The sequence below is a fragment of the Magnolia sinica genome, chromosome 13 (assembly GCF_029962835.1).
Source record: "Magnolia sinica isolate HGM2019 chromosome 13, MsV1, whole genome shotgun sequence".
Taxonomy (NCBI): Eukaryota; Viridiplantae; Streptophyta; class Magnoliopsida; order Magnoliales; family Magnoliaceae; genus Magnolia; species Magnolia sinica.
This window is the reverse complement of record NC_080585.1, coordinates 33,866,286-33,938,374: the sequence shown is the minus strand read 5'-3', so window position 1 is coordinate 33,938,374 and position 72,089 is coordinate 33,866,286. Positions and strand designations below refer to the sequence as shown.

The 72,089-nt window shown below is 42.8% G+C and overlaps 2 protein-coding genes across 2 annotated transcripts; both read left to right on the top strand.

Annotated features, from left to right (window-relative positions):
• The first annotated feature begins 36,341 nt into the window (after positions 1 to 36,341).
• Positions 36,342 to 58,954, top strand: LOC131223528 (uncharacterized). The gene is made up of 6 exons (XM_058218966.1): positions 36,342 to 37,100; positions 37,202 to 37,321; positions 37,423 to 37,485; positions 57,854 to 57,922; positions 58,019 to 58,118; positions 58,692 to 58,954. The coding sequence occupies exons 1-5, from the start codon at positions 36,891 to 36,893 to the stop codon at positions 58,061 to 58,063; spliced, it is 507 nt and encodes a 168-aa protein (XP_058074949.1). The 5' UTR covers positions 36,342 to 36,890; the 3' UTR covers positions 58,064 to 58,118; positions 58,692 to 58,954.
• Positions 58,955 to 68,949: 9,995 nt separating this feature from the next.
• Positions 68,950 to 71,180, top strand: LOC131224087 (uncharacterized). The gene has a single exon (XM_058219652.1). It carries the CDS (start codon positions 69,095 to 69,097, stop codon positions 70,862 to 70,864), a length of 1,770 nt encoding a protein of 589 aa, XP_058075635.1. The 5' UTR covers positions 68,950 to 69,094; the 3' UTR covers positions 70,865 to 71,180.
• Positions 71,181 to 72,089: the final 909 nt, after the last annotated feature.

Genomic DNA, 72,089 nt, shown 5'->3' with positions numbered 1-72,089 from the left:
CAGTACATACTCCATGTTAGCCACCTCCACATGGATCAATACCAAGACCCCCAGTGTTGAAACGAGGCATCTTTCACTCAGTCTACTACCTGAGCTGTGGAGCTGGGTGCGTCCAGCGTTGAAACGATGTATCTTTCACCCAGTCCACCACGTGAACTATGGAGCTGGCCCACGTCAGATCACACTTCAATGGCAACCACACCCATGGTTAGCCATATCAAGGTGGGCTCCCTATGGACGGTTGGGATGACCTATAAACATCATGGTGTGTCCCACATGGGTGGGGTCCACCGGTAGGTGACTTGGATGCCAACATCATAGTGGTCCACACACCTCATCATCATCATTACCATACAAAAGGAAAAGGGAGAGAAGAAAAGAAAGAACAAAAGATCGGATGGCGGTGGAGGGGCCCCGCCACTATGGGCCCTCCATGATCACAATACATACAAAAAAAGGGAGGTTCCCATCACAAGTGGGCCTTGTAATAATAAATCAACGGTGGATCACCCACCTTAGATCTTTTCTTCTTGGCTCCAATGGCTTCTTTGCTCCTTAGCTTCGATTCCAACGGAGGATGATGGAGTTTTGATGGTTGAGATGGGAGATGAAAGGGTAGAAAAGGTGGGCCACACAAAATCTTCTCATGGAGGTTGAAAAATGCTTGGACGTGAGGCTCTTGGTTGCTTGGAATGACTTTGAGAAATGAGAGAGAGTTGTAAGTAAAGAGAGGGATGGGTGATGGATGTGGTGGTGATGGATGTGCAAGAGACTTTTTGACTTTTGTGGTAAATGGTGTAAGAGAAGTATGGGTGTGTAAGAACCTTTTTGACTTTGGGGGATGCTTGGGGAAGGGTGAGAGGTGATGTGTACTTGACATGTACTTGACATGATGGGATTGATTGATTGATTGATTGAGGTGACATTTCGTAGAGATTCTCTTGGGATTCGCACGCGCGGCGTTTCTTCGCACTGAGCGCGGACCCACATCTCTTGGCCAGAGTATCGGATTGGCATGTGAGATGCGGCATTGGAACCGCGGCGACGGTGCGGTCGCAAGGGTACAAGTGTCTGTTTGAGTCAATTCAGGTTGACGACGTGTGATGCAGGGTTGCGTGCAAATACCAGTTAAGGGTCAAAGGTTGCCGGTATTCGACTGGGAAGACTGCGGAAGTCTACGGAACAGTACGGTATAGGATATGAGGCTTACAGAACTGGTTGATAGTGGGATTTAAGAGGTTTATGTGAGTGGCAAGTGGTTGTGCGCTGTGAAAGGATTGCAGTGCCCCTACTTGGAAGAATGTTAACGAGCCATCAGATTCTCTATCATGTTCATGCTAGAAGTTAGACTAGCTATTCCTGGATCTAGTAGAGGTTGGAAGGTTTGTTGTACAGGTGAATCAGAACTAGGATTTGACAAATCTCCTTGAACTGACATGTTGGCCTGTGCGCAAGTTTGGATGATATTGTGGTAGGTTAGCTTTGTAGGGAGACGGACCCCTAGTTATTTTCTGGGCTTAATGATTGCAAGGTGCTCTAGTTCTTTTCAGATGGATAGGTTGAGGTTGTTTCTATTGTTTTCTCTCCCATTTTCTTTGACAAATGAGATCAAATTCAAAATAGAGTTAGGGATCACATTTGGATTGTAATAGTTATACAAAAGAAAAGAAAAGGAAAGCTTACAGGATTCTACAAAACTTCTGATTACAGACGATTAGGTCAGGTTAGATGCTTCTGCCTTTACTTCTGGATCTCCCTTCTTATCCTTTTCTATTTCTTTGCCCTCAACCCTCTCTTATTCTGTTGTCTTTCTCTCTTTTAATTATTTTAAACAGCGGCATGAAAACATAGGAATATAAAGTTAAGAATGCAAAAGAGGACCAATATGAGATTGCTGAATGATTGCTAAAAGTAAAATGCTGAAAGTGTCAGATTTTCTATTATTGTATTTCTTTTTTCTTTTTCTTTTTTATAGAGATATTGTACAAATATATAGGGAGATTAGCAACCTTATTCTTGGCTATACATAGATATTGTACAATCACAAATATAATCTTTCTAATTTTCTCTTAATTGACAACTCATTGATTGATTTGACAACTCACACCAACACCCCCCCTCAAGTTGAAGCATCCAAATCTTTAATGTATAACTTGTTTAGTGAGTTGTAGAAATCCTTGCTTGATACGGCCTTTGTAAGAATATCTGTTAGTTGGTCTTCGGACTTCACGAATGGAAACCAAATTATTTTATCTTTGAGATTTTCTTTGATAAAGTGTCTGTCAACCTCCACGTGTTTGGTACGATCATGTTGGATTGAATTGTGAGTAATTGCGATATCTGTCTTGTTATCACAAAAGAGGTCCATCTCGGATGTAGGAGCAAACCCAATTTCAGTTAGAAGTCTTTGAGCCACATGAGTTCACAAAGTCCTCTAGCCATTCCACAGAACTCTGCTTCAACACTTAATAATGCCACCACTTTTTCCTTCTTACTTCTCCATGTAACAAGATTCCCTCCAACAAACATGAAGTATCCTAAGGTGGATCTTCTGTTTGTGGTATTCCTCGCCCAATCTGCGTTTGTATAGCCATTAACTCTGAGATGGTTATTTTTTGAAAACATAAACCCTTTTCCCGGAGAGGATTTTAAGTATCATAAAATCTGGATCATCACCTCCATATGATCCTTACTACGTTGATGCATGAATTGACTTACTACACTCACTGCGTAGGCAATATCTGGACGGGTATGGGAGAGGTAAATAAGTTTACCAACTAATCTCTGGTACTTTCCTTTGTCTATTGGCATTTGGTTTGGATATTCTCCGAGTTTGTGGTTCTGAATGATTGGAATGTCTGCTGGCTTACAATCCAACATTCCAACCTCACATAGTAATTCTAATATATATTTTCACTGAGAAAGAAATATACCTCGCCTTGATCTAGCAACCTCTACTCTCAGGAAATATTTGAGTCCTCCTAGATTTTTCATCTTGAACTTGGTCACTAATTGTTTCTGAAGCGTAGCGATTTCCTCCTTATCATCCCATGTGATGATCATATCATCGACATATACAATTAAAGCTGTTACTTAGCTCCGTTGGTGCTTCAGAAATAATGTATGATCTAAATTACTTTGGTGGAATCCATACTTCTTCATTGCCAGATTGAACCTCACAAACCATGCTTGAGGTGATTGTTTTAATCCATACAGTGCTCACTGCAATTTATATACAACTTCATCTTTTGAAGAAGCTATGTAGCCTAGAGGAGTATCCATGTAGACTTCCTCTTCAAGGTCACTATGGAGAAATGCGTTCTTTACATCAAACTGGTGCAATGGCCAGTCCAAGTTGGATGTGAGAGATAACAGGACCCTGACTGTATTTAACTTGGCTACCGGCGAAAAAAGTTTCTTGATAATCTACGTCATATGTTTAAGTCTATCCCTTTGCAACTAGCCTTGTCTTGTATTGTTCTATAGATCCATCTACCTTGTGTTTAACAGAGAAGACCCATTTGCACCCGATTGTTTTTTTTTTCCTTTGGGCAAGTACTGCTCCCATTTCTTCCTCAATTACCTACGTCCACTTGGGATAAGCTAAAGCTTCCTGAATTGTAGTGGGAATATGACATGCGGAAAACTCGTGTGAGAATGTCTTGAGAAGTTCAAGTAGCTTTTCGGTGGAAACATAGTTGGCAATTGGATACCTCGATTTTCTTTCCTTAATGTCTGGAGAGTATTTGTTTGATGGCTTGCCACGGTTATGCCTGAAAGTTAAGGCATACTCAGTAGACATATCTATGTTATTCATAAATGAGGGTGTAGTGAAATTGCTTACCTCAGGAATATTCTCAGGAGATGGGTCTGCAGGTACTGAGAGATGGGGGGATTCGGGTTCTTCTCCTGATGATGTGAGCTCAGTTGCCGAAGGCCCTCTAGATTCAGAGGATATGTCAAGCCCTGAATATGTATTTGTTGATTTCAAGCCAATTATTGGTATATCATTCTGATATTCAAACCAGTCAAAGCTCAACCAATTCAACTCTTCATCTAGTGTCTCCCCTTGAAGAGAAGAAGTGGATGCTGAAAAATGATAGAACGGTTCAGATTCTAGAAAGGTGACATCCATAATCACATAGGTACACTTGGTAGCAGGATCATACCAGCGGTAGCCTTTTTGATGCGTAGCATAGCCCAAGAAGAGGCACCGAATGGCACATGGGTCAAGTTTGGTACGCTGGTTCTTAGGGAGGTGCACATATGCCACACACCTAAATATGCGAAGAGGGAGCATTAGGGCTATAAGTAGAGAGACCGAGGCTGACAGAGACTATAATGAGGTCTTAAAATTTAATATTTTGGAAGAAAGGCGGTTGATTAAATGTACGGTAGTGGTAATAGCATTGGGCCAATATCATGTGGGGACATGAGCGCTTAGAAGGAGAGCTCAGGCAGTCTCAAGAATATGCCGATTCTTTTGTTCAGTGACTTCATTTTACTGAGGGGTTTATGGACATGAGGACTCGTGAATAAGACCATGTTGTTGAAAATAGGAATGAAAGTGGTGCTTAACATATTCACCACCATTGTCAGAGCGAAAATTCTGAACCTGAGCGGAAAACTAGGTCTGAACCATAACATGAAATGGCTGAAAGATACTAAACACTTCATCCTCATGTTTCATCAAATATAATTAGGTCATTCGGGTGCAATCATCAACAAATATTACAAACCACCGTACACCAGATATAGTAGATAAAGGAGAGGGTCCCCATACATAAGAATGAATTAAAGCAAAAGGTGTATCACTTTTATTCACACTTAATGGATAAATAACATGATGACTTTTAGCTAAAATACAAATATCATATTGAAATTAAGAAGTCTCCACATTAGAGAATAAAAAAGGAAATAAATGCCGTAAGTACCTAAATGACGGATGTCCTAAACGACAATGCCACAGTCAAATTTGTCGAGCCTTGGAACCAAGTGTAGAAGACACGTGATGTGCACGACCCAAACTGAAAGCTTCCATGTAGTATAATCCCCCCTCTTAGTACCACGCCCAATTATCTCCTTGGTGAGAATATCCTGAATAAGACAAAAATCAGAAAACATCATTACCACACAATTTAAATCTGTAGTAACTTGGCTAATAGATAATAGTTTGTGAAATAAAGAGGGAACAAGCAGAGTGTTGGGTAAATGAAGAGAGAGTGATAGGGTTACAGATCCGACCCTTGTGACAGGTGAGGTCATTCCATTAGCATTCGCAATGCTGGCACGCCTTAGAGGTGAGTGATGGGAGAAATTCGTGGGATCAAACGTCATATGATCCGTGGCCCTAGAGTCGAGGAGCCAATCACTACTGTCCACATTGTAGCGACGACTAAGCAAGGCATGACAGAGGTTACGTGGATCCCCAGGAGAGAAATCTGATTTAGGTAAGGCAGTGGGCAGGACGAGAGAGAGATGAGGTTCGATTGTTGCAACAGCAGCCTTTCTCGCGCTTTCAGCCGTACCGTTTCATTTTTTTTATCTTGAAGCTTGTGCCACCAATCGGGGTACCCATGCAACTGGAAGCAGTTTTCACATATATGCTTCGTATTGCTATAATGAGAGCATTTTTGAGACCATTGGATGAAGTACGGGCTTTAAAGGAAGGTTTCCTGATATGCTAAGAAGTCGATCCAGACAGGCTAAGCTTTAGGCCTTTCGAAGAAAGCACCGCCCCTGGAGGTGGTTCGTGGTCGCTGGCATCCATCACCACCTGGCAAAGAGCCTCCTTGGGGACATGGGCATATGCTTGCTCCACGGTGGGAAACGGGTGCATCTGCAACACGTCGCTGCGAATATTGTCCAATTTATCATCAAGACTATCTAAGAATACATAGACTCAATCTTCTTGGAGAAGATTATTATAACGTTCAATATTTGTAAGACACTCCATTGAATTGGGACTTCGAAAATGCGGTGTAGTATTTTTCCAGGGAGCCACTCACTTGGCGGAGATGTGAAACGCGGTGCCGGATATCATAAACTTGAGAGGTATCGCCACCATCAAAATATGTAGTAGCAACTGAATCCCAAACCATTTTGGCCATGAGAAATCAAATGAAATTGCCGATTAACACCAGATCCATAGAGTTAATTAGCCATCCTTTGACAATGACATTGTCAGTACGCCATTTGCAGAAGGACAGATCGGTCGAAGATGGTGGAGGTAACTCGCTATTGATGTAGCCCAACTTGTCTTTGCCGGAGATGTACATCTCGACAACTTAGGACCATAAAGTATAGTTGGAACCATCCAACTTGATGCCGATCGGGACAGCCTTAGGTTTAAAAAGCACGGTTAGGGCCGGATCCATGGAGTTAATCAGCCATCCTTTGATAATGGTATTGTCAGTACACCATTTGTGGAAGGACAGATTGATTGGAGATGACGGAGGTAACTCACCATTGATGTAGCCCAACTTGTCTTTGCCGGAGATGTACATCTCGACAACTTGGGACCATAAAGCATAGTTGGTGTCACGCCCTAAACCCGAAAATCAGACTCACAAGAATCTCGATCATCAAATCCGGTGCCGACAGCCTCTGTAGTACCCTATTCTCGGCTCCTAGCGTCCTTACACCAGATTCCGATCCTGGGATTCTATAAGGAGGATTTTTTTTATGTACATTTAACTCATAATAAGCATAACCACAAGATTACCCAATTCACACAGGTAATATCATCATCACATATCCACTAATATTATCATTTGAGTACAATGCTGAAAGGAAAATACATAAATAAAAAAATCAAGCTCTTGAAGACCGCTGCACGCTCCAAGGAAAGAATTTCAACTGTTGAGATTGGTTTCGGAGGGTGGAGATGAGAGATAGAAAGGTGGGTCACACTAGCTCCTCTCATAGAGCCATGGATGTTGGGTGCTCTCATGGGGTGTTGTTTAAAAAAAATAGAGAGAGAGAATGAGAGGGAGAGGGGGGTGATGGGAGAGGAGTGATGGTAGAGAGGGATGGATGGGTGTATTTGAGTAAGGGATAAAGTTGACTTTTAAGATTGCTTTTGTACTTGGGGATGAGATAGATTAATGGGTGTACTTTGACAAGTGAAGTGATTGATGTGATGAATTTTCTCGGGATTTACAACGCATGGTGTTTTCCTTGAACTGAACGCGGGCCCACATCTCCTAGCCAGAGTACCGCATCGGCGTGTAAGGCGGGACATTGGAACCGCGACGACGACGCGGTCGCATTGGGACAAGTCTCAGGTCGAGCCGACTCAGATATATGGGACACGTCTCAGGGTTACATGCAAATGCTGACAACCGATCGCGGGTCGTCGAAATTCGACTAGAATGACCGTGGAAGCCTACAGAACAGTATGGGCTAGGATACCGGTCTTATAGTTAGAACCATCCAACTTGATGCCGATTGGGACAACCGCAGGTTCAGAAAGCATGGTCAAGGCCTGAGCTTTGGACAGAGCTTCAGCCATTTTTGTAATGAATATTTCAGAGAGGAGCATATTATGGTCGATGGAAGCGTCACCGGACTTCGTCGGGGTTTCGGTGTCTCCCATATGTTAAGGTGGCGGCGGAAGGAGGCTATGAACTAAGGTTAGACGTGAACCAAGAGCCAGAAATCGACTAGCTTTGATACCATGTCAGATTTTCTATTATTGTATTTCTTTTTTCTTCTTTTTTTACAGAGATATTGTACAAATATATATGGAGATTAGCAACCCTATTCTTGGCTATACATAGATATTTTACAATCACGAATATAATCTTTCTGATTTTCTCTTAATTGACAACTCATTGATTGATTTGAATTTAAACATGACCAATATATATGAGATTGGAATGGTGAATGATTGCTGGAAAGTAAACTGAACTTAGTAAAATTATACTTTAAAAGAAATATACTGGAAGTTTAAACAAATCTCCTTAAAGTGTACAACTGGATGTTTCAAGTAGGGCCTTGGCTAATGGTGAGCTCCCCAGTGGAGTCGTCATTCTGTGGGCTCTCAATGATAGGTTTCCCTTCCCTCTGGGATGTCCACGAGGCATCCAAATGTTTAAGAGAATCTGATGGCTACGTCGAGTTAGGTGAATGGATATTTATGCATAAAGTTATAGATATAGGATTGAAATTACTCAAATTTCTGAAATGACAAGATTTGGAGTTTTAACAAGTCATAAAGCATATGTCATTCGCAAATCTAGAATGCATATGCATGTGTATTAAGCTTCCACGAACCATTGGCTAATTTAGGCCCAAATATGAAAAATCCATATTTGTTCAAGCCCAGAGCTAAGGCCTTCATGAGAAAAAGCTTTGTGGAAGGGTTGAGAAGAGAAGGTAACGATGTATCCTCGTATCGCCTGTAGCACCCCTTACAACTTACATCCTTAGACGTTGAGCCCCAGAGGAGGGTGTGATTGATATGATCAGCTTGATTTGGTTTCCTTGGTTGTGTAATAACTTTTACAAGGTTTTATAGAATAGCTTGCTGGAGCACTTAATGGATTTGTCACTAGCCAAATAAAAAAGAACTCCAGAACTGATGGTTGGCTAGAACCCATGGAATCACCTAGAGACTAGAAAAATCAAAGAATTATTGACTTGAGTGACTCCTAGTTTAATCAGCGGCATTGATTTTAGATAAGGGCCTCGGCTACGAAAAATAAAAATGTTAAGCACCCATTTACCGCTCGGGTGATACACGGTCTCTACTTTGCTGGGCTATATGCTTTCAAAAGGGGATTCAAGAAAACTTCCAGTAAAATGCTAAATTTACACATCTAAAATATATATTCTACCAACTCTTCAAGAAACAGAAATCGAAATGGAAATGAAATAAATAGAAATGACAAAAGGTAAGTCTTTCAGTGACAATATTAAAAGAAAAGAACACTATACTTTCGGTTACTCCTTTAAGTTTCGTTTTCTGATGCAAAAGATCATCAAGAGAGGCAACTATATAGCATACTTTACACAATGTCAGAGTAGAGCCTACTAGTAAAGTATTTAAAACAGTGAAGAAATAATAAAAAGAAAAGGGAAAGGTTTTATTAAAGATGTTCAGACTAGACAAGGAGATATGCTGGCTATATAGCTTGAGCTCAGAAGGGGAAAAGAAGATATCAATAGAGGAAATGGAGAAGGGAAGCAAATCTTCCTTCTGTTTCTTATTCCCAAGGGCATCAGAGGACTTCTCTCTGCCTATGTATTTCTTTCTTTCAGTCTCTTTCTCCAGGCTCTTTTTTATTTTATAAATTAGGTCCCTTTAAATAGGCATTTGGAGAGGAACATGTAAGGCTGAATATATAAAATTTGATAGGATCGATTCTCCTGAGCCTAAGCTTTAGAGGGACACGAAATGTTTAACTTGCTCCTTTGCATTAAGCTAGGCTCAGGCAAACCAAAGTGTTGAGGGTCAAATATTGCATATCAGACCCAGTTGCCGCATAGATTTACAAGCATGATATCGCTTAATGGCCTGATTTAATCATGTTTGTGATGCAGGGCGTATTCACGAGCTTGGACTGGAAAAGGGTACTAAAGGCATGGATTTAACAGTCTGAAGTCACCAAGGCGAGCGACGGATCATATGAGACCAAGATCGACAGATTTGCACGCTAGGGACCCAAGGAAATCGAGGAATTGAAGCTCAAGTGGCATGAAAAGTGTCCAGAATGCAAGATCATAGGGTTCCCACCATCTGATTAGTTCGAAACTCCATACGTGGCCTGAGGACCATAAATGAACCGTACACGTAAAATTTCATCCATTGGATCGCTATGGAATTGGCCCAACGGACATATCAGCCCATAAAACCATTGATTTTGGGCCCACCTGCTATCTAGATGAGCTTGAAAATTGGTCTCAACGCGTTAAATGAGCTGACAATACGGATGGACGGAGCGGATTTCTCACGAACATCTCCGTAAGACCGCATGTGCATCATGTGTACACGGTACCTAAGTGCACCCGCTGTGTACTGGACCGGGGTCTCCCAGTCAGCGAGGGAGACCCGTCTCCCTCTCCTTCTCGATCACGCACGAACAGCGGACGGACAGCGTCCGTCCATTTTTCAACAGTGGGCCCCACTCGCTCTCCAGATGGAAAATCTGGACCATTCATCATATTCCCAGGGTCCATGTTACCATGGCCTAGGTGGAGAAAATTTGAGATACATCGGAAATCAGTTTTCGAGCGTTAAAACGGATGACGGACGGTGGAAGAGAAACATCGGTGGACCGCATCAACGGACGGCAGAAACCATCCTTTCCCGACCGGAATTTCGGGAGAAAACCAATGGACGGCGTGGATTTCTCCATCGCTGTCAGTATTGAGCCCCACCAAGTCACAGCGAAAGCCTTTCGCAGGCCCTGTTTTAGCACCGGACACTGGCCGATTTTTGCGGGCTATGGTGTGTGTTCGGCGATGATCATGTGGCTAATCTGAACCGTCCATCATGAAAATGGTTTGCCGAAGATTAAAACCATGAAAGTATCACAGGTTGGGGTGCACGTACGAACTCACAGTTCTCAGCCAAAGGAGAGCCCCTGCGTTACGAGATTAAAGGACAACATCGGCTTAGAGGGGTTGTGGGCCACCATGAGTGGATGTCCAGACAATCCACAACATCCATCTGTTAGGTCATTCAGAACCGTCCGTAGGGACGTTCCCCTTTTTTTGGAAATACACCGTTGTGCACAAACCAAGCCAACGGGATTCCAGCCGTTCCGGTTACGCAAGATAGCTAGCTGCGTAATCTTGGCAGCTGCGAAATCTCTGCAGGTGCGTAAACAAGCTTCCCAACCTATTCCTTTTGGGACTCAAGACTGCCAGAGGGGTTTTCTATAAAGGAGAAGAAAAAAAAGCTGGGAAGGGATGGAAATTTCAAAGAGGAGACAGGGAGCTCGGTTTTGATTTGTGCTCGGTGGGAGGATTGGAAGCAGCGGTGGTTTTTTTTCTGCTGGACGTGTGCTCGGTTTTGTTTGACTGTGAAGCTGGGACGTGGGAGAAAGAGAGAGGAGCCTGGTTTTTCTCTTCTTTTCCTTTATATTTCCTTTATTTTTTTAATGTTCAGCTCATCCATGTGTGGCTAATCCTCTTAGCTAGGGCTAAGAGGTGAAGCCTGTAGCGAGATGGGAGACACTATCTCATGCGTTTAATTTGAATTTCTGAACTGAACTTGGTTTTAAGTTGATTATTAAAAGAATATTTTCTCAGTCTTTAATGGTCTGTTGTGACTGAAATTACAATGGGTTTGCAATGGCTTTGAATATCTCTTTTCTCTTTTGATGTTTATGACGTCAGGAGGCCCTGTTGTTCGTCATTGTTCCATGGGCATGGTAGGATGATAGTACCCTTCCTGATCTTCATACATTGTTGGTTGGTTGGTAATTAGTTTAATTCTGTCGTTTACTTTGTCTCCTAGGCATGGTTTGGTGATGGAATCCATTCTAATTCATATACCTTTCATCTCTTAAAAACCAGACCAAGAAAGTTCAGTTTGAATCCCATAATCCTTGATGCAGGCATAAGATCTCCCTGATCTCTACAAGTGGATCCTCTGAAACCCTAGTTTCCTTCCTCTGAATTCCTAGTTTCCTTCATCTAAATTACTTAAGTTTTAGATAATTATTCCACAAATTATTCCCTAAAATCTATTTGATTTAGATCGTATCTTAGACTAGTTCTATTTCTACCTAGTTTCAGAAAACGTACAAGTTTCAGTCCCTGTGGATTCGACCTCGGTCTTACCGAGTTTATTACTACATCACAACCCTATACTTGGGGAGTGAACACAAAGCAGAAATGAAAATCACTGTAAATCAAGGGTTAGTCCGGCATATAAGCCTGCATCCGGCTGAGGGTCCACCGGCTTTGCACGGAGCCGGTTGAAGCACAACCGGCTTTGTGCAGAACCAGCTGAAGCAGTCTTCTTTGTGCAAAACCGACTCTAGCACCGCCACCTTTGTGCAAGGTGGCAGCCAATAAGCTCGCCTAGCTGCTGGTTTGCTGTGTTGGACTATTCCTGTCTTAATCTGACCCATTCATTATCTATCTGGCATGGTTTTGACCGTGTACCCACTTTGATCGGGGGCTACCAAAGTTACAAAATCAAGTGGTTATGTTCTGATTGTGGGGTGCCTACGGTTATTTCATCATCTAATTATAATAAAATTGGTGGACATTTATTAGATGACGAAGAATGAAAAATATTAATTAGTGGTCCTATTTAAAAAAACAAGTGTTCAAAACAATGGTTAGACAAGGGTATTGGCTCATATGATATTAAATTGATTTCTTGTGGGGAAGGGCCATGCTTATAGAGTATTATACAATGGTAAAAACAAGTATCGATCAAGTCAAATAAGTTGGCCTATGAGGCATGATTCGGCCAAAATTTCCACACCATATATAATAATTTTTCGTTATTGATAAATTGCAAAATACAAGTATGGCCCCATTCGGTGGGTGAATATATTTGAGTTTTGTCAAAAGTGATCTTCATAATCGATAAATGGCCCACTCAATGGGTGGATATATTTGAGTTTTTAAAAAAAAAATAAAAAAAATCTCATGATAGGGCTAATCTACTGGATGAATTGGGTGTTTCACACTGAGACGCACCACTTTCAGTGATTAAGATTGAGAGAGAGAGAGAGAGAGAGAGGGGCACTTGCAGCACTTGGATTGGGTAGCGAGAGAGACGCACTTGCAGCGACTAAGATTGGTTAGTGACCCTCCGCTACCCAAGTTAGTGGTGGAAGATTGAACTCCGTGGGCTCTGCCATGATGTACATGTTTTATGCATGCCATCCACAGCTACTACTACTACCACACTGCAAACTGTTCATCCTACCATCATTTTATATGAATGAAGAAGCTCTTGGCTAGACATAGTTTATTCTATACCACAAGATCTAAGTTTTTAGGGTTTTATATAGCACATGATGGAGATCAAGCATAAATTCTTAATTCATTTATGAGAGTGAACGATCTAGGGTTAATATAAGTTATTCTCACATTTTCATGTATGTGGCCACCTTTTTAAAAAAAGTAATAGATAAGTAGAAGTAAGGACCCATTTAAAAGGTCACATCCTACAAAAATGACAATCATGCAATAATTGCTAATACAAGAACATGGAATACCTGCTACAAAAGGTTGATATCCAAATTTTGACCCAGCAAGGAAGACATCATGCATGATTTGACTTTTTTCCTTATATTTGAAGTATCCATTGAATGAGATTACAGGGTCCTGGTGTGTCAGGACGTGAGTGGTATCCTGATGAACCAGACACCAGTATGTGCTAGTGGGGTCCATGGTTCTTGGATCTGAACCGTTGATCTGCTTCATCCAATTGTGGATAAGGAATGCTGAAATTTCCCATGTTGAAAACCCTTCAGCCAGTGACTTACAGACGGGAAAAAAAAAACTTGTGCAGATAAAGGCCAGAGGTTGGATGTATAGGTTTCGCATGGAAGATTCTGGAGCAGCTCCCGGATCCTCGGAAGTGGATAGCGTACTGAGTAAAGTCTGTGGACCATACTGTGATCTATGTAATTTATCCATTTCGTCCATTCATTTTATCAGATAATTTTAGTACTTGAGCCCAAAAGTAAAGTAAGTCCAGATCTCAAATGGACCACACCATAGGAAACCGTGTTAATTGAACATATACCGTTGAAAATTTCTCAAGACCACGGAAGTTTTGGATCAAGCTGATATTTGTGTTTTCCTTTCATCCATGTTTGTTTGATCCTATGAACAGGTTGGATGACAAATAAACATCACTGTGGGCCCTAGGAAGGTTTCAATGGTGGAAATCAATATTCCCGCTGTTTCCTGTAGTGTGGTCTACTTAAGATTTGAATATACTTCAATTTTGGCCTCAACCCATAATATGAGCTGGAAAAACGGATGTACAGCATGGATAAATCACATACGTTTATGGTGGGCCCAACCGAGTTTACTCAGTATGATAAAAGCCTTTAATCAGTACGCATTCCAATTTATCGGTGGGTACATCAAATTATTGTTCTAGATGAAAGAACGTTGTACAGAAAGATACTAGTCACATGGTGGCGCACCAGGACCTTATAATTCTTCCCATTGACTTGATCTGAAGTAGTCATCATCTCTTCCAGGCTGTAGGCATGAACTTTCTGTGAAATGTGCATGCACGCCATCTTTGCGCCATCCATTCATTTTGCCAGCTTATTTCATGGCACGGGCCCAAAAATAAAGCAGATCCAAAGATCAACTGGACCACACCATAGGAGGATTGAACACTTACAATTGAAAAATTCTTGGGTGGCACAAAAGTTTAATCTCAAGTTGATATTTGAGTTTTCCCTTCGTCCGAATTTACATAGCTTTATGAAAAGGTCGGATATCAAATAAATATCGCCAGGCTCAAGAAGTTTTAACCAGTGAGCTTTCAATCCCTATTATTTCTTGTGGTGTGGTCTACTTGAGCTTTGAATTTGCCTCATTTTTTGAGCTTATGCCTTGAAATCATGACCTGACAAAATGGATGGTTGGTGTTGATAAAACACATACATCATGATGAAGCAAGGTAAGGAGAGAGAGGGAGGGCACTTGCAGCGACTTAGGTAGAGAGAGAGAGAGAGAGAGAGAGAGAGAGAGAGAGAGAGAGAGAGAGAGAGAGAGAGAGAGAGAGAGAGAGAGAGAGAGCTGCACTTGCAGTTACTTTGATTGGGGAGTGATCCGTCTGCTACCTAAGTCAGTGGTAGAAGAGCTTTGTGGGCCTAACCATAATGTATATGTTTCATTCACGCCGTCCATCCATTTGCCAGCTCATTTTTGGACATGTAAGCACTAGAATGCAGATGACCCAAAGCTCATGTGGACTAGACCATAGGAAATAATAAATAATGAGGACTGGATGCATAATGTTTAAAACTTCGTGGAGGCCACTAATGTTTATTTTCCATCCACTTGTACAGAAAGTCACACAAACCTGGATAAAGGGAAAACCCAAATATTAGCTTGATCCAAAACCTTTGTGGCACCCAAGAAAATTTCAACTGTAGATGTTCATTCTCTGCAGCTTCCTACGCTGTGGTTCATTCGAGTCTTGTATCTACCTCATTTTTTGGCTCATGCCTTAAAATGATCTAGCAAATATCAGATGGTTGGCGTGGATAGAACACATCACTATAAGAAATAGGATTTTTACTAACGAAACTTTTACCGAGGTAAAAAGGACTGTAAAAGTCCTTTTTACCGATGAAAATTTTCATCGGCAATGGCTGTTTTTAATTTTTGAAAAAAAAATTGAAAATTTTACTTTTACCAACGAAATTTAATTTTTGTTAGTATTTTTTCCGACGGACATAAACCGTCGGAAATAATCTGGTATTGTAGGCACCAGTTCGATGGTGAAAGTGTTTTTTCCGACGGACATAAACCGTCGGCATAAATCCCATACAATTTTAATACCGACGAAAGCTACTTTTGTTGGTAAAAGTGTCTTTCCCGATGGACATGTAGCGTCGGCACAAATCCGGTACAACGTTAATACCGACGAAATATATTTTCGTTGGTATGTGTTTTTCCCGACGGACATCAACCGTCGGAAACAATCCGATACAATGTTATTACCGACGAAATATATTTTCATCGGTGAAGGTTTTTCCCAACTGATGTCAACCATTGGAAAAAATCTAGCACAATGTTATTACCGATGAACAACGTGTTTGTGGGTAAAAGTGTTTTTCCCGACGGACTTGAAGGGTTGGCAAAAATCTGGTACGATGTTATTACCGACGAAAACTAGCTTCCTTGGCAAGTGCTTCTGTAATATTACTTTTTACCGATAAACTAAAACTGTTAGGAGAAGGTTTCTGCCTAGGATCAAGAGTTCCCACCACAATCGAAAGCATGACAGTTTTGCCGACGAACTAAAATCGTAGGAAAAAGGTTCCCGCCACGACCGAAAACACACATTTACTGGCGAAACGTTGTCCATTGGGAGCAATGTTGTTACTGACTATTAGGTTCGTTGCTAAAAATAAATATGAAAAATTTTCCCAATGGCTGATAACCGTTGCTAATGGTTTTTACCGACGAATAAAAGCTATCGGTAATAATCCTCTATTTTTCTGTATATATATATATATATAGTTTTTATATCATATGAGTGGAATTTTTTTTTTAAAAGTAATATTTAAATGATTTGTAATATCACATGAAAAAGAATTTTGAGAAGTTTAAAAATTTTAATAATGTTTGAGAAATTTTTTGAAAATTTGAAAATAAAAATTCAAAATTTGTATTAAAATTTTTTTTTAAGAAATAATTTATAATAAAAATCTTATTTTGTTAAAATGTTTTCAAAAATATACATTTTGAAAAAGAATGTTATTTTTAAATGGAAATTGAAATTTATGTTTGAAAAAAAATTACTAAATTATTAGGCACATCCACAAATTGTACCTTTAACCATTTTTGGATAATCTAATCAGTCCAGATTGAAGAGCAAATAACTTCAGATGTTTAAATTAAATTTCACTAAAATTGTTGATCAATCTTGTATGCCCAATATCTTTTTCATATGTAACTTGATATGGACGAGTAACTAGTGAAATTGAGTATTGATCAGAAAAATAGAGTGAATGGACCAGACATGTAAAATGAGGCAAATATTTTAGTCAAAATTGTGACCCAACTTTATTGACCTCGTGAGATCCTAAGTGTTGATGTTAGTAAGTTTTGTGGGCCCCATCATAATGTGTGTTGAACATTAACACCATGAATTTAATGTATCCCCTTCAGGTTATGAGATATGTAAAAAATCATCCGTATATGAAACTCAGGTGGGCCATGCCATCTAAAACCATGTGATGACATCCTAAAAAATATAAAAGAACTTGGTGGGGCCCACGTGAGTTTTGGATGTGGCCGAAACTTGGTCTAACCCCTCATCTAAGTGGGACACACATAATGAGTGGGTTGGATATCTGAATCACATTTAGGCAGGCCCAATACATGATTATGAATGTTTTAAAAAACCTCTCTCCACTACATTTAGGGCTTGTTTGATTTTCTAATTCAGAGGTAAATGCAGTGTAACTGCATAATGATCATTTCCTTGTGTATTTACAGTACTCTTCCCATAATTTGATTTGACTGCATACTTTTTATACACAAAAATCGAAAAGGCTGCAAAATGGTTGTGGGCCCCACCGTGATGCATGTCGCTTATCCACACTGTTCATCCATTATGCCAGATGAATTTATGGCATGAGCGAAAAAATGAGGCATATCCAAAGCTCTAGTGGACCACACTACAGAAAAAAACTGAATCAAATACTTATCGTTAAAAACTTCTTAGGGCCATTGTTTCTTTTGGTGTGGGCTACTTGAGTGTTGGATCTACATAATTTTTCAGTTCATGTCTCAAAATGTTGTGGTAAAATGGATGGACGGAACAGATATGTCATATATGTCATAGTGAGGTCCAAAAATTTCAACTAGCACTTTTGAACGGTTTCCGGGCCGACAACAAGCATTTTCCTTTCCCTTTTCCTTTTTATTTTGTTTTAGATTTGATGTTTTTCCTAGTGTAACGTTTCGGAAAAATCCGTACAAAGACCCGAGTACCACCTCAGGCAGAAATCCTTAATGGCCGAATCCTTTAGAAATTAGATAAAAATTAGTTAAGGACTAAGCTAAATAAATCGGTGAATTACCTTGAACCACTTTCTATACGAACTACAAGACCCAAAACTAATAGAATCGCTAACCCAACCTTACCTAGAAACTTAGGATCACTCTCAAAACCCAGTTGCTCTCGGGAGAACATTGAAACTCCGTATTGGACCTGGATCGCGCGTCAAAAGTCCGATGACCTCGAAAATATAAGGTCATGACCACCTTACTGGGCTTGACAAGCATCGCCGGAATCGAGCCCGAATAGTATCCAGAAATGTACAACTTGAGCCTGGAGCGAAGTGTGTGAGAAACACAAATATCTTTAGAAAATGAACTTAAACTTTAGTGAAATGGGCTGTTCGCTTGCAGGCCAAATTTAAGGTTTCACACTGTCGAATTCTGACCCAACTATACCCTTGGATCAGGAAAATTTCTCTGCATCCATTGGTATCCTCGTGGCCTTGATCAAGTGACGATGACCGTTGAACTGAAACGTGTCTTCCATGATCGATCCACTAATCTGATCGGACCGAAACCTTAACCTAATATAGATCCATTGTCAGGAAACTTTCTTCAGACCGTACGTGAGCAATGGACCTCCAGATGACCTCCGTTGGCCCGAAACAGACGCCTTTTGGCTATAACTAAGTATACCATGGCCCTGGGGCCATTGACATCAGTTCTGGGCCTATATAAGGACCTTAACTCGCCACTCTCTTATTCCATACGAATTTTCCTAAGCCTAGGAGAGAGAAGAGAGAAAAGAGGAGAAGAGTGAGGGGGAGAGGGAGTTCAGGAGATCGTTACTGGGATTCATTCCCACTGCTCCTCGTGTTAAATCACCACCCCACCATCGCCATGCCGTCGATTCTAGCTTTGATTTGGGTAAGGAATCCTAACCCTAATCTCGTTTTAGGAATTTAAATAGAGAAAATGACGAAATAGCTAACCTATTTCGTGATTTAGGTAGCCATAGTGCTGTAGACGGAAGCGTAGTGTATGAACCGAGTTTGTAATGAGCTCACCGATGAAAGGTACGGACTATAAACATTTAGGTTATGGTTTTCAAGGCTTTTAATGTCAACAATGATTTATATCTGACTTCATTGCTGCCATATAATCTTAGTTACGATGTTTTCGATATATCATGTATGTGTAAACTAGGTTGTACACTTAAATGCGTTCCATGTGTTTGTTGAAATGTTTGAATGAATAGGAAATTATGATGTATGCTTCCCATGACTATTAACCTAGAATGCATGTTTGTTGTACGCATGACAACTCCTTTGTGAAAGGATTTGCCATAATATATGTTATAACTAATTTGGTACATGTATGTTGAGATGTGTAGTCTAAGTGTTTGATAAAATGTCTGAATGAGAAATTACTTGTTAAAATGTATTTAATGAGGGTGTTGAGATAAGATTCTCAATTTCCTTATTTATAGTTACAGTTTCCTTCATATAACCTATCTTGCTACTACTTGATTTATGGATAAAATGTCTATGTATGATAACATGTGCAATATGTTGTTAAAATGCCAGAATGAGATTTGTATTTGAATTGGTTGTTAAATGCTGTTTTGACTATTACATGTGATTACTTATTGCAATTGAGTATGATTGGGACTACGACGTCGTCCAGGCAATCGGTAACAGTTCCTAGTTGAGTGGCTGAACTAGATTCGCCACATTAGATACGTTCGACGAATCCAAGTCGTATGATGATTGTCGACAGTGGTTAGGCCACATGGAGTGCATACGCACTCCATGTCGATTAACTCAGTGTGCGCTTGTACTAATCGAACTTGTCAAATAACCCGATTGGCCTATTATGTGTTTACCATGTATAGACGTTATTGCTTGAATCTAAGGTACCACTTACCAATATAAAGCCCGTTTCAACCTTAGTACCATGATTCACTAAGACTCATAAGTCGGGTATGGTGGTATGGGATACCGTGGTGGAGCTGTCGGCCTACGTTGGGGTGACAGCCTCCCCGTAGTGACCAGTGAGCAACCCAAACTCGTGACCCGGATACGGTGGTATATGAGACACTGTATTCGAGCTTTCGGCCTACACTAAGGTGATGAGCCTTCCCATAGTGACCTCGAGTATAAACTAGGCCTGCGCCGAGGTGATGAGCCTCCCGTAGCGACCCGAACTTACCTATCCACTGCTTTTCAAATCAGGGGTGATGTTGCCCTATAACTTGCCTATCGTATGTAATTAGCTAGGATTGATGACCCTAAATGGATCATTGTATGGGTAAATGATATAAAGGGAGGTACCTTAGTTTATTGAATCTATTGTATGAATAAACCTAATTAAGAACTTGGCTGACACGACCATGCACCGCATTACATGTGCCTTTGGCGTGGAAGAGCATAGTGGGAGTAGCATGTGCGACCGTGAGATGGTGTCATTGATGAAGTGTAGGCGAGGGCATGCATCATTATAACATATCATTCCTGCATTAACAAGAGTACTTAGGACATAGTTGTTGTACTGCTTTATCATTATTACTTGACTGAATTGATAACATGTTAACCTTTGCCTTATAGCTCCACTGAGTTGATCACTCACTCCCACTCTGGGACGGTGCTTTAAAACACTAACCAGACTCTGTTGTAGATGCAGGTGGCGATGATGCCTACACTGCTAATTGGGAATTCATAGACGAGGAGGAATTCTCCTACGTTCAGCTATCAGGCGGGTCTATGTAGACCATGTACTGATCGATGGGGTCACAGGGATTATATGATCTAGTCGGACTTTCACATTTTGTATTTTGTAAATTTTGGATCAACACATGTATATATTCAGCCTAGTAATACATTCATACTCTGGGGATTGAGAAACACTTCTATGCAATTTATACTTATCTCAGTCTTCCGCTTGCTTAACGTAATTATCTGTGGAGTATGATATGTTGTTTTAGTATAATCCCACTCATGTTTAATGCACTAATATGGACAACATTTAATCATCATTATCTATATTGCATAAGTGATGCATTGGAACTCGGGAGTTGAGCTTCTGCTCGACCCCCAATTTTCAGGGCATTACAAGTTGGTGTTAGAGCATGATTTGGATTAAACTAGACTGGGGTTATGGTAACACGACTGGGGTTATGGTAACACGACGTACACTAACGTACTTTGACTTAGGTGGGGGTGAGAAAAATGTAGAAACGAACATAGAATTCCCAGTTTCAACGACAGGCAAAACTGACCATTGAATTTCACCTTATATGTGTATAAGATCATGTGAAATGATCCCCACCTCTTTTTAAACCATCAATTGATGGGTTGGGATGATGATTCGGTGAATCCCACGCTCAAAACACGCCAAAAAGCGTGAAGATGTGCAAATTAGAACCCAAAAGTGCCATAACGGATCTGGGGGCCACATCGTAAATTACAGAGGGACCCCGGGGGGGGGGGGGGGGGCGGCTCCTTCGTGTTTTCAGCATCCCGAGGAGGGGTGGACACTGTCGGAGGTCCAAAGCCCAGTCGGCGACGCAACGCCCGGCTTCACAGTGCCCGGGCGGCGGCACTGCCCGGTTGGCAGCGCACTGCTCACCGCCCGGCTGTGTGGGGCCCTCCCACGTGTGGGACCCCTTATTTGACCCCCCTCACTTCTCCCTTTTCAATTTCACTCAACTCCTAGCCCTCTAAACCCTCCAAAAACACCCTTTCCCTCTCAAATCCCCCTTCCATATATTTAAGACACTACTTTCTTCCACTTTTTACAACAATCTTCCATTTTCTTCCATACTTTACACCATAAACCCCCTTTTCCCCCATTTTATGTATTTTAAATCCCTCCTAAAACCCTCAAACCCTCATTTCTCTCTCATACTCCTTCCTACATACAAATCCATCTTCCAAATCCTCTTCCCATTACATTTACCCACCTCCATTGCCTTAAAATTATCATCTTTATCTTTCTAGTTCCCCTATTTCCACCCGTTTGAGCACAAAAGGCCTCTTTTGTGCCTCATAACCTTTTAAATCTACATACCCATCTCATTTTTCAAGCTTTCTTCATTTTCAATAGGCTTTTTTTCGAGTTTGTCGCCGCCATCTTTTTAATCTCTACGCTCCTTTAACTGGGAAAGAAGAGAGCAGCCCTGGATGAGGCTGGGCCAAGTCGACCACGCCGTACTACGAAGAGGGCGGATGCTGAAGCCAGTGCGAGTGCCGAGCGTGAACGAAGGTCCAAGCGAGACCTCGATCCTTGAGTTCCATTGGTGAGATCGCTACCGCCGGATGTCAATCTTGGTAAGTTCCACAACCGCAAGATTGTATTTGATGCACATGTCGATGAGAAGTTATTTGAGATGTATCCAGTCATCAACTTTCTCCTGGAGAATGAGTGGGATCCCATATTTGAGGGGAACACTCATGCAAGCGAAGGCACTGTACGCGCCTTCTACGCCCACATTCGGAATCCACTGTTGAAGCCTCTTTAGTTTTCTATCCCTTTGAGAAGGCATGATACCATAGTTGGTGTGGATGAGATTGCCCGCATTATGGGAGTTGAAAGAGGTGTGGTACACACCAGTGAGAAGAACCTCACTAGTGAGCGAGAGAAAAGACTCCGCACACATTTCCTATGTAGCTAGCTCGAGCGTTGGAGGAGGAAAAATAGCCTCACTTCATCCAAGATGATGAACGACTTCTGCCTGCTCCACCACATATGCACGTATAATGTGTATCCTATGTGGAGTAACCGCACCGAATGCACATGGTTCATGGTGGATTTCTTGTATAGAGTTGGGTAAGGAGAGAAAGTGTGCCTACCTACTCTTGTCCTATCTTAGATAATCTATACTACACGGTCTATTAGGGAAAGCTCCTCGCTACCTTTTGGTCGACTTGTTTGTAAAATTGCTCGCCACTATTATTTCTGACTCTATATGGATAACGTCGCCTCGATCCACATTATCAGCACAAATACACTCGACAACATAGGCATTGGCCTTAGGCGATGCCAAGCCCGACTTGAGGAGCAGAGCGATGATACAAAAGAAGAGAGTGAACATGTTGAGGGAAGTGAAGGTGAGAAAGAAAGTGGTGACGAAGAAGAAGGAAGTGGTGAAGAAGGCAGCGAAGATGAGGGCAGTGATGAAGAGGGGGATCAGGAAGATGAAGAGGAGGCCCAAGAATCTGATAAGGGACCTTCTCCTGCTACACATGAGCACCGCCGTGATCGGGTCGTTATAGAGGCCCGCTTGGCTCAGATTGAGGAGAGCTAAGTCGCCCTGAGACAGGAAGTCAGAGAGACCCAGGCCAAGCTTAAAGAGAGTCAGTCCTACATGAAGTAAAAATTTAAGAAGGTGTCTCGCACCTTGAAGGCTCTCCTGTGCTGTATACAGAACAAGGGTGCTCCTCCACCATCACCAGATTCAGACGACTAGTTATATGTGCAGTCGTCTTTTAGTTTGCTTTGTTGCTAGTTTTCTTTTGTACTAGCCTTAGTAGGCTTGGTTGGTTGTTAGTGTGTTTTAGTATTTAAAACTTGTGTTAGGATAGCTCACATGCATCTTCTGTCATGATCCTTGTAAGACTATATCTCGTGTATTGTGACAATTTTGGTAAATGAAATCCATGAAGCTTCTTTTGATTTGGATTGTGAATGATGTTTGGATGAGTGTGTGTTCTTATGTTAAATCTTACACGGGTTGCACCCTATGTTGTATATAGGAGTTGCCACCTAAGAGCACTCGGAGCACTGCACGTCTCGTACTTGGCGGATCGTTTGACGAGGCACCTCCCCTAAGCGATAGCCACATGGATCCGACTTGGGCCCTGATAGTGACACCATGCTGGATTCTTAGCCAGCCACTGGTCTCATGAATGGGCCAACACCAGAACAGAACCGTGTGTCTACCTCGATGTCATACATGCTCAGGCGGCTCCTCCTAATAGTTCGGAGCAAATGATGCTCTTAATGCAGCAGCAGCAGTATATTTGGACCACGATTGTGGGGGCCCTTGCTCAAAACATGAATGTGGTCCCACCTACACCACCTATGCAGCCGGCTGGGCATATGAATGCCAACAGCTTGTTCAAGCGCTTTTAGCGTTTTTGACCTCACACCTTTGTGGGCACTCATAGACCCGAAGAGGCTGAGTACTGGCTTGATCGCATCTCTAAGATGCTAGAGCTACTGCAGTGCACTGAGGCAAAGCAGGTTGAGTTGGTTACGTACATGTTTGAGGAGGTTAGTCTGTGGTGGGACAGCATCCTACGGATAGTGGCTATTAGGTATGTATGGACGTGAGAAGCTTTTAAGACTCGCTTCCATAGAAAGTACTTCCCCTTCACTTACCGTTATGAAAAGGAGGGTGAGTTTCTTCACCTCCGACAGGGAGGGATGACAGTGGCAGAGTATGAGAACCACTTCACGGAGCTAGCCAGATACACTCATTTGATACTAGCGAATGAGCAGATGAAGATGCGGTGATTTTCTGAGGGTCTGCGGCCTGAGATCCGCACGAAGATGTGTTGTGCTAACATTCTCAATTATGCTGAGCTAGTGAGCATGTCCCTACGAGCTGAGCAGGATGGGGACAGACTATCCCGTACACGTGTGCCCATGGGCTATAGGCTTCAACTTGAATTACCGAGCAGGCCGTTCCTCGGTAAGAGGCCACATGCAGATTCACCTCCCAGGCTTATGGCTTCGACGACACAACCTAGGCGATCAGATGTGTGGTGCACCTACTGCAAGAGGTTGGGCCATACTGACACTTACTGCTTTACCAGGATGAGGGACAACGGCTTTGCGCTACCTCAGAAGATCAACCGTTAGTTATCTCAGGCCATCTCAGCTTCACCTCTATGATCAACACCGCCTGCATAGCCATCTTATCGGCCACCTGCACCTCAATTTAGACCGCCTTAATGACCTATGGAGTGTAGCCGAATCGTCCTCAACAAGCTTAGGTGCACTCACTTGCAGCTGAGGCTTCCGAGACAGCAACCACAGCATCATTGACTTGTGAAGTCATAACACCCATCCAAGGTACACCCATATTTCTGTTGGTGGACACCGGGTCCACTATTTCGATCATATCATGCGCAGCAGTCAAGCGACTAGTGTTGGAAACTACTCCTATGGTTGGGGTGAGACTCCTTACCACCACAGGGACCTTCTCAAACTCCACCAAGACTTGTAGAGGTTGCTCGATAGACTTAGGAAGCTGGACAGTGCTCATTGACCTAATGGTCGCCCCATTATGTCATTACGATGTCATCCTCAGTATGGATTGGCTCACGGAGATAAAAGCAGAGATCAATTGCAATACTAGAGTAGTGACAGCCCATGGATCTGAGGGCACGACCTTTACTTTCCCAGTGTAGGTCAGTTTGTACTACCACATTAGTTGTTATTATACCTTGCTAGAGAATGTTGATGGTCTGACACTTGGGAACACGCCTGTAGTCCGAGATTTCACGGATGTGTTCAGGACGATACCTGGACTACCTCCTCGGAATGAGATCGATTTTTCCATCGACCTAGCGCCAAGTGCGACACTTATATATCTACCGACATATCGCATGCCTTCGTGTGAGATGGAGGAACTAAGGAGACAGATTGATGATCTGTTGGATGCAGGCTCCATACGACTAAGTGTATCTCCTTAGGGAGCACCCGTGTTGTTTGTGAAGAAGGATGGATCACTGCGATTGTGTATTGATTATCACAGGTTGAACCAAGTGACAGTGAAGAACAAGTACCCTTTGCCTAGGATAGATGATCTGTTCGATCAGTTGAAAGGGGAACAGTATTTTTCAAAGATTGACTTACAGTCAAGGTATCACCAGTTGCACGTAAGGGATGAAAACGTGTAGAAAATAGTATTTAGAACCAACTTTGGGCACTACAAGTTCCTTGTGATGTCATTTGGACTCACAAACGCACCCACCGTGTTCATGGACCTTATGAACCGGGTGTTTCGGCCGTATCTATACCGATTCGTCATCGTATTCATAAATGACATTTTGATATACTCCAAGAGTCGGAAGGATCATAAGGAACACCTGTGAGCAGTCTTTGATACGCTCAGGAAGAACCAGTTATTTGCCCAATACAAGAAGTGCGACTTCTGGAAAGAAGAAGTCAAGTCCCTGGGACATGTAGTGTCCAAGGAAGGAATAGCTGTGGACCTTGCTACGGTGACTGCAGTTCAGGACTGGGAGCAACCCAGTTCGGTTACTGAAATGAGGAGTTTCCTCAACCTAGTAGGTTACTACCGTCGGTTTAATAGGGACTTTTCCAAGATAGCCAGACCGTTGTCTCAGCTCACTCGGAAGGATCTCAAGTTTGCCTGAAATGAGAAGGCAGAAGCAGCCTTTCAGGAACTGAAGGAGAAGTTGACGTCCGCCCCTGTACTAGTATTGCTAGACCAAGAGGTCAGATATACCATTTACATCGACGCCTCTCGTGTTGGTTTGAGTTGTGTTCTTATGCAAAAGGACAGTGATTGCTTATGTCTCGCGACAGTTGAGGAAACACGAGGAGAACTACCCTACGTATGACCTGGAGTTGGCGGCAGTCATTTTTGCATTAAAGTTATGGAGACATTACCTCTATGGAGAGGAGTTCGAGCTCTTTTGTGACTACAAGAGCCTCAGATACATATTCACACAGAGAGACTTGAATATGAGGCGGCGACGATAGATGGAAACCTTGAAAGACTTCAAATTTGAGGTTTCCTACCATCCCGGCAAGGCTAACCTTGTGGAAGATGCGTTGAGCCGCAAGAAGACGATAGCGTTTGCAGCTCCGCTGATGATACAGGAATGGAATCTGGTAGAGTTTGTGCGAGACTTTGAGCAAAAACTTACGGTAGAGGAGCCGTTCGAGAGCGTCGCACATATTCGTGTGTAGCCACTTATCGATGACCGAATCATTGTGGCTTAGAGGGAAGATGAATGGTTGCTGGAGTTGAGAAAATGAGTTAGTGACGATGAAGACTCTAAATAAAGAGTTGGTTCAAATAGGGGTTTACGTTATCATGGCCGCTTATGCGTCCCAAATTTTCATGACTTGAGAAAGGTAGTTCTAGAGGTTGCACATAATTCAAAGTTGGCAATGCATCCTGGTAGTACAAAGATGTATCAGGATATGAAGCGTTCGTACTGATGGGACAACATGAAGGCCCACATAACAAATTTTGTATCCCGTTGTCTCACGTGCTAGCAGGTTAAGGCTGAGTATCACCGACCTCCTGGTCACTTCAGCTCATGCCCATAGCTGAATGGAAATGGGATTTCATCTCTATGGATTTCATTTCAGGGTTGCCAAAGACGAGGAAGGGCCCTGACTTCATTTGGGTGATTGTGGACCAATTGATGAAATCGGCTCATTTCCTCCTAATTAGAGTCTCAACTCAGCAGACGACTTGGCCAGGCTGTACATCAAGGAGATAGTACAGTTGCATGGAGTGCGTATGGAGATCGTGTAGGATCGAGACACGCGATTCATATCTATCTTCTGGACTCATATCCAAGAAGCAATGGGTATAAAACTGAAGTTCAGTATCGTGTTCCACCCACAGATGGATGGGTAGATGGAACGGGTAAATCAGGTGCTAAAAGATATGTTGCGGGCATGTGTACTTGACTTAAGGACAGTTGGGATGACTGTCTTCCCTATACTGAGTTCGCTTCTAACAACAGCTTTCAAGCGAGCATTGACATGACTCCCTACGAAGCATTGTATGGGCGCCCATGTAGAGCACTGCATTGTTGGGCAGAGGTTGGTGAGAAGAGTTTAATTGACCCAAAGTTAGTACAGGCGACCTCAGAGAAGATCGGTATTATCAGGCGTCAACTTCTTATTGCACAGAGCAGACGGAAGATTACGGCGATACGAGGCAGCGACCGCTAAAGTTTGAGGTTGGGGACCACATGTTTCTTAAGGTTTCCCTCATGAAGGGAGTCCTTCAATTTGGCAAGAAAGGAAAACTCACACCACAATTTATTGGTCCGTTCCAGATTCTAGACCGAGTGGGTATGGTAGCATACCGCCTCGCTTTACCCATACCACTCGCTGGCATGTACAATGTATTTCACGTATCGATGCTAAAGAAATACGTTCATGATCCTTCCCACATTATCAAATGAGAGCAAGTATAGTTAATTGAAGATGCTACTTATGTACTACGACCAACGCGTATTTTAGACAGAAAGGAGTAGGTGCTACGCAATAAAGTGATTCCGCTTGTGAAAGTATTGTGGACTCACCACACCGAGGAAGAGGCTACTTAGGAAACAGAAGCCGAGGTCCATAAGAATTATCCTCAGATCCTCGAGGAGTACGAAAAGGTACTTATTTTGAGGATAAAATTTTTCTTTAAGGGGGGAAGATTGTAACGTCTTGAAAAAATCTGTATAAAGACCTGAGTACCACCTCAGGCAGAAATCCTTAATGGCCAAATCCTTTAGAAATTAGATAAAAATTAGTTAAGTACTAAGCTAAATAAATTGGTGAATTACCTTGAACCACTTTCTATACGAACTACAAGACCTAAAACTTATAGAATCGCTAACCCAACATTACCTAAAAACCTAGGATCAGTCTCAAAACTCAGTTACTCTCGGGAGCACATTGAAACTCCGTATCAGACCTGGACCATGCGTTAAAAGTCCAATGACCGTGAAACTATAAGGTTATGACTACTTTACTAGGCTTGACAAGCATCGCGGGAATCGAGCCTGAATAGAATCCAGAAATGCACAACTTGAGCTTGGAGTGAAGTGTGTGAGAAACGCAAATATCTTTATAAAATGAACTTAAACTTAAGTGAATTGGGCCGTTCTCTTGCAGGCCAAATTTAAGGTTTCAGACCGTCAGATTCTAACCTAACTATACCCTTGGATCAGGAAAATTTTCCTGCACTCATTGCTATACTCGTGACCCTGATCGAGTGACGATGACTGTTGAACTGAAACGGGTCCTCCATGATCAATCCACTAATCTGATTAGACTGAAACTTTAACCTGACATAGATCCATTGTCAGGAAACTTTCTTCAAACCGTATGCCAGCAATGGACCTCCAAATGAGCTCCGTTGGCCCGAAACAGACGCCTTTTGGCTATAACCTAAGTATACCATGGCCCTGGGGCCATTGACATCAGTTCTGGGCCTATATAAGGACCTTAACCCACCCCTCTCATTCCATACGAATTTTCCTAACCCTAGGAGAGAGAAGAGAGAAAAGAGGAGAAAAGAGTGAGGAGAAGAGAGGGAGTTCAAGAGATCGTTACTGGGATTCATTCCCACTGCTCCTCGTGTTGAATCACCACCCCATCATCGCCACGCCATCGATTCTAGCTTTGATTTGGGTAAGGAATCTTAACCCTAATCTCATTTTAGGAATCTAAATAGAGGAAATGACGAAATAGCTAACCTATTTCATGATTTATGTAGCTGTGGTGCTATAGACAGAAGCGTAGTGTAAGAACTGAGTTTGTAACGAGCTCACCGACGAAAGGTACGGACTATAAACATTTAGGTTATGGTTTTTAAGGCTTCCAATGTCAGCAATGATTTATGTCTGACTTGATTGTTGCCATATGATCTTAGTTACGACGTTTTCGATATATCATGTATTTTTAAACTAGGTTGTACACTAAAATGCATTCATGTGTTTGTTGAAATGTTTGAATGAATAGAAAATTATGATGTATGCTTCCCATGACTATTAACCTAGAATTCATGTTTGTTGTACGCATGACAACTCATTTGTAAAGGGATTTGCCATAATATATGTTATAACTAATTTGGTACATGTATGTTGAGATGTGTAATCTAAGTGTTTGATAAAATGTCTAAATGAGAAATTGCTTATTGAAATGTATTTAATGAGGGTGTTGAGATAGGATTCTCAATTCCCTTATCTATAGTTATAGTTTCCTTCATGTAACCTATCTTGCTACTACGTGATTTATGGATGAAATGTCTATGTACGATAACATGTGCAATATGGTTGTTAAAATGCCTGAATGAGAATTGTATTTGAATTGGTTGTTAAATGTTGTTTTGACTATTACATGTGATTACCTATTGCAATTGAGTATGATTAGGACTACTACATAGTCCAGGCAATCGGTAATGGCTCCTGCTTAAGTGGCCGAACTAGATTTACCACATTGGATACGTTCGATAAATCCAAGTCGTACGATGATTGTCGATAGTGGTTAGGCCACGTGAAGTGCGTACGCGTTTCATGTCGATTAACTCAGTGTGCGCTCTTACTAATCGAACTTGTCAAATAACCCAATTAGCCTATTGTGTGTTTACTATGTATGGACGCTACTACTTAAATCTAAGGTACCACTTATCAATGTAAAACCCATTTCAACCTTAGTACCATGATCTGCTACGACTTATGAGCCGGGCATGGTGGTATGGGACACTGTGGTCGAGCTGTCAGCCTACGCTAGGGTGACGAGCCTTCCCATAGTGACCAATGAGCAACCTAAACTCATGACCCGAATACGGTGGTATGGGATACTTTATTCAAGTTGTCGGCCTACACTAAGGTGACGAGCCTTCCTGTAGTGACCTCGAGTATAAACTAGGCCTGCGCTGAGGTGACAAGCCTCCCGTAGCGACCCGAACTTGCCTATCTACTGCTTTTCAAATCAGGGGTGATGTTGCCCTATAACTTGCCTATCGTATGTGATTAGCTAGGATTGATGACCCTAGCTGGATCATTGTTTGGGTAAATGATATAAAGGGAGGTACCTTAGCTTCCCGAATTTATTGTTTGAATAAACTTAATTAAGAACTTGGCTGATACGACCATGTATCGCATTGCATGTGCCTTTGGCATGGAAGAGCATAGTGGGAGTAGCATGTGCGACCGTGAGATGGTGTCGCTGATGGAGTGCAGGCGAAGGCATGCATCATTATAGCATATCATTCCTGCATTAACAAGAGTACTCAGGACATGGTTGTTGTACTGCTTTATCATTATTGCTTGACTGAATTGATAACATGTTAACCTTTGCCTTATAGCTCCACTGAGTTGATCACTTACTCCCACTCTGGGACGGTGCTTTAAAATACCAACCAGACTCTATTATAGATGTAGGTGGCGATGATGCCTACACTGCTAATTAGGAATTCATAGACGAGGAAGAGGAATTCTCCTACGTTCAGCTATTAGGCGGGTCTATGTAGACCATATACTAATCGATGGGGTCATAGGGATTATATGATCTAGTCGGACTTTCACATTTTGTATTTTGTAAATTTTGGATCAACACATATATATTTAGCCTGGTAATACATTCATACTCTGGGAATTGAAAAACACTTCTATGCATTTTATACTTATCTCAGTCTTCCGCTTGCTTAACGTAATTATCTGTGGAGTATGATATGTTGTTTTAGTATAATCCTACTCATGTTTAATGCACTAATATGGACAACATTTAATCATCATTATCTACGTTGCATAAGTGATGCGTTGGAACTCGAGAGTTGAGCTTCTACTCGACCCCCGATTTTCGAGGCATTACACCTAGCCTCATCATGTCTATGATGGGCTAAGCTTCTTAGCTAGGGCTAAGAGGTGAAGCTTGTAGCGTGATTAGGAAGGTGGCTTTGCTTTGATTCATAGTTATTTAATTCTTATTGGTTCTAGTTTGATTATTAAAGATACTTTTAGTTTTTAATGGTTTATTATGACTCAAATTACAGTAGATCTGCAATAGCTTTGAGTATGTTCATTTCATTATGAGATTGTGAAAGTTAGGAAGGGTTTCGTCACCCAACCATGCCTAGGAGACAATGGTGAACAACAGGGCCTCCTAAGGCAGGAATTTCCAAAAAATTTCTAAACGGGTGAAAGGGGCATAATTACCCATTCACCCGGTATTTACACTTGTAATGAGAAATCAAACAGGCCCTTAGGTGAGTTACTTATTACCCTTACTAGAGTAAACTCTGTGCGGTCCACCATTTTTTATTTATTTTATCCACTCCATTAATCTATGTTAACAGATACTTTGAGGTATAAAGAAGAAATAGAAAGCATATCAAAAGCCCAAGTGGACCACACCATAGGAAATAGTGTGATTGAACATCTACCATTGAAAAATTCTTAGAAGCCATAGAAGTTTTAGATCAAGCTGATGTGTTTGTGTTTTCTCTTCATTCATATCTTTTTGATATTATGAACATGTAGGATGTCAAATAAGATTACTGTGGACCCATGGAAGGTATCAACAGTTGAAATCATTATTCCACACTGTTTCAAGTGGCATGGTCCACTTGACTTTCGGATTTACTAAAAATTCGGGATCAACCCACACCGTTCATCCATTTTTCGAGATCATTTTAGAGAATTTTCCAAAAAATGAATCATATCCAAAGATTAAATGGACCACACCACAAATAAGGGGAATAGATTGGCTACTCCCCCTGACACCATCCGATGACTGGTGGCAGGTGCTCTGCGGGCCCCACCATGATGTATGTGTTTAATCCATGCTGTCCATCTATTTTTGAAGATCATCTTATGGCATGAGACAAAAAATGAGGTATATCCCAATATGAAATGGACCACATTACAAGAAACAGTGTTGAATGAGCATCAACCATTTAAAACATTTTGGGGCCATAAAAGTTTTGGATCAAGATGATTTTTGTTTTTCCCCTTCATCTAGGCCTGTATGACTTAATAAATAGACTGGATGTCAAATAAATAGTACAGTTGGCCTTACGATGATTTTAATGATGGATAACCCATCACAATTGTTTTCATGTGGTGTAGTCCACCTGAGATTTATGTACCTCTAATTCCACCATGATGTATGTTTTATATCCACACCTTCCATCCACTTAGAGAGATCATTTTAGGGCAATATCCAAAGAACGAGTTAAATCCAAAGCTCTAGTGGACCCCAACACAGAAAACAGTGGGACAGTGACACCCACCATTAAAAACTTCTGAAGGCCACAAAATTTTTATATCAAGATGATATTTGTGTTTTCCCTTATTTCATGTATTTTTTAACTTTTGAACAAGTTGGATTTCAAATAATCATTATGATGGGCCTTAAGATAGGTTTAACGGTGGGAATCACTCTCCCTGCTGTTTTCTATGGTGGGGTCCACTACAGATTTATATCTGCCTCATTCTCTGGCTCATGACTTAAAAAAATATCTAAAAATGGATGGACGGTGTGGATATAACAAATACATCATAGTGGGGCCCACAGAACTTGGTGATGTCAGTCAAAGTACGGCGTCGAAGAGACGCCCTACTCCCAACGCCACTCTCTCTCTCTCTCTAGCCCCTCTCCCTCCTCTCCCAACGCTCACGCATCCTCTCCCTCCTCCTCTCTCGCAGACTCTGTCTCTCTCTCATCCTCTACCTCCTCTCTCTCTCTCTGTATCTCTCTTCCTCTCTCTCTGATCTCTCTCTCGTTGACTGTTGCCGAATGCCCTACCCACGCACACCCTCTCTCTCTCTCTCTCTGAAGCTCGGTTAACCGAGAGGTATCTCTCTCTCTCTCTCTCACTCTCAATCTCTCTCAATCTCAATATCGATTTAGGGATTTGGGGATTTAGGGATTTAGGGTTAGATGGCAAATAAACCTTACATTGGGCTCTAGGAAGTTTTTAATGGTGTCAATGGACCCTACGTTGGGTTTTTAATGGCAAATATCTCAATCTCTCTCTCTCTCTCTCTCTCTCTCTCTCAGGTAAACAAAAATCACTAGATGCTGCTTTGATTCTCATTTCCTTTGTTGGGTTTGTTTTCGAATTTGAAATGATAGGAGAAATTTTTAGTTTTTTTTTTCTCATTTATATTGCGATATCTGCTTATTGTTGTTTGGATCCAAGAACAGTAGTTTTTGAGATTTCTTTTTCTTTTTTTCTTTTTTGAGCACATCATGTTTGGATTTTTGAGTTGGTTGCTTGATATGGATGAATTATGTTCTAGGTATTTTTCATTTTTTATTTTTTTTTTGTTGATTTTATGGGTTTTGTATTTGGAATGTGCTGAGATAATTAATGTTACTGGATGAATTATAATCTGGGTATTTTTCATTTTCTGTTGTTTTTATGGGTCTTTTGTTGTTTTTTAATTTGAAATGATTGGAGAGATTTTGAGTTTTTTTCAATATTCTCATCTAAATTATTATGTTTTCTTCTTCTTATTATTTTTTTAAATCCAATAACTATAACACACACACACACACACACACACACACACACATTTTTTTTTTATTGATTTTATGGATTTCGTGGTTGGCGGGTGTATAAATCCTGTGAATGGATGATCTAGGTATTTTTCATTTGCAGTTGTATTTATGGGTTTTTTTTTTTGTCGTTTTTAAATTTGAAATGATTGGAGAAAAGGTTCAGTCTTTTCTCATCCATGTTATGATGTTTGCTTAGTATTTATTGTTTTTATGAAGGAACTATGTTTATATATATATATTTTTTAGTAAGGGTTATGTTTTTTTTTTTTTTTTCAAGGGCTTGTTCTTGAATAGAAATCATGGAAGAAATTTATGTCTGAGGCATCTATGTTTTGTTTCTTGTGTTGGTTGGTGTTATGTGCTAACTTTTCATGTGGTTATTTTAGTTTCTTGTTGTTTTTATGGTTTTTGTGCTTATAATTTGCTGAGATGCTGTTGTAGGCTTGTTCTTGAATAGAAATCATGGAAGATTTTCATTTACAAGTTGGTAAGTATCTTTATTTGGGAACATGTGACTCTACCTTGGATGATTGGAAATCACACTGATCAAATACTCCTAACCATTCTATTGGATGATTCTTATAGAAGGGAAAATGAATTAAATAACATCCATCAAAGTTCCTTTGTCTGTCCTTCCCCCCCCCCTAAAAGACCTCCAATCCAACAGTCATATTTCAGCAAACAAATCTCCACAGGATTGTTTGAACAAACTAATCTTTGGACTGGCTCAGCAACAATGTGACCCACAATTTAGTTGGTTCAATGTGAGTTAATGTATGTTTCGTGTACATTTTCTAAGTGCTTGCATATCAAACTCATACCCAGCTGAAGTATCATATTAACTCCCCATATATATAGTATAAAGAATTGAGGTCGACTCCCTTAGAATGTTAGCCCACCATGATGTGTTCAAGACATCCACTCCATCCATCATGTGAGCCCCCTCATTCTCCATGGAGCCCAAAAATTTGGTCCATCCAAAACTCGGGTGGACCACACTGTAAAATAATGCTGAAAATCTCAAATTAAATGGTGAAGCCCACCTAAGTTTTGGAATGGCTTGGTATTTGGAATGTTAATGCATCCTGATGGGGCGCATCTCCTTTTTTTCTTTTTCTTTTTTCTTTTTTTGAAGGATATGGGGTGCATCTTATGAATGGATTAGATGGCATATACTAAACACGTTGGGCCCCACATAATGTGAAATGTTTTAATGGTGGGCATCCCCATCCCAATTGCTCCCTATGGTACGACTCATATTTTACATCCGCATGACTTCTGGTATACAAGGTTGTCATGGCAATGAGCCTAGCTAGCGCCTAAACATTGACTATAGTCTGGCCCTAGCCCTAATTGGGCTAAAAAGGCCTCGGGCAACCTAGGGCAGGGCTTGTAAGGAAAAGAGTGACATGATTAAAGGTTTGAAATAGTCTAAGATTAAGAAATTTCTGGTGATATCCCCTCCATCTATAATGAGTCCAATCATATAAATGGTTGATGATAGAAACATGACACCGGATCCAAAAAGTGTCGTTAAACTACGCATCGAAGTTGAATAGAACCCTCACAAGTGTCTTCATATCGTCCACCCTTTTGTATAATAGTGATCCACTTGATTATTGGACCAAGCCATTCATCATTGGCCCCAACCTGGCATGGCCCGAACACAGAGCCTAGATTTCAAGCTTGAGCTCAACCCTCGATCCAAGTTAGGGGCCCAACCCCATGCCCCACAAGGCTAGCCCGCTATGTACTAATACAGAGTGAATGTGAAGGAAACAACATTATGTATAGATTGGATGTCAGCCTTACATCAATAAGCCCCGAACAGTATTATAGAAAAAACATTATAGAATAAGCATTTGTATAGCCTTACCATTTTATTTTTTACAATGCCATAACCTAAGGTGCCATGTATATGCATCAACGAGGAAACAAAAATTAACTAAATAACAGAGGAATTAATGTGAACAATAGAAGCCATAACATCTAGAATTAATAAGTTTTCACCATGAGTTAGATGTTTGTTAGAAATGTTTGTTTACTTAGCATTGTATTTCTGTTCTCAGTATGAAGATAAATTGTGTATATTGTTCCATTGCCTTCTGTTGCCTAAAATGTTCCTTGCAAACCTTAATGAGCTTGTATATTACATTTTTTTTGTCTTAAATTATTATTGTGATTAGTTAGTTTATAGTTGTAACTTGTAATCCCTTTTGGCTAAATGATACATGAATCAATAAGATGTCGTAGTGCAAATAACTCCTTTTACTTGCTTATAGCATGGTAACATTCCTTCTATATGCTTATGATACCCTTATTTTGCATGACAGATTTTTCTTTTTGCTTCTTTCCATCATTTTAAATGGTATCTTGATTTGAGGGGTGACCATTTTCATCAGTGCAGCCATATTAATACAAATTTTACTCTTTTTTTTTTTACACCCACACACACCACATGGGCACTCGAACCTCTCGGTGTTGAAGCTCACGTCTACCACTGAGGCATGAGTAGGGACCCAATACAAATTGTACTTTAGGATGGATAGTGAAGGATTTGTACAGTGAATTTGATGATGCCTGGTGTTTGTATACTTTCATAGAAGTATCACCCTACTAGAGTACTTACTCGTGTATCAACCATTTGCTCTTGGAACACTTGCGATACTAGCATACAATGAGGCGAAGATTCATACCATGCAGTGCAATTTAACTGGATATGTTCTTTTCTTCATTAGTTCGCTGTTAGTTCTTGTTGTAAGTAATTTTTTCTTAATCTCCGCCTCCATTTGATACATCATTTGCATTTTCTTTAACTTTACCAGCAGTGTTTGATTACTTCTGTTTGACTTTTCAAATGGGTAATGCTATGGCTACTTATGATTGTAGTAATTCGAATCTTGCTTTCCCCAGATTTGTCTTGATTTATGTTTTTGGTCATGTTGATTCAAGTTTTTATTTTTATTTATATCTATATTTTGTTGTTGAAGCATGTATGTTTCTGGATCTGTTCATCTATTTGTACATTTAGTTTTCCTAGCTTGATTCTATTACCACTTGTATGCATGCCATCATCAGCTCTTCATTATTACATACACCTGAGATTGAACATGGATCTAGGGTGGCGTGGCATCAAGGTACACACAAAAATCTATCTGTTACCATTGATTTATTCTCTCCTATTTCTTCTTTGGCTCTGGAATCTTTATGCAACTCTGACTGCATGAGAATTTCAAAGGTTATTCTTTCTGATGCCAATGTGCCGGGTGAGGGGGAGCACAAGATAATGTCATACATTCGCTTGCAAAGAAATCTACTAGGGTTTGACCCGAATACACAACATTGCTTGTATGGGTTGGTAAATGTCTCCACCATTTGTCTCAGATATCTAGTTGTCTGCAAGCTTTTATGTTGATTTTCTTAGCTTCTTGACATGACTTTCTGCATTTGTCATTTCAGGATGCTGACTTGATCATGCTAGCACTGGCTATACATGAAGTGCATTTTGCAATTCTTAGAGAGGTTGGTATGTTAGAAGCTTTGCTCATTAAATTTTGGTCGGCCGATTCTGATTTGATGCTGGATCATTCTTTGGTGAGATTTTGGTTTCTAAAATTCTGTCATCTCACTATGAAATGCATAGATGGTGGATTAGGTTGTTTGTCTTGGGCCACATTTTAAGCCCCGTGTCTTAGTCCGTACCATTCCATAGGCTTCCGTGATCTTCCTGGTCGAATTTCGGCAACCTTCGACCTTTATCCGACATTTGCGTACGACCTCGAGTTACATGTCATCAACCCGAGTCAACTCAACCCAAGACTTGTACCCTAGCGACCGCGCCGTCGCCACGGTTCTGATGCCACGACTCACGCGCAGATCCGATACCCAGGCTAGGAGATGTGGGCCCGCGTTCAGTTCGAGAAAAACGCAGCGCGTTGAAAAACCCAAGAGAATCCCTACGACTTGTCAGATCAATCAATCCCATCATGTCAAGTACATGTCAAGTACACATCGCCTTTCACCCATTCACAAGCAACCCCAAAGTCAAAAAGTTCTTACACAAGCCCATACTTTTCTTACACCAAACAACCCCAAAGTAAAAAGTTCCTTACATAACCATCACTCACCACATCCATCACTCCATCACCCATCTCTCTCTTTCTTTACAACCCTCTCTCTCTCTCTCTCTCTCTCTCTCTCTCTCTCGTTTTTCAAACTCACTCTCCCAAGCAAGAAAATTTTCAACGTCCAAGCTTTCCCAAACCTCCATGAGAGAACTTTGTGTGTGACCCACTTCCTACCCCCCTATCTCCCATCTCAACCATCCAAACCCCATCTCCTCCATTAGGATCAAAGCAATGGAGCAAAGGAAGCCAAGGGAGCAAGAAGAAGACGTGGGTGATCTTAGATCTCCATTTCTTTATCTTTTTGTGATGTAAGGGTCCACTTATGGTGGAACCCACCTTGATGTAGGCTTTGTATCAAAGAGGGGCTCATAGTGGCAGGGCCCCTCCATCTTCGCTGATCTCTCTCTCTCTCTCTCTCTATCTCTTTCTATGATTATGGCCCACCTATAATGTGTGTATATATCCATGCCATCTACCGGTGGATCCCATCCATGTGGGACACATCATGATGTTTATATGCCATCCCAACTGTCCATAGGGTGCCCACCTTGATGTGGCTAGCAGTGGGGTGTGGTTGCCAGTGAAGTGTGATCTGACGTGGGCCTAGCTCCATAGCTCACGTGGTAGGCTGAGTGAAAGATACCTCGTTTCAACGCTGGGACCCACCCAGCTCCATAGCTCACGTGGTAGGCCAAGTGAAAGATGCCTCGTTTCAACACTGGAGGTCTTGGTATTGATCCCTGTGGAGGTGGCTAACATGGAGTATGTGTACTGACATGGGTGTGGACTGACAGTGGGTGGGTGCACTAACAGTGAAGTGTGTACAGACGGTGGGGTCCATGAGACCCATCCACATCATCCCTCCATCTATTCGGACCACACCATCAAGCGTGAGTCCAAGTGGGACCCACCCCACGTGAGGACCCGCCATGTGAGTATGCATGGATCTACACCGTCCAGAACATTCAGGGTCTGGACGGTGACTCTTTATGATTTATGTATATTATATTATATTATATTATAATATGATATATTATATAATATTATAATATATATATATGTAAGGTGTATCTCATTATATCATATTATATTATATTATATTATATTATATTATATACATATATATGTGTAAGATGGGCCACGTGTGTGGGACCCACCACTGGTATATGTTTATACCTACGCCGTCTAGTAATCTAGATGGGTGGAGTCCACGTGATGTATGGGCCTTAATCCACACCGTCCGTCCCTTTGGACTGGTCCCACCATGTTGTGGATTTCATCCACGCCGTGCACCTGTTTTGCAGCTGCTGCTGGCGTCAGCAGGTGGGTTGGACCCTACCATAAATGTAGGTTTTGTATCCCACCATCCAGATGGCTGGACAGTGGGCCCTTTCATGACGTATATATGTCATCCAAACCGTTTACCCATTTGGCGAGCTCGTGTTACGGTGGGCCACGTTCGTGGACCCCACCCTGATGGATGTGGCTCATCCAACCGTCCATCCATTTGGTGAGCCAATCTTAAGGCTTATGTTGAGAGTCAAATATTGCATATTAGACCCTAGTTATTGCTTGGATTTACGAACATGATCTTGTTTAATGCCTGCTTTAATTATGTTTGTGATGCAGAGTGTATTTACGAGCATGGGTGAAAAGGAAGCTTAAAGCATGGATTTAACACTGATGACACTAAAGGCAAGGGACGGACTCAGGGGACCAAGATCAACGGAATTATACGCCAAGGATCCATGAAAATTGAAAATCAAGCTCAAGAAGACCGTCAGCCAGAATGCAAGATCACCGGGTTTCCATCATCTGTTTCGGCTCAAAACTTTATACATGACTCGAGGACCATAAACTAACCGTACACGCCAAGTTTTAGCCATTGGATTCCTCTAGAAGTGGCCCAAGACAGATCAGCCCATAAATCGGTGATTTGGGACCCGCCTGGTCTGAAAATGCTTTAATTTTGTTCTCAACGCCTTAAATGGAGTGACACATCAAATGGGCGGAGGAGATGTCTCACGAACATCACGATGGACCCTACATGGATACGGTGCGTGTACATAGTGTACACGCACGGGCCGTGCGCCGGATGGTCAGCCCGGTCGGGCTGACCCGTCTTCTTCTTACGTAGGGACAGCGGATGGATCGTCTGTCCATCCGTTTGTGGATAGTGGGTCCCACCTATAGTATATTTTGATGATCAGAGCTGTCCATGGTGTCTCTAGGGTTGGGAATACCCTCACCTAGGTGGAATTTTGGACCCATACACGTGTATGCACGTGGATCGTCAAAAGACGTAAGATGAACGGCGAATTGAGTTAGTACAATGGGCCACACAAGAACCTACCAAAACTACTCATTCCTGACTGGATTTTCGCCAGGATTTCAATGGATGGTGTGGATTTCCCAACTGAATTTAAGCATGGGTCCCGCCAGCAGCACACCATTCTCGGCTCCTAGCGTTCATACGCCAGATTCCGATCCTGAGATTCTACAAGGAGGATTTTTTTTTGTACGTTTAACTCGCAATAAGCATAACCACAAGATTACCCGAATCACAAAGGCAACATTATCATCACATGTCCACTAATATAATCATTTGAGTACAATGCTGAAAGGAAAAAAAACATAAAATAAAAAAAAATCAAGCTCCAAAAGACCGCTGCACGCTCCAAGCTCAACGCTACTGCGACCTAACGCCACCTGCATGCATCTATCATGCATAAGCTTATAGAAAGCTTAGTGGGTGGTGAAAGTGTGGCGCAATATAAACGTGCTCAAAATGCAAGGTCGAGTGATGCGGAATCATGATGATGAGCACATGAATGCAATCAGTCCAGGCTATGCGGTGCAAGATATGAATGCTATCGGCCATACACGCCATGCGATGCGAGATGCAACTCAAGCATGCCAATTCTCAACATGTATCAGTACAGTTCTCATTCTGGATAATCACCGGGGTTCAATACACTCCAAATGGCACTGTCGCTCTCCTAGCCGCCCAAATGAGCGTAAGAAACCTCACTATCCGCGTGACCAATAGTCTCAATACCTATCCGGCACGTCGATAGCGGACCCATTCGCGAGCTGGTCAAACTCAGCCTAGTATTGCCCCCTACCCTCGGGCGAGTAAGGCCACACTCCTTTCCAACCGACCACGACACAGTGGGAGACGCGGCCTCCTGGTATTCGGCCCTCATGCGCTCGTATATCCACTCGGTCTCGACGTTGGAGTCATCCTCTGGTACCATCGGGTTTAGGGATTTTCACCCAGGGACGTCTATGGCGCCCGTATGCTAGAATCAAATATTTCCGGTCTCCAATCCTGCCATCCACGATGTATCTGTGGAGGCTATGGCCCTGATGTCGCTAGGGCATATAGTAATTATAATCACACAAATGCAAGTGCATGAGTCACATTATCAGTCATGCAACAGTCTGTATGTACCATGCACTTATATGGGGCAACTCCGCCTATCAGGGAGCCCAAAACAGTCTGCCAAAGGCATATGCTATGATCGGTCACTCCTCACGTCAGGCATACATATGATGCGAATGATCATGAACCATGGATCTATACTAAACATGCATATAGGGATGGGCTCTGCGTATCACAGAAATGGGCCTAGACGGCCTGCAGAGTATAAGTATGGACCTATCAGTGGCCTTAAGGAGTGTGACAATGCGGACATTTAACCAACATTGTCCTTACAATGTGGACGTCAAACCAACATTGTTCCCAAGGCATAGCCCGCCATAAAGTACCATTACACAACCATAGGAAATCACACATTGCAATGGACTAATATACATCTCATTGGGCCTCGACCCATAGTGCTCAGATACATCAAATGGGCCATCTCATATGGGCCTTATATAAGTCAAGTGGGCCGCATTAGTGGGCCTTATGTACATTGCAATGGGCCATAACCCATGGGCCTTTGAAAACTTCACAATGGGTCTCGTAACATGGCCCTTATATATATCAGAGTGGGCCTCGACATCGGGCCACCAATACGTCGAATGGGCCTAACCTCATGGGCCTTATATATATATATCAAGGTGGGCCTCCCCAACGGCCAGAAATACATCGATATGGCTCCACCACATGGGCCTAGGGCCCACCATAATATTTATTTGAAATCCAACCTATTCATAAGGTCACTTGGACCTTGGGTAAGGCCCACTGAAATGTTCATTTGGAATCCAACTTATTCATAAGGTCACACGGGCAAGGGAGGAGGGGAACAACAATTTTCAGCTTGATCTGAAACTTCTGTGGACCCAGAAAGGGTTTCAATGGTAGAGTTCAATTCACACTGTTTCTTGTGATGTGGGCCGCCCGAGCGCTGGATTGGCCTGATTTTTGAGGGGGGTCCATGTCAAATAGTGGCCCACCAAATGGGCGGTGTGGATACAAAATATACATCATGGTGGGGCCAACGGATGGAGCCGTGGGTCCCTGCCTACACCGCCGTGCTGCTGCTGCTTTTTTAAAATTTTTTTTTTTTAAAATTTTTTTTTTTTTTGGGCCAGAGCATGTTTCACAAATCCACCCATCCATTGTGTGGGTCCCATCTAAATGACCGTCTGACCAAGTTTCAACGACATCCAAAACTCGGGTAGGCCCCACCAAGTACTTTTATATGTTTAGACATGTCTTCATATGATTTCGGATGGTGTGGCCCACTGCGTTGCATAAGGCTGATTTTTGACGTGGACGCGTGGATGAGGGTACTCATCAAACGCACGGTGTTGATTGTCGAGACACATCAAGATGGGGCCACGGGCCGTGAACCCCGGCCGTCCGCCGTGGGTGGCAGGTGACGGCCTCGTCTTGTGGCAGATGGCCTTCTTCTTGCTTCTTCCCTTTTTTAAAAAAAAAAAATAGTTTTTCTGCGTTTTCCTAGGTGGGGCCCGCTTTGTACGATCCACTCCGTCCATTGGTCTCGGTGGCTTGATACCAACCCATAGAGTCCAATATTGACCTTTTTGATGTACAGGAGCATCGGGGAGCAAATCAAAGGTAGGGATACTGTTTCCTATGGTACGGCCCGCCAGAAAATGGGATCAACTTCATTTTTCGGCTCAACGCCTAAAATGAGTTGAGGAACAACATGGACGGCTCGGATCTTACATATACATCAAGGTGGGGCCTGCATGAGTGGCCCACCACTCCTTTCTTCTCTTTCCCTTTTCTTTTAAAGCATTAGCACTTTACGTTGTAAACGTCCAGCGTCCCTGGACGCTGGATGACTTCACAATCACTTCATTGTGGTGGGCCCCACGTGGACGTGGCCCACCAATATAAATAAATAAATATATATATATATATATGATATATACCTTATATTATATATGTATATAAATACATATTATATTATATATTATATACATGTATTATATAAAATATAACATATATGTGTATATATATATATATATATATATATATATATATATATATAAAGATGTATTGGGCCCATCCAAACAGTGGATGGTGCGGATCATCACCTATAATAGAGTGGGCCACACCGTCTGATATAGATGGACGGAGGAGATGTAACACCTATCGGTGGGATCCACACCATTACAAAGAAAGAATGAGAGAGATAAGGAGAGAGATACACGGTGAGATAGAGGAACCCCGCCACTATGGGCCCTCTTGATTAAATCACATACATCCAAATGGGTCCCACCAACAAGTGGGCCCTAAAATTTAAATTAATGGAAAAACACCCACCTTATCTTCCTTCTTCTTGGTCTCTTAGACTCCAATGCCCCTCAGCTTCAACTTTGATGGAGGATGATGGACTCTTGATGGTGAGGATGAGAGATGGGAGGGTGTAGATGGATGATGGAAGGTGGACCACACTTGAGAGGGAGAGGAGGCTTGGACGTTTGGGGCTTGGGGTTGCTTGGAGAGATATGAGAAAATGAGAGAGAAAATGAGAGGATGGGAGTGATATGAGGTGATGGAGTGATGGGTGTAATTAATAGGGCATGGGTTTGTTTGAAAAGTGAGTAAAGGAGGGATGGGTGAAGAGAGAGAGAATTGACTTTGTGAAGAAAGAGGTATGGGTTGTTGTACTTGAGATAATGTTGCATTTAATGATGATTGATGGGACTTATTGTGTAGAGATTCCCTCGAAATCCGCAACGCGCGGTGTTTCTTCGGAATAAACGCTGATCGGCATCTTCTTACCTGAGTATCGGTTCGGTGCGCAAGTCACGGCGTTGGAACCGCGGCGACGACACGATCACCAAGACATAAGTTTCGGATCGAGCCGACGTCGGTGTGCGGGACCTGGCTTAGGATCGTGCGCAAACACCGAATACGGTGCGAAGGTTGCCGGAATTTGACCGGAAGGACCGCGAAAGCTAATGAAATGGTACGGATTAGGACACGGGTCTTACAGCTCTCCCCTCCAAATAAAAATTTCGTCCTCAAAATTTAAACAATCATCACAAGAAAACATAAATCATAATAAAAGAGGAAGCAAGGCATCGCCATATAAATACCAGAGACAACCTATAACATACAACATACAATCAATCATCAAAGAGATGAGGATAGAGCTCTCGAATCTCAGCCTCGCGCTCCCAAGATGCCTCATCCACAGAATGGTGACCCCACTGAACCTTCACCAAGGGAATGACCTTGGTTCGGAGGACCTGCTCCTTCCGATCAAGGATACGAACTGGCTGCTCGATGTAAGAAGCGTCCTCACGAACCTCCAACGGCTGCCAGTCAATAACAGGAACTATGTCTGACCCACACTTCCTCAACATAGAGACATGAAAAACATTGTGGACGCCAGACAACTGAGATGGTAAGGCAAGCCGATAGGCCACAGCGCCAATGCGCTCAGTGATCTCGAAAGGTCCTATGAATCTCGGGGCAAGCTTACCCTTCGCTCCAAATCTAACTATGCCCTTCATAGGCGAGACCTTGAGATACACACGGTCCCCTACATCAAACTCTAAGGGACGACGCCGGCGATCAGCAACACTCTTCTGCCGGCTCTGAGCTGTGCGCATCCTCTGCCTGATAATATCAATAACCTCTGATGTCTCCTGCACAAGCTCAGGACCTAGGAGACGCCGCTCTCCAACCTCGGTCCAACAACTCGGAGATCGGCAGGTTCGCCATATAATGCCTCAAAAGGAGCCATGCCAATGGTTGCCAATACTGTTATTGTATGCGAACTCGGCCAATCGCAGATGCTCATCCCTACCACCGAAGTCAATCACGCAGGCGAAGCATATCCTCAAGGATCCGGTTGACCCTTTCGGTCCGCCATCGGTCTGCGGATGATACGCTGAACTGGCTGCAAATCGGTGCCCATAGCTCTCTGAAAGCTCCCAAACTGAGACGTGAACCTCGGCTCTCGGTCAAACGATCGAGACCGGTACGCCGTGCGCCTCACACTCTCCTCACTGAACAACCTCGCAAGCCGGTCCAAGGGCCAAGTCGCACGAATCGCAAGAAAGTGCGCCGACTTCGTCAGACGGTCCACGACAACCCAGATAGCGTCATGACCGCGCTGAGTCCTTGGCAAACCCATAATAAAATCTGTGGATACGTGCTCCCACTTCCACATCGGGACGCTCAACGGCTGCAGGGGGTCTCCGATGATCGGCCTTGACACGCCGGCAAGTGTCACACTCGGCCACAAACGCAATCTGGCGCTTCATCCTGGCCCAATACCGCCTCCTCATATCACGGTACATCTTCGTCGAGCCAGGATGGATGGAAAACCGCGATCGATGTGCCTCGATCATAAGATCTCTGCGCAACTCAGGAATATCCGGGACACACAATCGGCCTCTAAAGCGAAGTCCACCATCAGCACCAATCTGCCAATCTGTCTGACTCTCAGATGCCGCATCTGCTCGGTAATCCTGCAACGACTCATCTGTCTGCTGAGCCTCACCCTTGCGACAAGAGAGGGTTGAATCGGCAGGCTCGATAACGTATTTAAGGGGCTGAGACCAAAATCAAAGTCGTACTCTGCTATATCCTCGAGCATCTTCCACTCCTGAATCATCATATGCGCCACTAGGCCTCGTGGCTGACGGCTAAGGGCATCCGCTACCACATTCGCCTTGCCTGGGTGGTACTGGAGGTCAAAATCATAATCCTTCAGAAGCTCCATCCAGCGTCTCTGTCTCATGTTCAGCTCAGACTGAGAGAATAAATACTTCAAGCTCTTGTGGTCAGAGAAGAGCTCGAACCTAACCCCATAGAGATAGTGTCTCCACACCTTCAGTGCGAAGACGACTGCTGCCAGCTCCAAATCGTGCGTGGGGTAGTTCAGCTAATGAACCTTGGGCTGACGAGACGAAAATGCTACAGGTCTACCGTCCGTGCTGCAACAGGACCGCACCCAATCCACTACGCGAAGCATCATTAAATACCACGAATCAATCACACCCAGAGGGAAAGTGAGGACAAGAGCAGACGTCAGACGGTCCTTTGACTCCATAAATGCTCGCTCACGGGCGTCACTCCAAATAAACTCTGCGCCCTTCCGAGTCAACCTGGTCAACGGCGCAATACGGGAGAAGCCCTCAATGAAACGCCGATAATATCCCGCTAAACCAAGGAAGCTGCGGATCTCGGACGCGTTCGTGGGCTCCACTGACGCACTGCTCAACCTTCGAGGGGTCCACTGCGACACCCTCCCTCGTCACCACGTGGCCAGGAATCTCACCTCCTCCCGCCAGAACTCACCTTCTCCAGCTTCGCATATAGCCGGTGGGCACGGAGGGTGCAAGGCGATCTCCAGATGCCGCATATGGTCCTCACGGGTCCTCGAATATATCGGAATATTGTCGATGAAGACCACAACAAACTGATCGAGATATGGACGAAAGACCTCGTTCATCAATCGCATGAAGACCGCGGGTGCATTGGTCAATCCAAAGGACATGACACGAAACTCAAAATGACCATAGCGCCTCCTCCTCCTTCGGGATGTCCTCCTCTCGGACACGAATCGATGATAACCAGGAACGCAGTCAATCTTCGAAAAGAACTGCACCTCCAGGTGATCAAATAAATCGTCTATCCTTGGGAGCGGGTACTTGTTCTTAATCGTGACCGGTTGAGCTCGCGATAATCTACGCGAGCCTCAACGAGCCATCCTTCTTCCTAACGAAGAGTACCGGCGCTCCCAAGGCGAATGCTCGGACGAATAAATCCCAACTCACGCAACTCGTCCCACTGTGGCTCACGCAACTCCATCGGTGCCATACGGTGCGGGGCCTTCGAGATAGGTGCGGTACCGGGCACAGATCGATTTGGAACTCGATATGACGGCGAGGAGGCAATCCCGGAATCTCCTGGAATACGTCGGGAAAGTCGCAAAACCGGCAACCGATCAATACACAAGGCAATAGGCTCCTCGGCTGCGCAGGACATCGGGCAAGATAACGGCTCTCCTCTGGGCTCGGCGATGAATTGGAACTGCGGCAAGCCTGGTAGGCAGAATGTGCTCGCGGAGCAGTCCAAGATAGCGTGATACTCGGCAAGCCAATCCATGCCCAAGATAACGTCGAAATCTGCCATCGGCAGCAAAACAAGTCAGCAGGCAAAAAGATATCATCGACAAGAACCGGCAAGATGGACAGAAACGCCAATACCGTGGTCCTCCCCAAGGGCGTCGATACGATCAATCCCTCACTAGTAGACTGTCGGCAATCCAGTCGATCGGCCGAAACCCTCGGACATGAATGAGTGAGAAGCGCCAGAATCAAATAATACTCGTGCGATGGATGAAGAGACGGGAAGTATACCCTCGACAACTCCTCCGGATGACTGCGGTCCGGCATATACTCGGCCCTAGGTCTGCGTGGGAGGTGCCTGTCCCCTCCGAGGTCCCCGGTGCTGCCCTGCGGCGGCCTATATTCTTGCCTCTGCTCTGGGGCTCGGTGGCCGAGGTGGCTGTGGCCGCCGATGGGGCGCTGGAGGCCGAGGTCCTGTGGAAGGCTTGTGGTGCTCTCGGCGGATGTAGGTGAGGCAGCTGTGATCTCGACTACCGTAGATGAGGGCGAGGGCACTCAGACAGGCGATCCCTGACCCACCACATCCAAAACAAGTCCTTGCAAATGGCTGCGCTGGAGGTGCTGCTGGGGCTGCTGGTGCTCTAGCAGGTGGGTGGCTCCTATACCTCTGTGGTCGTCGCTGCTGCTGGGAGCTGCTGGAAGGGGTCTGCCTCTTCTGACCCCTCCTCTGATCTCTATCGGCCTGCGCGCCGGCCCACTCCGTCTCGTAGATCTGAGCCCTCCGCACTACAGCCTGAAAGGTCGGAAGCTCGTGCCCAATCACACGGCCTCGAAGACCGTAACGTAAGCCGCTCTCGAAACGGCGGGCCTTCCGCCCCTCATCATCAATCATATATGGCGCAAACCTCGACAGCGCCACGAAACGAGCCGCGTACTGAGCCACGGTCATGTCCCCCTGTACCAAAGTCTCGAACTCTAGTGCCCTCTGGCGTCGAATGTGGTCAGGGAAGTACTGCTCCTCGAATCGGTCTACAAAATCATCCCATGTCCAGACGTAGTCAGGTCCTGCGACGCGGGTAACCGAGGTCCACCAGTGCTCGGCCTCGCCCTGGAAAAGAAACACTGCCAACCGGACTCGCTGCTCGGTCGTACATGACATGGTATCAAAAATCTTCTCCACATCGGAGCGCCACCTCTCAGCTGCTGTCGGATCTGGCTCGCCCTGGAATCGTGGAGGATCAAACTGTCGAAACTCTCGAAGTAGGGCACTCGCGCGCTCCTGCTCTGCCTGGGCCGGTGAAACAACCGAGTGTCTGCTCTGCCCCTGGAGGGCCTGCAGCATCTGCTGCACCTGAGAAGCACTCACGGATACGGTCGGATCCGCACCGGTCTCGGGTAGAGGAGTAGCATCTCAGGATGTGCAGTATGAATCTCCGGTAGAGGAGCGACATCCTCGGGCTGGGCAGTAGGAATCTGGTGGCGGAGCAGGTGTCGTAGGTGGTAGTGCGGGAGCCGCAGTTGGTGGAGCAGTCTCAGGGGGTGGTGCGGGAGTCGATCGGGTCACTCTCCTACGCGCCATGTCCTACAGAAAGAGCGAAGGTGCCTATCAACTTAAAGGCTCGCGAAGGCACACACGTTAAGGGTGCAATAAAAGATCGCTAGGCTATCCAAACTTAGGACGTAATCATCCATAGCGGACATGTAATGTTGTTCTTGGTTATTCCCGAGTTATGCTCGGATGAAACCTGTCACGCCCGAACTCGGAAACCGGGCTCACAAAATTTCCGATCGCGGAATCGCCGACATCCTCCGTAGAACCCCATTTTCGGATCCGGCACCCATTCACCAGGTTGATCCTGGGATACTACAAGGAGGATTTCAAATCATCACGATTCATAATGAGCATAACAAAAGCATAACCCACAACTAATAACCACAAGAACACCACCACAAAATCCACTATGATCAAAAACTTTTTAGTACAATACGGCAGGAAAGGGAAATACAATGCAACAAAAGAAACAAAACTCCGTAAGCTCGCACGCTCCAACTATGGCCGGACTATGGTGCGGCGATGCGTCTGGCGTCACCGCCGCATCAATCGTGCATAAGCATGGAAAGCTTAGAGGGTGGTGTAAGTGTGTGCGCAATATAGGCGTGCTCAAAATGCAAGGTCGAGTGATGCGGAATCATGATGATGAGCACATGAATGCAATCACCCTGAGGCTATGCGGTGCAAGATATGAATGCTATCGGCCATACAGGCCATGCGATGCGAGATGCAACTCAAGCATGCCAATTCTCAACATGTATCAGTATAGTTCTCATTCCGGATAATCACCGGGGTTCAATACACTCCAAATGGCACGTCGCTCTCCTAGCCGCAGCCCAAATGAGCGTAAGAAACCTCACTATCCGCCGACCAATATCGGCCTATCTACCACGTCGATAGCGGACCCATTCGCGAGCTGGTCAAACTCGGCCTAGTATTGCCCCTACCCTCGGGCGAGTAAGGCCACACTCCTTTCCAACCGACCACGACACGGTGGGAGACGCGCCTCCGGTATTCGGCCCTCATGCGTTCGTATATCCACTCGGTCTCGACGTTGGAGTCATCCTCGTACCATCGGGTTTAGGGATTTTCACCCGGGACATCTATGGTGCCCGTATGCTGGAATCAAATTTTTGGTATCCAATCCCGCCATCCACGATGTGTCTGTGAGGCCCCGATGTCGCTAGGGCATATAGTAATTATAATCACACAAATGCAAGTGCATGAGTCACATTATCAGTCATGCAACAGTCTGTATGTACCATGCACTTATATGGGGCAACTCCGCCTATCAGGGAGCCCATAAACAGTCTGCCAAAGGCATAGCTATGATCGGTCACTCCTCACGTCAGGCATACATATGATGCGAATGATCATGAACCATGGATCTATACTAAACATGCATATAGGGATGGGCTCTGCGTATCACGGAAATGGGCCACGGCCTGCAAAGTATAAGTATGGACCTATCAGTGGCCTTAAGGAGTGTGACAATGCGGACATTTAACCAACATTGTCCTTACAATGTGGACGTCAAACCAACATTGTTCCCAAGGCATAGCCCGCCATAAAGTACCATTACACAACCATAGGAAATCACACATTGCAATGGACTAATATACATCTCATTGGGCCTCGACCCATAGTGCTCAGATACATCAAATGGGCCATCTCATATGGGCCTTATATAAGTCAAGTGGGCTGCATTAGTGGGCCTTATGTACATTGCAATGGGCCATAACCCATGGGCCTTTGAAAACTTCACAATGGGTCTCGTAACATGGCCCTTATATATATCAGAGTGGGCCTCGACATCGGGCCACCAATACGTCGAATGGGCCTAACCTCATGGGCCTTATATATATATATCAAGGTGGGCCTCCCCAACGGCCAGAAATACATCGATATGGCTCCACCACATGGGCCTAGGGCCCACCATAATATTTATTTGAAATCCAACCTATTCATAAGGTCACTTGGACCTTGGGTAAGGCCCACTGAAATGTTCATTTGGAATCCAACTTATTCATAAGGTCACACGGGCAAGGGAGGAGGGGAACAAAAATTTTCAGCTTGATCTGAAACTTCTGTGGACCCAGAAAGGGTTTCAATGGTAGAGTTCAATTCACACTGTTTCTTGTGATGTGGGCCGCCCGAGCGCTGGATTGGCCTGATTTTTGAGGGGGGTCCATGTCAAATAGTGGCCCACCAAATGGGCGGTGTGGATACAAAATATACATCATGGTGGGGCCCACGGATGGAGCCGTGGGTCCCTGCCTCTTGGCCGCCCGTCACTGCAGCAGCAGCAGCGCTGCTGCTGCTGTTTAAAAAAAAAAAATTTTGTTTTAAATTTTTTTTTTTTGTTTTGGGGCCCACCGAGGTGTGATTCACAATCCAGCCCATCCATTGTGTGGGTCCCATCTAAATGACCGTACAGACCAAGTTTCAACGACATCCAAAACTCAGGTAGGCCCCACCAAGTACTTCTATATGTTTAGACATGTCTTCATATGATTTCAGATGGTGTGGCCCACCTGCGTTCCGCATAAGGCTGATTTTTGACGTGGACGCGTGGACTGAGGGTACTCATCAAACGCACGGTGTTGATTGTCGAGACACATCAAGATGGGGCCCACAGCTGGGCCGTGAACCCCCAGCCCGTCCGCCCGTGGGTGGCCAGCGCAGGCAGCGCCTGTACGTGCGCTGGCAGTAGCAGCAGCTTTTTTTTTTTTTTAAAAAAAAAAACAGTTTTTCTGCAGTTTTTCCTAGGTGGGGCCCGCTTTAGTACGATCCACTCCGTCCATTGGTCTCTGTGGCTTGATACCAACCCATAGAGTCCAATATTGACCTTTTTCAGATGTACAGGAGCATCAGGGAGCAAATCAAAGGTAGGGATACTGTTTCCTATGGTACGGCCCGCCAGAAAATGGGATCAACTTCATTTTTCGGCTCAACGCCTAAAATGAGTTGAGGAACAACATGGACGGCTCGGATCTTACATATACATCAAGGTGGGGCCTGCATGAGTGGCCCACCACTCCTTTCTTCTCTTTCCCTTTTCTTTTAAAGCATTAGCACTTTACGTTGTAAACGTCCAGCGTCCCTGGACGCTGGATGACTTCACAATCACTTCATTGTGGTGGGCCCCACGTGGACGTGGCCCACCAATATAAATAAATATATATATATATATATATATATATATGATATATACCTTATATTATATATGTATATAAATACATATTATATTATATATTATATACATGTATTATATAAAATATAACATATATGTGTATATATATATATATAAAGATGTATTGGGCCCATCCAAACAGTGGATGGTGCGGATCATCACCTATAATAGAGTGGGCCACACCGTCTGATATAGATGGACGGAGGAGATGTAACACCTATCGGTGGGATCCACACCATTACAAAGAAAGAATGAGAGAGATAAGGAGAGAGATACACGGTGAGATAGAGGAACCCCGCCACTATGGGCCCTCTTGATTAAATCACATACATCCAAATGGGTCCCACCAACAAGTGGGCCCTAAAATTTAAATTAATGGAAAAACACCCACCTTATCTTCCTTCTTCTTGGTCTCTTAGACTCCAATGCCCCTCAGCTTCAACTTTGATGGAGGATGATGGACTCTTGATGGTGAGGATGAGAGATGGGAGGGTGTAGATGGATGATGGAAGGTGGACCACACTTGAGAGGGAGAGGAGGCTTGGATGTTTGGGGTTTGGGGTTGCTTGGAGAGATATGAGAAAATGAGAGAGAAAATGAGAGGATGGGAGTGATATGAGGTGATGGAGTGATGGGTGTAATTAATGGGGCATGGGTTTGTTTGAAAAGTGAGTAAAGGAGGGATGGGTGAAGAGAGAGAGAATTGACTTTGTGAAGAAAGAGGTATGGGTTGTTGTACTTGAGATAAGGTTGCATTTAATGATGATTGATGGGACTTATTGTGTAGAGATTTCCTCGAAATCCGCAACACGCGGTGTTTCTTCGGAATAAACGCTGATCGGCATCTTCTTACCTGAGTATCGGTTCGGTGCGCAAGTCACGGCGTTGGAACCGCGGCGACGACGCGATCACCAAGACATAAGTTTCGGATCGAGCCGACGTCGGTGTGCGGGACCTGGCTTAGGATCGTGCGCAAACACCGAATACGGTGCGAAGGTTGCCGGAATTTGACCGGAAGGACCGCGAAAGCTAATGAAATGGTACGGATTAGGACACGGGTCTTACATGTGGCTCATCCAACCGTCCATCCATTTGGTGAGCCAATCTTAAGGCTTATGTTGAGGGTCAAATATTGCATATTAGACCCCAGTTATTGCTTGGATTTACGAACATAATACCGTTTAATGGCTCGCTTTAATCATGTTTGTGATGTAGAGTGTATTTACGAGCATGGACTGAGAAGGAAGCTTAAAGCATGAATTTAACGCTCTGATGACACTAAAGGCAAGGGACGAACTCCGTGGGACCAAAATCAATGGAATTACATGCCAGAGATCCGCGAAAATTGAGAAACTGAAGCTCAAGCGGCCTAAAAGTCAGCCAGAATGCAGGATTACTGGGTTTCCATCATCTGTTCGGCTCAAAACTTTATACATGGCTCGAGGACCAAAAACTAACCGTACACATCAAGTTTTAGCCATTGGATCCCTCTGAAAGTTGCCCAACGGACAGATCAGCCCATAAATCAGTGATTTGGGACCCGCCTGGTATCTGAAAATGCTTCAATTTTGTTCTCAATGCCTTAAATGGAGTGACACATCAAATGGATGGAGCAGATGTCTCACGAACATCACAGTAGACCCTACATGTACAGTGAGTGTACATAGTGTACATGCATCGGCCGTGCACCAGACCGTCAGCCCGGTCAAAGACGGGCTGACCCGTCTTCTTCTTACGCAGGGACAGTGGACGGACGCTGTCCATCCGTTTGTGGATAGTGGGTCCCACCTATAGCATATTTTGATGATCAGAGCCGTTCATGGTGTCTCTGGGGTAGGGAATACCCTCACCTAGGTGGAATTTTGGACCCATACACGTGTATGTACGTGGATCGTCAAAAGACATAAGATAAACGACGAGTTGAGTTAGTACAGTGGGCCACACAAGAACCTACCAAAACTACTCATTCCTGACTGAATTTTCGCCAGGATTTTAATGGACGGTATGAATTTCCTAACTGAATGTAATCATGGGCCCCGCCAGCAGCACAGCGGAAGAAATCCATTTTCTCTGTTTACGCAAGAACAGGGTGTGCGGAAGAATCTTGTGAGCCACCATCGTACTTCATCGGTCGGATCTGGACCGTCCATAAGAAGCCCACGCTCCCCATCATCCTAACCTAGGTGACGAGATTTCAAGAGACAGCAGAGATATGTTTTTAACCGTTTAAATGCAAGAGGGACGGCGGAATGAAGATCTCATGGGCCACCTCGGTTTGGACCCAAAACCGAGCAAGTCTGGATGGTTCTTCGTCCTGAAGCCAATGGACGGAGTGGATCTCTTCTTCGGCCTCAAGAATGGGTCCTACCAAGAATCAGCGTAAGTTGATTTACGCACAGTCCTGCGTATTTTGGAGTCCGGTTCTGTTGTAGACAAGCTGCGAGAGAACACCTTCTTCCATTGACCTTTCTATTATTATAAAAGGCAAGGAGCTTGAGAACAGGAGGGGGAATTTGGCAGGGAGACGGCTAGACGTGAGCAGAGAGAGGGAGTAGAGTTATTTGGGTTTTTTTTTCTTTCTCCTTCTTTTTATTTATTTTTGATTTAGCCAATCATGGTCGGCTAAACCTCTTAGCTAGGGCTAAGAGGTGAAGCTTGTAGTCTGATGGGAGAGACTTTGCTTGTGCCTCTTGTTTAGACTGACTGATGTTGATTTAGTTCAATTAAAAGGAATACTTTCAGTTTTTTTTAATGGTTTGTTGTGACTGAAATTACAATAGATCTACGATGGCTTTGAGTATTTCTTCCTCCTTTTGATGTTTATGACATCAAGAAGCCCTGTTGTTTACCATCGTCTCATGGGCATGGTCAGATGACGGTACCCTTCCTAACCTTCATGCTATGTTGATTGGTTGGTAATTAGTTTAATTCTGTTGTTTGCTTTGTTTCCTGGGCATGGTTTGGTGATGGAATCCATTCTAATTCATACACCTTTCATCTCGTGAAAACTAGATCAAGTAAGTTTAGTTTAATTTTTATGATTCTTGATGCAGGCATAAGATCTCCCTAATCTCTACAAGAGGATCCTCTGAATTCCCAGTTTCCTTCTTCTGAATTCCTTAAGTTTTAGAGTAATATTTCACTATTATTCCTCAAAAATCATTCGATTCAAATTTCATCTTAATCTAGTTCTCGTTCTACTTAGTTTCAGATAACGTACAGATATCAGTCCCTTGGGATTCGACCTCGGTCTCACCGAGTTTATTACTACATCACAACCTTATACTTGGGGAGTGAACAGCTTAGGACAAAAAAAGACAGATCTAGTGTCATGTGGACCACACTGCAGAAAACAGTGAGATTCAACGTCTACCATTGAAACTCTCTTGGCGTCACGGAAGTTTTGGACCAATATGATATTTATTTATTTTTATTTTATTTTATTGGTTCAGGTCCTTGTGACCTTATAAACAGATTGGATGAAAAATAAATACTATGGTGGGCCCCTCTAAATTTTAAATGTGGGTATCAATATCACCATTGCCATTTGTGGTATGGTCCAGATGATCCTTTGGATATAATTCTTTTATTTCTTTTATATATATGTGCTTTATAATGATCCTTAATATTGGATGAACGACCCATCTTGATTCGGCCCATTCGACTCGGCCCATGCGACTCGACCCATTTGAGTCGGTCCATTTGATTCGGCCCATTCAACTTGGCCCATTGATTGGCCCATTTGATTCGGCCCATTGATTGGCCCAATTGATTCGGCCCATTTAAATCGGCCAATCTGATTAAGATTCCACCGTGATGTATGTGGTGATATTTTTAGGCGGTCATGCCTTGGGAGCAATGATGGTTTGACATCCACATTGATTGGCAATGACGGTTAGATGTCCTCATTATGACCTTCCCTTAGGCATTATTAGGCCCATTCTCTTCGTGGGTTAACCCAAATAAGTGGTCCCCATTCGCCGCAGACTGACGATTCGTACTATCAAATTTGATGTAACCACGGCCGACGACTGATCTTTATATTATGGTTTGACCAGCAGTTCATATATGAGCCATGCCTTACTTATGGGCCGATTATCGATTTCTGATTATCGATTTCGATGATCGATTTACGATTGCCGATTCCGATTTTTTATTTCAATTATGAGTATATGACAACATAGCATTATGATACATGTCTATACGCATCATCTGCATGCTTGTGATGAGATGAGTGATTAATCATAGCACATGCCATTGGGCAGATTGTTATGGACTCCCTAGTAAGGGTGTTGCCCACACGAGCACGCGGTACACACATGTTTGTTATATGACTGGATTGCGTGATTCATGCATCTTGCATTGCATGACATGGTTACTGTACGCCCTAGCGACATCAGGGTCGTAGCCTCCACAGGCGTATCGTGGTTGGCAGGGTTGGATACCGAAAATCTTGTTCTACATGGGGTGCTATAGATATCCCTGGGTGAAAGTCCCTAAACCCTTATGATACCAAGAGGTTGGTCCAACGTCTAGACCGAGTGGGTACATGAGCGCCGAGTACCGATTACCAGACGGTCGCGCTTTCCACTGTGTCATGGTCGGTTGGAAGGGGGTGCAGCCTTACCCGCCTGAGAGGAGGGGGCCAAGCTAGGGTGAGTTTGACCAGCTGGAGGAATGGGTCCGCTATCGACGAGCTGAGTACGATATTGGCGGGCGAATAGTGAGGTCTCTTCCACTCATCTTATTGCATGCAATGGGGCGACAATCTGGTTGGAGTGTACTAGACCCTGGTTATATTCTAAAGTTGAACTGTATTAATATGTGGGCTCAGATGAGGATTTGTATGCTTGAGTTGCATCTTGCATCGCATGACCTTAGTATGGCCGACATCATTCATGTCTTACATCGCATAACCTTGGCACGACTAATGGTATTCATGGATTCATCAGCATATTTTGTATTATTCTGATACTGCATAATTGTATTACCACCTTGGGCGCACACTTACACCACCCTCTAAGCTTTCCACAAGCTTATGCATGACCGTTGCGTGCAGGTGATGTTGGACCACAGCCGCGCTGAGGTAGGAGTGCATAGCAGATCATCTTGAAACTTTTTGTGTCCATTATCATTGTATTTCCTTTTATGCTCATTGTACTTGTAAAGTTTTTGATCATAGTGAAAATGTGATGGAGTTTTTAGTTATTGTTTGTGGGTGGGTTATGCCTTTGGTTATGCTTATTATGAATCCAACTGACTTTGAAAATCCTCTTCGTAGCATCCTAGGATCGGAACTTGGCGAATGAGCGCTAGGAGCTGAGAATGGGGTACTACGGAGGTTGTTGGCGCCGGATTCGGCGATCGAGAATTTTGTGAGCCCGGTTTCCGAGTTTGGGGCATGACACACATGATGTTGCCCTTTATTTAAGTCATTAATATTCCTGGTATTTCAATATCTTGGAAACACATCTCACATTCAAAGTGTTTTGGGATCCATTGCAGAGAATGTCAAAATGGGAGATGATTGAGGTTGATCCGTTGCCAATTACTCAATCTGATAATAGATGCAAGGTACAACACTTTTGTAGGGGCTCAATTTCGTTGCATTTTCTCATGAATGAAATGTTAGTATTGTTTACTATACTTTGTATTCTTCGGTTGTTTCAGGGCCAATGTCGGCCTCATGGGACTGATTCATTACCAAAGGTATAATCCGTGAGACCTCCAACTTAGAGATGCGACATTATGAGGTTTCCCAAAGAAAAAGGTGTGTGAAACAAATGCAAATTTCAATTGGCGATGGAACCAAAAATGAATTTCCTTCATTGTTAGATATGGATTATTAGATGCATGTGTTGCTTTTTTTCATCTATGGGTGGCAATAAAAACAAGAAAAATGAAAGAACTGTCGGCTAATGTCTTGTTAAATGGACTCTTCGAGCAGTTAGTCATGACGTGCAGTTGCACAAACAATCTCCATTGGCATATACAGTACACATGTACAAAATCTTGACTGCTCTTCTGGTGTGCCCCACCTTGAATGGGCGTTCAGCCAAAAGTATACCAATTAGGCAAAATCTTAATTAGATTACAGATTTCAGTTCCATTGATCAGGTGGGCCATGAATGTATGAGAAGATGGTTAGAAAAGAAGGTAACAAACCCTTTATATGCAACAAACATGTGTCACGGGCCAAGTCATGTTAACAGTTCTCGTACCTGAAGAGCCAGGATCATGCACATGTGCCACATTAGCACATATGCAGTAAATCACCTCATTAGTATTACCGAGTTATTTTTCCGGCACTTCATATTGATGTCTTCTGATATTTTTGAATCAGGGGAACGCGAAAGCTTCGAATAACTTACCGGCCATTGCAGTTGGAATAAAACAAAAAGAAAATGTGAACCAGATTGTTGAAAAGGTATGTAAGGCTTCAAGAGCTTTTCTCTAAGAGTACAATTATATGCAATAAAGCTCATGTACAACACCACACATGACAGCATGTACCATTGACCATGAGCCATGGTCTTTTGGTGAAGAGGTTTGTACCATTGACCATGAACCACCCTTTTTTCTTCTTATTTTTAATAACCAAGTACAGTTATAAAGAGAGAAACATAGAAAGGATAAGTAGAACTGGTAATGGTGCACCGCTCGAATGCCCCGTATTATGTACACCATGACATTGCGATTTTGCCAACACTCCCACTCAAGTTGGAATGTATATGTCACACATGCCCAGCTTTCCTAAGACATCCACATCCCTTGTTCATCATCAACTGGTAGCCTTTATGAAGATGTTGGCCAATTGGCTGTTAGAACCGACAAACAACATTGTCAGTATTCTCTACATCAACTTTTCTGGAGCAAAATAACAATCCACTTAGATATGCTTGGTCCTTGAGAAACCAGATTATTTGCAATATGGATGGAGCTTGACTGTCATAGTGAAGAGTTTGATATCTAGTTCTCTTCTTAAATGTATTTCTTTGTTTTTTTTTTTTTTTATATGATTGTCCCTGGTTAGAACAAGGCCTTAACCTGGACAGTTGCAATATCTGATCTGTAATTTTTTTTGGCTATGCCATTCCATGGCGGGGCCCAACGGATGGCCGAAAGGGCTCTTAAAGAGGCACAAGAGTGTCTCTCTAGGAGTTCTATATATCCTGGATATTATAATCTAGAGACACGAGAACCTTCCTAGAACAAGCTATCCATACCCTTGTACTCACATCTTTGCACTCTTGGACTTGTCCTCTTGAGAATGTTTTTGTGAGGCATATGGATGTCCACACTTTGAGATTTGTTCAACACTTGGATGTGCAAATATTTCTGGTGAATTTTGGATCCATCTAAAGAAAAATAGGTCCAATCATTCTAGTTTTGGGACCTCTCTTGGATTTGTATGGTTCTAAAGAATTGCATTGTTAAGGTTATGCTCCCATTCGGTTGATTGCTCCAAAAATAGACATTATAAGAAAAATGGTCTATATTTAGATGATTGGAATCGTCTGGTTGGTCAGGATTCTGCACTGCAGCCTACAAAGAGTTTGATTCCTTCATTGTTCATTGTAGACCTACAACAACTTGTTGTATATGATCTTTCTTCAAATGCAAAATTCTATTTTTCTGCAAACTAAACAAGTTATCTTTAGGTTGATTTTATGGGTTTATGGGATGGGTGGATGGATGGGTTGCATTGATGAAGCCAAGACTGTGAACTTGCATGCCTGTTACTTGCTACATTTATTCCTTTTACTGAAAGTTTTATGTTGCTTGAAGTCCAATGTGTGATATATTCTTATTCGTGACCAGGGAAGTGGATCCGTTGATTCAGATGTGACATCTCCAAAGCAAATCAATCAAAAATTGCTATTGAAATAGCTAGCAATAGACCTGTGTACCAGTGAGCGGAGGATCCTATTTCGCACCCAATATGTAAGCTATGTAACTTCCTGACTATGTTGCATTGATGATTCATTCCAGGATACACAGCACAATTCATCCCCACCACATCAGTATTAAAAGTAATTATTTTAGTTAGGAAATTAAGAATAAAAAATCCCTAAGAGTCATTGACACATACAATGCTTTTTGAATTTGATGGTTGAGTTAGATGGAATTGGTATGACTCAACTTCAGTTTTCAGTTACAGGCTGGTATTTTTGACAGTCTAAACCATCACTTAGAAAGAGAAAACTTCAACTAAAATGGGTTGCATGGGAAATTCACATGCAACCCAGATCACATGGGTCATGTGTCTAAGCATATAAGCCTTGCATACGATGGACTCCACCATGAGTCACCAATCACAAAAATTAGGCTAGTCTACTCATGATGGCCAGTCGCCTTGTACAAGAAGAATGGACAGTCTGATTCAACATACAAATGAGTGCCTATTTGTTGAGTGGACCAGTCTGATTTTTGCATCAGGTCATTTTCATGGTGGATCTCACCGTTTACAGCTAGATGTATTACACTTGACACATTGGCAAATGAGCTTTGTTGCCTTTGAAGCTCACATGCAACCAATTGTATGCAATCATACAGGTGTTGTCAACCCCAAGTTGTTTCCAGCAGCAATGAGTAAATCGACTATATTATCATACCAGGTGATCGTTATTGTCTGGCCCACATTCTTTCACGGATCAGATCTTCTGCACATTTGACACATTGGTGGGAAAGAAATGACTGTAATGAAATTTCACATGGAGACGTTTTAAAAAAAAATAAATTGATGTTTCCCTTTTTTGTTGATCTTTACCACTGACTAGAGGACAAGACTGCCTTTCTTATCTGCTTTTTGTTTTATATATATATATATATATGTTGTTTATTCTCTAAGATTTGTAGCTTCACCCAAATTTCTATGATGCGTGGTCAAATTTAGCTAGTGCATATATGAGGAAAGGAAGACTTAATGAGGTAGCCTAGTGTTGTCGCCAGGCTCTTGCATTGAACCCTCGCTTGGTGAATTCTTGTTTTGTTTTATCGTTAGTTTCCTTCTTTTATTGTAGATGCATTGAAATTACTATTTACATATCTTCCCCTTATTGGTAAGTTGATGCTCATAGCAACCTTGGTAATCTGATGAAGGCACAAGGCTTAGTACAAGAAGTAAGTCACAGTGGATTCGATACATTATTTTCATTAGATGTTCTTTAAGACTCGAAGTAGAATTCGAGAACTATGATCATTGGGTTGAGCAGTTGTTCTAGTAATGGTGTGTCTTAATTGTTTTAATAAGCTGTTTTGAAACTATTTCATGATTTCCTTTGATTGAATGAAGGATTGTGATTGTAATTGTAATTGATTCATTATTGAATGAATGAATGATTGTAATTGAATAAATGATGGTAATTGAATGAATGAATGATTATGCAGGTAGTAATTGAATGAATGAATGATTATGCAGGTAGTAATTGAATGAATATATGATTATAATTTTTTTTTTAAATGTAAGCAATAGCTACGAATATTGACCGTAGATGAAGGTTCATTCACATTTTTGTTACCTACGAATCATTTCGTAGGTAAAAGTTTCGCTAACACTTTTTACCTATGTCAAATTTCATAGGTAAAAGGTCATACCAGAGCCGAAGAACATTATATAGTTTTTAGCTATGGAAAGTTTCGTGAACATTTTTTCCTACGAACAATTTCGTAGGTAAAAGTCTTAACGCAGTTTGCATGCGCAAAAGTCTTAACACTGTTTTTACCTACACAAAATTCGTATAACACTGTTTTTACCTACACAAAATTCGTAGGTAAAAATCTTACCAATTTTTTCCTAGGTAGCTATGAAATTATATCATTTACCTACGAATTTTGTGGTAGGTAAAAGTGGAATTTCTTGTACACATCACCGTACAGCCCACGAAGCTTTTCCACTACTAACTTGGGCAGTGGAGGGGTCGCTACTCAATTTGAGTCGCATTTCCATCATAGACTTAGCTAGTGGAGGGGTCGCTATTCCTTCCAAGTGCCACTTGCAGATGGCTTGAAGAAGGAGAAGAGAAAGGGAGAGGGAGAGAAACGCACTTGTAGAGAAAGAGAAGAAGCAGAAGAAGGTAATTTTTCCAATCTGTTTTAAATTTATTTATTTATTTATTTTTATTTTTTTCTGCAAATGGACGCTGTTAGGATGCCCCGTAATGGCCTGTTACATACGTAACCCTTTTGAAATACCTTATATATGTGTTGCATTTAAAGAGCAACTACGTATCAAGTGGCATACTCTGCCAGTACTGTACCAAATGACTTCCCGCAGCAAACATTGACTTTCTGGTCAAATCCACAACATCAAATCAATTAAATTTCAACCGATTACATTTTCCAATTTCTGTTAAAAAAATGATACAGTGATTACAGTTGCATTGGGGACACTCGGAAAGTCCAATTGATCAATCTAGACCGTCTATTTGGTTCAGAATAAGTTTCATGCATTGCTAGGTAAAGCTTACACTGGTGGGATGATCCAATCACTCCATAATTTGACCTTCATTTTGATCCATCCATTCGTAGGCCATGAGTGTGATGGATGGTTGGAACACACCGATAAAAGTAATTCTTCAGAAACATAAGCAATCCATGATGGTCAACAACGAACGGACGGCTTGACTTGTTGATTAAGATGGTTTTTCTTGATCTTGAGCATCCATTTTTAGCGGATATTTTGATCAAATGGTTAGGATCATACAATCGGTCTGATTTTTACATGGTGGCCCATGAAACGTGTATTAGGCGTAACAGACAGCCCAGTTCTTTCGATCTTAAAATGCAGTGCCCCTCTTTAACAAGAACACCGTGGCATAGTATTGAACCATTTCTTTAATTTTAATTGAATATTTCCACTCCACCCTAACCTTCATCCATTTTTTTCATAACATTTTAAGGACATCAGCCAAAAATAAAGTAGATTCAAGGCTCAAGTGAACCATCCAGTGGAGATTATACACCCACCATGAACAAATTTCTGAGGAGATGGAAGTTTTGGATCAACCTGAAATTTATGTTCTTCTTCATTTAGGTCTATTTTACATGGGTTGAATAACAAATAGATCATCATGGTGGGTGGATCCTTACCCTTGCTCCGATGGTAGACTCTCAGGAGTTACAACACCCCGTCAAGGGTTCGAGCATCCATAGGTGGTGAAATTCCACTACCACGCGTGTGTGTTAGAAAAAAAAAAAGAAAAAAGAAATGGGCCTAAAAGGTTTCAAGCGCGTGGTCCCCTTAAGTCTTGGATCTACCTCATTTTTACACCTATATTTGAAATATGAAAAAATAAATAAATGAGTGCATGGATAAAACTCAGAGGTCACAGTAAGCCCCACAAAGCCCCTATTTTCCCAAACGCCACTTGACTTTTAAGCAATGGACAGAAAATCTCTTACTTTAAAACTATTTTCACCATTAGATATATATTAGATCACCCTTACCCATTAACAAAGCTTTTTTTTTTTTTTCATATTTAACAAATTAAGCTACCCATGCTTCACGGTAGTTAACGACCAACGGCGTAGAAACTAAAGAGAAAATAGGATCCAAATAAACTATTTTGGTAACTCTCTTTTTCAAAATTATTTTCTGAGAGTGATTTTCTTAATCTATATAAAGAGAATGATTACGATTATGTTAGATTACGTGAGATAGAGAGACTACTATTTGAAGAATCGTGGCCATCCATACCTGAAGAGTCCTTATATGTTGGAGACTTTCTTTACCTGTTTTAGTAAATGAAGAGCTCTTGTATTTGGAGATTGCTGTCCAAGAGTCTTTATGTGCCGGTATTATTAACTCAGTTGAAGAGTCTTGGCCAATTGACGTATGTGAGCATATCTCTACAGAAACATCACTATGATCCCCACAACTTTTCAACGGTGGCTTCTAATAATGACTGTTTTGGCTTGATGAATGCAGTGAGCAGCTCACCATGCCATAGGTAGGAATGGATTCTCTATGGAGCCCACTTAATTAGATTGGATTTGCCTCATTTTTGGTCCACCACCTAGCAGGAGCTTAAAAAAACAAATGGAAGCTGTGGGTTTTTCAAAAATATAATAGTGGGCGCTGCAAATGATTGAAGGGTGGGCATTTTTTTTGAAAAAAAATATCCTGGTGGGCCCTGCAAATGATAAGGACTGAACAATGGGCGTTAAATATCCGATGTTTCCTTCCATTTAGCTTACTTTAGTTTTGTATCTACCTCAGTTTTTGTCTCACCACCTAAAATGATACGGTGAACGTGATGGACCACGTGGGTTTTCAGGAGGTCTTCAAATTTTCATTTCTTCAATGAATACAAGGAAATAATAAATTATTAATTTAGACCATTGTCTGTAAAGAAACCAAGTATTTCTTCATGAATAGTGGCCTCTGTTTGTACGTTACATATCCAAGCAGTTCATCTATTTTGTGGAAAATTTTAGGGCATAAGTTCAAAAATGAGATAGATCCAAAGCTCAAGTAGCCCACGAGTAAGAAACCAATGTCTTACGACTTCCACGGTTAAAAGGTTTTTTCTTCCCAAGGTCTATAAGATTATTTATTTATTATTTAACCAGTTTTGTAGATCACGAAGATATATTTAACGAGAAAACACAAAAATATATCAGATTGATCCAAAACTTCTAGAGCCATAAAAAGTTTTTAATGGTAAGCGTCCACTTCCCACTGGGGTTTGTTCACTTGAGCTTTGGATGTGCCTCAATTTTGAATTCATATCCTAAAATCAGCATGCAGAACAGATGGACCGTGTGGATAAGCCACATGCATCACAGTAGACCTGAATGAAATTTACGCTCCTCAATTTTGGTACAGCTTCAGCATTGAAAGGAGCCCAAGAATGACCATGGTAAATAATTTATTTATAGGTATTCATACAGGTGAGTTAGAAAACAAGAGATTGGCTACTAAATTGTGATGTGACAGTTATGTAAGCTCCACCATGATGTATGTGTAGTATCCATACTTTCCTTCTATCTGGAGAGAGATATTTTTTAGGGCAGGAGCAAAATAATGAGACAGATCCAAAGCTCAAGTGTATCTACCACAGTGGGGCGTTGAAACTTTCCTACGACCTACTATGATGTTTATGTGAGATTTAACCCGTTTATAAGTAAACATAAGAATGGCTCCTTACTCTTGCCCGGGTGGTAGACTCTCAAGAGTTTCAACTCTCAGTCAAGGGTTCGAGTACCCATTAGGCGGTGAAATTCCACCAGTGTGAGTGTGTGTGCGTGTGTAAAAAATTAAAATTAAAAATAAAAAATAAACCTAGGAATGGATGAAGGGAAAAACACAAATATCAGGTTCGTAGAAAATTTTGTAGCCATCACTTTTATAAAAAAAATAAAATAAAATAAAATTGTGATAGGCGTTCATTCCCCACTTATTTTTTCTAATCGGATCCACTTGAGCTTTGGATTTGAATCATTCCTTAGCTCACGCCTTAAAATGATATATTCGAATGCATGTACAGCGTAGATACAACACATATCGCACGGAGCTTAGTGACATCACTTTAGTAGCAAAACTCGGTCCTGACAATGTCAGTAGCCAGTCCACGACACGACCCTCCTAACCTACATTAGGGCGAGCCCCCACCATCTTGCCAACTTCTCACAGTTTTTAGACAACTGATTCAGCCACAGATGTGTTTAATGAACAAGTTTTTTGTTTCCTGTGGTTTGGTCGATCAAAGATCCTCATTTTTTTGGTTCACACCCAAAATGAACCAGAAAAATAGATGAACGGTCTGGATGTACAATTTGTACATAAGGTGGGCCCATGAGGCTGAGGCAGCACCTAATCCGCTTTCTTTTTGGAAGACCGTTGACTGCTTAGATCTGCCTGATTTTTGGCGCCATACCTTAAAACGGTGCGGCGTTCTAATGGTGAGAGTTTAGCTTTCACTAGTGTTTCCTTCCATGTGGTCCACTTAATTCGTCAAACAAATCACGGTGGGCCCACAACTCTTTGAACGGTTGGTAAGTGGACATTCAATACCCACTAACCAAAACGCCAGCTTCGATTTCTAGATGAAGGGCTACAGTAACACGGCTTGAGCCATGAAACGCAGGATGGAGAGTAGCCTCGAAAATCGTTCTGATCATCTTATGATCGTAGCCGTTTAATATTATTACCTTTCAGCGTCTCATTCGATGGCCATCGATTGGATGGATGGTTAAGGGCAGCATGGGGCCCACAGACTGCATATTGGGTCCCACAAATTCCCACTAAGAAGCGAGAACGTTTTGGTACAAATGGGTTAAAAAACGTTTCCCACAAGCTGTGCACGAGCCGAATCGAGTCGAGCTTGGCCAACTCAGCTGGGTCAGCCAAACTCGGCTTGAATCAGTCTGCGAGGCTTGGCTCAGCTCAGGCCAACTCGAACCAAGTTGGAGTTGCGCTTGAGCTCTATCTTCGGGGGATCCGCTCTCTCCACTTATCTCTGCTGTGGGTGGGCTGCTGCGGTTCTGCCTGGTCTGTTGCCTCAGCTATTTTTGTAGCTTGACTATTTCTTGTAGTTTGCTGTTGGCAGTGTCGTCTGTTTTGTCACTTTGCTGTTTTTGGTCTTCTGTTTAGTCATAGATGCTGGTCTTTATCTTTACCCCTTAAATGTAGCTATAGGCCCATTTTTTTTTTATTTTTTTTTATTTTTCATAGAGGCCATATGATAGGTGAGGCCAAAGTCTGCCCACCTGAAATCTAGATCTCCAATACAATTGATGTTTCAAAAAAAAAAAAAGAAAAAAGAAGAAGCTAAGTTTGATATCAAGCCTATAAATTGTGTTTGAGTTTAGGTTTTAAAGTTTTTAATATATATATATATATATATATATATATATATATATATATATATATATATATATAAAATTTATTTAAATATATAAATATTTATAAAATATTTATATTAAGTAAACCCGATCTAAATTGAATTGATTTGAACCAAGTCAAATTTGAGTGAAGTTCCGAGCTAAGTTGAGTCAATAGTGGTCTAGTTTGGACTTGGTTCTAAATTTTTTCAAGCTAAAAAAGTCAGCTACAATTGATCCTGTTGTAAAAATATTGATTTTAATAAAGTATATTTCAAATACTAAAATAATATATAATATATAAAAGTTGTTTTGAAAAACACTTTTCTGTGGGTTTTTGGGAATAGTCCCACATGGAAAAGAGAAGAGAAAAAACTATGGTTTATATGAAAGATGTGGAGTATTATAATATTTACTTACGTAGTCCGTGGACTATGGACCTTGCGTAGCACTGAAACACCCGCGCGTGCGCTCGGGCTTGGGTACAGGCTCAGTCTCGATCTCAGGCACGGGCTCGATGCGAGGGCATGGGCATGTGAGGCAGTATGGCTATAGAGGCGCTAGTGGCGCACTTTGTACTTCGCACGTTCGCATCGTTTCGCTCCTTTGCGACCTTGAGCGAACCGGAGCGAGCCGTGTGCGAGTCGCGAGTCGCAGTGCGACTAAGTGGATATGGCGGGTGGCTAGTTAGCAGAGAGACTAAAGGATTGAGAGAGAAATCTCTCAATATAAATAGAGGGACTGAAAAGAGCTATTGCAGCAGAAACTGTAACAGCTGATCCATTAGTGCAGGGTCCAGCTGTAACTACTACATGGCTATCCCAACAGCTAGAAAACGGCTACCTGTTGTCTCACAACAGTCAGCATGCAGCAGCTTAATGGCCCATGCACAACAGTCAGAAAACGGCCATAAAACAGCTAGTTTTCTAACAGCCAGATATGGCTTAATGGAATTTAAGTCTTTAGACCATAACCCCCTAGCCACCATAGCCTATAAAAGGAGGACCTGGATGGGTTTCCAAACCATCTCAACTCACTCCAGTAAACCCATATGAACTAAGACAGCCAGCCCTTCTCCACTCATATATTTTAGTGTTTCCAGCAACATAGCAAGACTTGAACCTTAGCTTAAAGAACAGACCAGCGGTGTGGTCTAGGACGGTTCAACTGAACCAGTGGCTGAAGATTTGAACTGATTTGTACAGAAATCGAAACTATTTTTTCTCTTCTTTTCTTCTTCTTTTGGGATTTTTCTTTTATACTGTAATACTGCTAGAAAGTGTGTAATTGAGTTCCATTTGGTGGGCCTTCGTGTTTGCTGAACGCAGACCCACACCAGGCTCGTCGTATCCTAGAAGCTATTTGCCTGTAACCTATCAGCATACTCAATTCACTTGAGTAGGGGCAAATAACGCTTTAAGGACAGCGTTTCAGGCGTGCTTCAGCCTGTCCTGATTTCTGATTATTTTGCAATTTTTGATTTCCACATTATACAGAAATACATTAATCTGTATAATTTCCAACAAATTCGAACCGAATTTCAATTTCAAATGGAGTCAATTGAGCTAGCCCAACGAGTTAACCGAACTAACTCAATCCATATACAATTCTATTATAAATATAACCCATAGTTTTATGAAAATAATTTTAAGATAGGAGGTTTGGCGTCCATAGACCAGAAGACAGGCTGGCATGTGTAAAAATCCCTCGTTACATTAATTTATTATTATTTTTATTTTTATTTTTTAAATCCTCCTCATTATGCCAACAGTTGCTATTCTATTCCTTGAGACACGATGTTGGCCCTTGTTGGCACGTGTGCCGAGTGTGGCCATTAGCTCCTGACCGTCCATCACCATCCAAACCATTGCTACCTCCTTCGATTTGCCACCCACGATCAGCAGTCTCTAAACAGAAAGCATGGAAGGGCTCACCCTGCAGCTGATTCGCGGCCGTTGGTTCATGGTCTTCGCCTCGTTCCTGATCATGTCAGGGGCTGGTGCTTCCTACATATACGGCATCTACTCCAGCGACATAAAATCATCAATGTCCTACGACCAGCAAACGCTCAACACCCTCGGATTCTTCAAAGACCTCGGTGCCAACGTCGGTATCCTCTCCGGCCTAATCAACGAAGTGACCCAGCCATGGGCGGTCCTCGCCATCGGTGCAGCCATGAACTTCTCTGGCTACTTCATGATCTGGCTCGCCGTGACAGGCCGCATCACCCAACCTGCAGTCTGGCAAATGTGCCTCTACATCTGCATTGGCGCCAATTCACAGACCTTCGTCAACACCGGCGCACTCGTCACCTGCGTCAAGAACTTCCCAGAGAGCCGTGGCATCATAATCGGCCTCCTCAAGGGCTATCTCGGTCTCAGTGGTGCCATTTTCAATCAACTCTATCTAGCAATCTACGGCCACGATTCAAAGTCACTGATCCTACTGATTGCGTGGTTCCCAGCTGCACTCTTCGTCGCCTTTCTTGGAACAATTCGGATAATAAAACCCGTTCGGCAGCCAAACGAGCTCAAGATATTCTACTCATTTCTCTACACTGTACTCGCGCTCGCCGGATATCTCATGCTTATAATCATTATTGAGAAGCAGTTCAACTTCTCCGCTCCTGAGTATGGTGGCAGTGCAGCCGTCGTTCTTTTCTTGATATTCCTCCCTGTTGGTATTGTCTTGAGAGAAGAGATTTCAATATGGAAGCTCAAAAACAAATCCACGATATCCGTCGAGATACAAGAACAACCATCTGTATCAGCAATTCCACCACCCCCACCACCGATTCCTTCATCTCCCAAACAGCAGCTATCAGCTACACGAACACCCATTTCCCGCATTGCAAATATATTTAAGTCGCCAAAGAGAGGCGAGGACTACACCATCCTCCAAGCGCTCGTGAGCATCGACATGCTAATCATCTTCATCGTGATTATATGCGGCCTCAGCGGCACTCTGACAGCAGTAGACAACATGGGTCAGATCGGCGAGTCGTTGGGATACCCACATCACACGATCGGCACCTTTGTATCATTGATAAGTATATGGAACTTCTGCGGTAGGGTGGCGGCTGGTTTTGTATCTGAAATTCTCCTATCTAGGTACAGGTTCCCACGACCGTTGATTCTCACGTGGGTCCTACTCCTCTCTTGTGTGGGCCACCTCCTGATTGCATTCCCCACCTCAGGGTCCCTCTACATAGCGTCGGTGATCATCGGATTCTGCTTCGGAGCGCCATGGCCGTTGATCTACGCCATCATTTCTGAAGTTTTTGGACTCAAGTACTATGGTACATTGTACAATTTTGGCGCCCTTGCTAGCCCGCTTGGATCGTATATATTCAATGTGAAGGTGGCGGGGCTACTTTACGATCGGGAGGCGATGAAGCAGCGGGCGGTTGTGGGTGGGGCTATTACCGGCAAGTTGACTTGTATTGGGCCTAAGTGTTATAGATTGTCGTTCATCATCATCACGGTTGTGACTTTCATTGGATCGTTGGTTTCACTTGTGCTTGTGATCAGAACAAGGAAATTCTACAAGAGTGATATCTACTCGAGATTCCGAGAGGTGGGTGAGATGGGAACGGATGAGACTTGTGCCGACCGCAATGGGAATGATGGGAGAGAGAAGGATGAGGAGAGAGCGTCTTCTACAGCTACGATGGATGACAACAAGCTATAGAGTGAGAGAGAGGGAGGGGAATGCGGATCGTCTGTTTCTTGGGCAGAGGAATTTCCTGTGTCCTCGAATTTCATGACCCTGTTAGGTCACATGGTCATGTTTATGTAAAATCAGTCCCGACCACCAAGCGCATCCCTCCTGTTATAGGCCGAAAGCCCAAAAATCAACAGCATCTATAATTCAGTGGAAGATATGATTGGAAACAACGTACTTTCCATTAGTGTGGTAAATAAAGTATGGGTATGAATTTTGGGCCACCAGACTAAATTGTTGTGTAATTTAATGATGGGAGTAAGTATCAATTCGATCATGAAAAAAAAATATATATCGAAGGTGGACTTCTTTCTCTCGACTATTTCTTTTGGTGTAGCCTGGTCAGTCTGGTTAATGGTGAGATTGGATCCCATAACAATTTCGTTTTTCTTCGTATAAACTCTCATAGAGGGTGTGGGAATTATTTTTGGCAGGGTCCACGATGATGGACACGGATAAGTACTAATACCCTCTGAAGTGGATTGCTACTCAGTAGGCCCATCATCATATGTATCATATCCATGCCATCCATCTGCTTTATCAGGTAATTTTAAGGTATAAGGCCAAAATTGAAGCACATGCAAAGCTCAAATGTACCACACCACAGGAAACATTGTGGATTGAGCACCTACTGTTGAAAACTTCCCAGGGACCAGAAATATTTTGAATCAAGCTGATATTTATGCTTTCCCTTCATCCACATGGGTGTAACCTTATCAGATGACAAATAAACAGCACCATGGGCCCTAAAAAGGTTTCAATATCACTCTTATTTCTTGTGGTGTGGTCTGCTTGGGATTCAAATATACTTCAAATTGGGGCTCATGCCCTAAAATGATCTGAAAAAACGGATGGATAGTGGATAAGTCAGATACATCAATGGTGATGTTTATTTGGGCCCATAGAATTTTATGGGTATCCCCAGCTAGAATGGACAGGGACTCTTAGAAAGCACCATGATGTATGGGTTTTATCCACACTATCCATCCATTTTTCCATTTCATTTTAAGGTAGAAACCCAAAAATGAGGCAGTCCTAAGGTTCAAGCGAACCACATATATATCGTTGAAAACTTTTTGAGGGCCATTGAAGTTTTGGATTAAGATGATATTTATGTTTTCCCTTTATAAAGGACTATATGACATTATGAACAGGTTTGGATGGTAGTCTTTGGTGAGAATTCTATCTAGGT

Coding starts and splice junctions, on each gene's coding strand:
- LOC131223528 (XM_058218966.1), top strand. CDS start 36,891: ATGTTTTTGGTCATGTTGATTCAAGTTTTTATTTTTATTTATATCTAT. Junction 37,486..57,853: donor ATTTTGCAATTCTTAGAGAG/GTTGGTATGTTA, acceptor GATCCATTGCAG/AGAATGTCAAAATGGGAGAT. Junction 57,923..58,018: donor AATCTGATAATAGATGCAAG/GTACAACACTTT, acceptor CGGTTGTTTCAG/GGCCAATGTCGGCCTCATGG.
- LOC131224087 (XM_058219652.1), top strand. CDS start 69,095: ATGGAAGGGCTCACCCTGCAGCTGATTCGCGGCCGTTGGTTCATGGTC.